This window comes from Pongo abelii, chromosome 4 (assembly GCF_028885655.2).
Source record: "Pongo abelii isolate AG06213 chromosome 4, NHGRI_mPonAbe1-v2.0_pri, whole genome shotgun sequence".
NCBI lineage: Eukaryota > Metazoa > Chordata > Mammalia > Primates > Hominidae > Pongo > Pongo abelii.
The window spans coordinates 144,207,711-144,278,920 of record NC_071989.2 but is presented as its reverse complement, the minus strand read 5'-3'; the positions used below and the strand labels follow the sequence as shown (position 1 = coordinate 144,278,920).

Below are 71,210 nucleotides of genomic sequence, written 5' to 3'. Positions count from 1 at the left end.
CCCCATTAGGAAATCAACAGCAAACATGATATTGATTGATAGATGATTATTTTAGATTCAGGAGGTACCTGTGCAGCTTTGTTATATGGATATATTGTGTAATGGTGACGTCTGGGCTTCTGATGTGCCCATCATCCAAATAGTGACCATTGTACCTAATAGGTAATTTTTCAACCCTCACCCCCTCCTCCCCTCCCTCCATTTGGAGTCTTCGGTGTCTATTGTTTCCATCTTTATGTCCATGTGTACCCATTGTTTAGCTCCCACTTATAAGTGAGATCATGCAAGCAAACATGATATTTAAATGAAAAGCATTGAAAGCATTCCCAGTAATATGAAGGAAATGTCAACAATCATTTTATTACCACAATTGCATTCTAAGGTCAATCTAGAGCTGTAAGATAGCTCATTGGACTAAATTAGAGTCCGGAAAGACACTTAAGAAAAATTAAAATTTAGTGCTCAATAAGGTGGTATTTCAAATCAGTAGGTAAAAGAGATATTTAGTTAGTAATAGTATTGACCAAACGGAAGAAAAATAAATTAGATTTCTCCTATACCCTCAAATAAACTCTAAAAAGATTAAAGTTTTAATTGCTGAAAATAAAATCATTCACAGACTGGAAAAATAGAGATAAATACGTTGTATGTTTGACCATATGAAAACACAGTCAGAAAACACTACAAGCATAACAACAAACAGAAGAAAATAAATGTAATATATTTGAAAAACAAGGATACACAAAGAACTCTTAGAAATCAGTAAGCAAAAGATTAATATACCAACACAAAGCTGGGCACTAACAGGTAACTCACAAGTGAAGAAATATAAAAAAGCAAGAATTCATTAATTTATGAATTCAATACATATGTATTAGCATCATAAATTTGCCAGACACTCGGCCAAGGTTAATAAAAAATCACTGTCCTGTGTTGATAAGGATGTCAGAAGTGGACATTCTTAAACTTGACTAATGGGATTATTATAAATTATAAGTTCTATTATTATATGTTAGAACATCTTTCTGGAGGGCAGTTTGGCAAAATGTATTGAAAGTGAAAGGGTTACAAATACTTGACCATTCATTCCAAATCTAGGATTTATACTGTCATGAGTGGATGTGAGCCCTGGAACTGGGCAGTCATCTTACAGCCCCAAGGGGAGGGACGTCAACCCACAGAATGGCAAAGCTGCCTGTCCTCCACAAGATCTCAGAGCTGCAGATCCAACCACCCCAGGACCCACCGTATCCACAGATGCAATGTTTTGTGAGACGGCAAATTTCCTTATCACTCCAGTCAGTGTTAACTGGGGTTTTGTGATTTGTGGTCAATGCAATCTTGATGACACAGGGCTCTGTCCTTCCGTTCAGACCTTCCAGCCTCATCTTCCACTTCTTCCCAACAGCCACCTCTGCAGTAGTCAGGCTGCTTCCAACCCTGTCAACACCTTGATTTGCACTTCTGGTCCCAAGATTGTGAGAGAATAAATTTCCGTGGCTTTAAGTCACCCAGTTTGTATACTTTGTGATGGCAGCCCCAGGACACAGATACAGCTGAGGCCTAGAATCCACCTCCCTCTGCCCCAAAGGCATACTTTGATTTTCTGCTTGTATTAAGTAGACTTGGAATACAGCCTATAGAGTATTGGTCAACAGAGGTGGAGATTGATTTATGGCCTTGCAGATAAGAACACAGGCTCTGGGGTCTGGTAAATCTCATTCAAGTTGCCAGCCGTGTGTCTATGGCAACTCTCCTAGCTTCTCTGAGCTTCCATTTGGAGATCTACAAATAGGGTTAATAAAGACTGTTGAGGGGGCTGAGTGAAATGATATATATAAAGTGCTTAATATGTTACCTTGTGCACAGGAAGATTTAACAAATTCTAATGTCTTAAGGCCCCAGTGTAATCCAGAACAACAGTTCTCATCCTCCCTTAATTAGATGGACATCAATGAATTGGCCACAGCAAAGCATGGGGAGTGGGGGGAGTTCCATAGTCTCTGAGAAATACAGGGGCAGGTCTCAAGTAATGATGGACTATGCCAATGGGAGGATGTGAAATTCCTTTTACAAGGATAGCCCAGATTGTTATTAACCAACAACAGTGAGGAAAGAGAAGTGAGAGGAAGGAGGAAAGAAATAGATCCTAGGTCTTGGAGCTCAGAGAAAACTGTGTGGGGCCACACAGTGAACAGTAGCTTCCAAGGGCAGCAGACACAGGGTTTGCTCAGGCAGGATGTGAGGGAAGGGGTCCTGGGTTCCCCTTCCATGGAGAGAAGATCCAACCAAAGAACAGCATCATCAGTGGGGCTTACCCCATCATGCTTACTTAGAAAGTAGTGATCTAGAAATAACTACCTGATTAGGAAATCAGCACTTGAGGATTCTCATAACTAGTTATCTCTTGGCTGCTTGGAGTAAAAGGCAGAATGGGTTTTACTTGGAAATGTAGTGCTTTTTTTTTTTTTTTTGGTTGTTTTATGCTGTGCCTTCCTAGAACACATAACCATTTTGTTTTATTCCTAGAGAAATAATCCATGACATATGAGCTTTTATCACAAAATAAAAACATCAAACTTTATCTTTGGAACAAAATAAATGGTTGATCATTGTCTTTTGTCATTTATTGTAAAATATGTTATCTATGATAACTCTTGTTATGCATCTCACTCCATTCTTCTTGATATTTAAAATAAGTGAGTAATTGATTTCTGAGCATGGTGTATTTGCTCTGTAGCTTATTTGCATACTTACATTTTGATACTGAAAGAAATCCTAGGAGCTAAACCTCAAAAGTCATAGACTTTGCCTAGATAAACATCTGCTGTTTTAATGGTATTTTGAACTGCAGAGCTACCATTTAACAACCCTGTATTCTTTTATTTTTTATAACTGAGTGGGTGGGGAAATGGGAAAGAATTCTGAAGAACCAGTCACCTCACCTGTCTCCTTCTCTCTGTTTCATCCTTCGCAGAGGAGCTCCTGCACCACACATGCCTTCCTCATGCAGTTAGTATAAGAGTCCAAAGAAAGAAGAGATTGAAAAGCACTTCAGAAATTCTCAAACCCTGCACCAATGTAAGGAACTACAGAACTGCAGGAGGATTTACTCCCTTGTTGGTTAATCACTTTTCAAATGTGTTCCTTGTTCAGGTAAATGTGACATCTGCTGTTTGTGTGTTACTCGTCTACTGGGAACCGTGTATTGGTCATTTCATCAATAACACAAATTTAATAAATGTTCCCAAAATTAAATGTATTAGTCATTTATTCATTTAACCAGGAATTCCTGAGCACTCTGTATAGACCATGCCCTGGGAATAGTGACGAGCAAGAGAGTCCATTGTAGTGTCCACTGTCATGGAACTGACATTCTCCTGGGAGAACCAGACACTGAAAGAGGCACAGGGCAGATGGCAGTGATTGCTATGGTCAGAGAAGGTCTTGCTGAGGAGGTGGTAGTTGAGCTGAAAACTAAAGGATGAGAACAGGTCACGTAGGGAGGAGCTGAGGAAGGAGCCAGCAGGCAGAGCTTAGCAAGGGTAAAGGCCTGGAGGATGGAAATGAAAAGAAAGTGATGTAACAGGAGGGTAGTAATGAGAGGTATCAAAGAGCGAGGCACCTGGACCAGACCAGACCACATTTCCAAACGGAAACATGCCTCATTCCTGAGAATATATCCCAAATGGAGCACTCCTCTCTTTCATGAGGAAGGGCTGGGTGAAGGCTCACATTCCTTTCTCTAAGTGAGTGAGCACTGGGGGTGCATTGGTGCATGGAAAGGGTAAGTAACCTGCCCAAGGAGCACCAGTGGCCATGGATCACTTGACCCTGAGCCAGCTCCTGAGGGTGGCAGGGAAGGTGGGTGACCCCAGGCCTGCTGGTCAAGCCAAGACTTAGCTTGTTAATTCACTCACTTTTCTCCTAACTTCAATATGGGGGACTTTTCCTAGTGAACCAGAGCCTGCCTGAGATATCTTTGCTGCAGCTACCGGGTTTCATTGAGAGAAGATCTTTGGTTCATTGGACCAGAGAGCTCACTCCACAAAAAGCCTCAGGACATGACAGGCCCCCAACACTTCGGGTAATCTGGCAGTCTGTGGCCCTGGTCCCCTGCTCCCTTCCCTCTGTACAGATGCCTGACCTAAATAACCAGATGGGGAAAGGGAGAAGAGACACCTGAGCAACCAAGCCCTAGCTCTACCCTTCCCAGGATTGGAGGATAATAGTTGATGTCTTCAGAAAATGAGGGGTGGGGTGTGGGAACTTAGCCAGGGGGTGGCCAACTTTTCTTGTAAAGGGGCCGGATAATAAATGTTTAGGCTTTTGGGTTACATACTGTCTCTGCCACACATGCTTGTTTTTATTTGTGAATTATTTCTTTATAAACTTTAACCCTCTGAACCCTTAAAAAGGTAAACACTGTTCTTAGCTTGTAGACCTTACCCTCAATCTGAAAAGTGGATTACAGTTTGTTGACCCCTAACCTCTGCTGCTTCGCCCTAACAAACTTCAAACCGGATGCCACTTAATCCAAGTTAGGGATGGAGGAGCTGTTTCTTTTAATCTCTATGGGAGTACCCTGAGGGGAGCCTTCACTGACAACCGCATCTCTACATCCCTAGATCCCCATTCCCACTTTCCACATCACCATCCGCACTTACGGTCAGGAAATGGAAGCTGGGAGAGGCCAAGCAATCCCCCAAGGCCATGGAGCTAGCAAGTGATAGAGGCAGGACTTGAACTCAGGCATTACTGATTCTAGAGTCACCGGTCTTAACCACTGCACTATACTATCCCCTGCTAGAAACTAGAGCTGTGGCTTTCTCTTCTTGGGCAAAGCCCCCATCTGTACAACAGGAGGGGTGGGGTGGTGTTTTCCTCAATGTGAGAGGCATACCCAATGGCAGGTGAAACGATTTCCATGGTTCACACACAGAGCATCAAATAATATCGATTCACAGAATGAAAAGATGATTGCCTTTTCACATCTCTCTCAAGTCTTCCAATAATGTCAGGGAAGGAGGTTTAGTCTGATGTTAATGTATCTTTAAAGTCTCTCCAAAGCATGCTGATTTTCTTTTCTTTTCTTTTTAAACAAGAACAGGTTTTATAACTCAGGGTCCTCAGTAGGCAGTGATAGCTAGCTAGAAGTTTAGTATCACTGTTGTACTATTATTATTACTTCTCTTGTTAGTTTCATGGTTTTATTTTTTATTGCCTTTTTGATTATTTGCTATTTATGAAAAATGTTAGTGTTGCCATTGTTGTAATTCTCTTGTCCATTTCTTCATAGTTATAATATTGCTGCTGAAGCTCCTGCCATCACACCCAAATTGGAATTAAGGGGAAAGACAGGGTTCAGCCACTTTTGTCTCCTATTACCAGGAAAGCAAAATAATTTTACATACTTTGCATTGATCGAAACTTGCTGCCTGGCTACATGTAGCAGAAAAAGAGGCTGAAAATGTGGGTGTTTGGCTGGATACATTGGTACTCCAAACTAATCAGAATTCTATTATCAAGAAAAAGGCATTCATCCAGTGCTTTGTAACAAAAGTGTTTGCCACAGGCTGGGAATCCTTTGAGTTTTCTCTTCAGTGTCTGCAAAAAGCAGGGATGGAAGTCAGAGGTGTGGGATGGCTTAAGGGAATTTAGCAAAACGCCTGTTTCTCTTTACCTTGTTTACCACCAAGACACTCCCTTCCCCATAGTGCAGTGGAACACTGACGAGCCATCATCACTCCTAAGAAACAATACACAATGAAAAAAACAGTATTGCCATACTCTTACAGTGGAGGCAAGGAAATCTTATGAGTTTGTCCCCATTGGCTATTATAGCTCAGAGTGCTAAGCTAAAGAACCCCTCACCTTTTCAATCTACTGTGTGGAAGCTATATTTACTTACCTGCACATACCTCCAAATATGTACCCTAGAAATCAGATTTGAAATCTTATAAATCCCAGAAATAGGAAGTTGGTATTTCAAGAACTACTTTTCAAATTAGTGTTTTAATTCAACAAGCATTTAGTGAGTGCCCACAGTTCCCCAGGCACCTCCTTAAGTGCTGAGAATATAGGGGTGAACTGGACCCATAAGACCCTGGAGTATATATCCTGGTGGGAGAGGCAGATAAAAGATCTGCAGAAAAACAGGAGCTCAGGAGGATTAAGAGCTGAAATCAGGAGGCAGACTTCTGGGCTTGAATACAAATTCTGCAGCTTCCTGACTTTGTGGTTTTGGGCAAATTACTTGCCTCTCTATGCCTTAGTTTCTCCATCTGTAAGATAATAAGAATAATTATAGTACTTCATAGAGTTACACTGAGATTGCTTTTTTGACTCATAGTGATTAAACACAGCCATGCTGAAGGGCCAGGAAGCTAAGATATAGACAGCGTTTTAAAGGGTAAAAAATGGTGATGACAAATTACTACCCACCTCATTTGGCAGCCAAGTGTACTACATGGCTTAATGTATGTAAAGTGCTTAGAAATGTTACCAGTATGGCCAGGCCCGGTGGCTCATGCCTGTAATCCCAGAACTTTGGGAGGCCGAGGCGGGCAGATCACGAGGTCAGGAGTTCAAGACCAGCCTGGCCAACATAGTCAAACCCCGTCTCCACTAAAAATAAAAAAAATTAGCCGGGTGTGGTGGCGGGTGCCTGTAATTCTAGCTGCTCGGGACGCTGAGGCAGGAGAATCGCTTGAACCTGGGAGGCAGAGGTTGCAGTGAACCTAGATTGTGCCACCACACTCCAGCCTGGTGACAGAGGGAGACTCTGCCTCAAAAAAAAAAAAAAAAGAAAGAAATGTTACTAGTATGTAGTAAGTTCTCAGTAAACGTTAGCTATTATACTCTTTGAAGTACTGGGTTTTTACTTGATGTCATACAGTGTTATATAAAGTCTCCAAAGATCCTGAGGAGTCCTCAAGGCCAATTTTAACAAGCATGGTTGCCACGTTCTTGTGCTTATAGTTGAAGATTTCTTCTTTCAGACACTTGCACAAAGGGATACTTCTAAGATGCATTTGCATTAGGTGGCGAATTTGGTCCTGGGTATGAAAAACATTGAGATTTGGGAATAAAGGATAGTAAGACTGAGGTTGCAATTACTAAAGGAAAACACCAACAGAGAAAAGTGAAGTTCTGCAGTATCACACACCCTCCCCCAACCTGCTCTCTCTCCCCAGGCCCCCCTTCGTTAGAACACCCATGACTGGCTATATTATATCAGCATTTCCCATAACGTAAAAAGGGAAAATACAGACCTGGGCTTTCATGGAAAGTATTCTAAATCTCACAACCAGAATCCCTGTCTTTGAATTTTTTTTTTCTTGGTTTTTAGATCTTTAACTTTTCCTTCAGCATTTCAGTACTCAACTTTTTGAAAATCATCTTTTCTGAGGAATGATATTTCCTGGCACAACATCATCTTTGTCAAGTGACTCAGTTTGATTTTTTTGTTTGTTAATATAAAGTGTGGGCTCTTGGTATCAGTTTGATGTCAGGGTTTTTCCATGTTTGAGAGGGAGCTTTAAATACCACTCGATCTGAAGGTGTCTGCAGGCAAGCTCCAGTCCTCTGTCAAGATGCTTCTGGCCATGGTCCTTACCTCTGCCCTGCTCCTGTGCTCCGTCACAGGCCAGGGGTGTCCAACCTTGACAGGGATCATGAACATCAACTTCCTCATCAACAAGATGCAGGTAGACTGCAGGGGGCGCCCGTGGGAAAGATGGCTACTGACAAAGAGAAATATGTATGAGGATGAAAAAACTCGGGGCTGACTAAAGGTTCTTATTTCTCTGTCTACTTTAGGAAGATCCAGCTTCGAAGTGCCACTGCAGTGCTAATGTGAGTGAATGCTCTTTAAGAACTTTCCAAATTAATATTAATTTTCACATCTGGAATCTTCACTCTGAAATTTCCCTTGCAGGTGACCAGTTGTCTCTGCCTGCCCATTCCCTCTGTAAGTATAGTGAAAGAATATAATTTTGACCTTGGATTTTTTTGGTTTGTTTTTAAGTAAAAATAAGTTGCTTTATTTAATATTTAATGTTATACATTGTTGCTTAATTCAATAGTTACAGATTAGTATTCCCTGTTAAAACCACATTGTTACAAATTATTCCCTTTTAAAACTATGGTCTTGAAATCCTATATTATGAACATTTCTTTGTATTTAGTTAACTTTATGCCTCTTGAGAAGTTTGAACACTTTTCAACATTAAAAAAAGAATCCCGAATATCTTTTTAGATAGGTGGCCATGTGCACAATTAAATAAAACTGGAACTAAGGATATAATAATTGCTATAGCTCATATCATATTGCTTTCTAACTCATTTACTGATAACTCTAGATTTGTGAAACAATGTAAATAAAATGACAACTCCTTATCTTTCATCTGTCATGAATGATCTATGTGCTGTACCTTCCCCCCTCCCCCGGCCTCCTCCCTTCCTCCCCACCACCCTGTTGTCTGTCTAGCTGATTAGAGTGACTGTTGGTTTGCATGCTGCCCTCTGGGCAGATAGAGGATCTGAGGTTGTGAGTGGAAGGAGGGCTTCCAGAGGGCCACTGCCCACTCTGGCAGGAAGGATGGGTGGCAGGAAAGTTCTGATTCCTAATTCAAACTCCTGGTTAGGGTGAGGAGGAGGCACTTCTCCCAGGTGCAGTGCTTTATTCTTTCTCATGCAAGCCCTGGGAGAATCTGAGCTTCTTGCCCTGGCTGGGGTCAGACATCGCACCCATCGCAGTCCATCCATTAGATGAGAAGAGGATAGAGCGCCTTCTGGGCAGGAACCATGCAGACAGCACAGCCCCTGTCTCTCGGTGTACAGTCTGTGTTTTTAGCTGCTGCTGAAATACCAGCTGCATTCAATTGTCACATCCCATTAGCTGGTGTGAAAAGGATTTTCCTCACTCTGCACTTTCAGACTTACAAGCCTTGAAGCCGGGAAGCACCCATTGAAAGGAACATTCAGAGCCGACTATTTCAGGGCCCACAGCCCTCATGTTTCCTGGATGTAACATACAGGAAGTCTCCTCCAGGGAATGTCACTGTGGAAAAATGGCATCCCCTTTAAATATGGGAGATCACTTCCTACATTGGCAAGGGACCTATCTAAAAATAATGCAAGTTTGAGTAATGTGATTAAATAAAAATCATCTCTATTATACTGCTCTTTGTGATATATTTCCAAAGCTGTCCTCAGAATATTTCTTTGAATAAATCCTTGCTATTTACCAGGACAACTGCACCAGACCATGCTTCAGTGAGGGACTGTCTCAGATGACCAATAGCACCGTGCGAACAAGATACCCACTGATTTTCAGTCGGGTGAAAAAATCGGTTGAAGTACTAAAGAACAACAAGTGTCCAGTAAGTTTGTTTTCATATATGATATGTTTCCGTTGGTGATTTCTATGTGAATGGTGATGCCAACCCTGTTTGAATGCAAAAGGATGGTAAAGTTGGAATTGATAGTTCAAGGTTGACAAAAGACATCTAAACAATTTAATCAGAAGTAATATAATTAAAGCGAGATCCATTGAAACAATAGAATTAAAGTGAGATAGATCATTGTTCCCGACGAGGCAATTTACTTCTCTCTACTATGGAATAATGAAAGAATCCTTTCTGAGTATAATTAGAAGCTACAATCTAGAGAATCAGGGATGTAGCTCACATAATACTAAATTATCCTAGAGATTCAATGTACTAACTGAATGGATGTTGTTAACAGGGATTTTTTTTTCCTGTTGGTTAAGGAGGTTTTGTTTTGTTTTGTTTTGGAGACAGAGTCTCGCTCTGTTGCCCAGGCTGGAGTGCAGTGGTGCCATCTGAGCTCACTGCAGCCTGTGCCTCTTGGGTTCAAGTGATTATCCTGCCTCAGCCTCCCGAGTAGCTGGGATTACAGGTGCCTGCCACCATGCTTGGCTAATTTTTGTATTTTTAGTAGAGACGGGGTTTCACCATGTTGGCCAGGCTGCTCTCCAACTCCTGAACTCAAGTGATTTGCCTGCCTTGACCTCCCAAAGTGCTGGGATGACAGGTGTGAGCCACCGTGCCTGGCCTGCATTAAGGAGGTATTTAAAGGGCAATGCACCCAGGTCAAGGTGGAAGCTTGCCACTCATCCTGAATGCCCATCCACACATTCTTTTCTTCAGCAGATACCCTAGTCCCTGACAGCAGAGTGGGATGGCAAGTTGGGTAGAGGTGACCTCCCTCCCTTTTTTGGGTATTAGCATCTCCACACAAGATCCTAGAAGGCTGAAAGCCCTGAGCTCAGCTGTTTAGCTGCATGCGTTTCTACCATCAATGGCATCTAGTTCTAAGTGCTTAATATATGCTGTCTCACTGAATAAATACATACCTTAGGGACAATTATTCAATTTATTACTCTCAGTGAGGTTAACTAATTTGCCTAAGGCTGCATATTTAATAACTGGCAGAGCTGAGATTTGAACTCAGGTCTATGTGACCTCGGAGCCCCACTCTTAGCCATTGTACTGTCAAATGACCTTGGAAAGACAACCTAAAAGGATAATGATACAATTTTAGGCCTCAAAGAGTCCCCAGAAAAGGTTTTCTCTAATGCAGAGATTTAGGGCCACTTAATAGGGGTGTGTGTGTGTGAGTGTGTGTGTGTGTGTGTAAAGACCCCTGAAATCCAATTTGAGGTCAACCACCTATGCTGTCTTTACACCACATGAGCTAGCCTGGACCTGCCCACCTGTTTGCTCTGTGTCTCAAGCCGCTTCCCTTCCCATCCCCACAATCCTCACCACCGACTCTGGCTCTTGGCAGGTTGGCTCCTGGGGCTGCTTGGCTCTACATCATTTGAGTCACTCTGTCCTTATCAACTTTCATCCCCACAGTACTTTTCCTGTGAACAGCCATGCAACCAAACCACGGCAGGCAACGCACTGATATTTCTGAAGAGTCTCCTGGAAATTTTCCAGAAAGAAAAGATGAGAGGGATGGGAGGAAAAATATGAAGATGAAATATTATTTATCCTATTTATTACATTTAAAAAGCTTTCTCTTTAAGTTGCTACAATTTAAAAATCAAGTAAGCTACTCTAAATCAATATCAGTTGTGATTATTTGTTTAAAATTGAATGTCTTTATTTTGAAATAAATACATATGGAGGAAAAACAACATGAGCTGGTCTCTAGGCAATCATTCATTTTTTGCTGCTCAGAACAAAGAAAGCTACAAGTGTTGTTAAGGGGGAGAATAGATCAGAGACTCCTGTAGTGATAAGACTCCTGATGCTGAATACAGACCCTCAGGCTCATAGGCTGTGGCTGGAGCTGCAGGGGTGCTGCAGGGAGCAGTTACAAAGAATGTCTATGGGGACCGTCTGAGGGTTGCCGCTAGGGGAGGCTGAAGGCATGTCTGACACTGCTAAGAGGGCTAGGGTCCTGAGAAACTGGCCATGGGCCTGAAAGAGGAGAAGGCAGCAGCTTGGAACTGGGAGACTGCTCAAGAATGTGGGCATGCAGAATAAATGCTTAATAATTAAGTGCTTAACCCACTAGTTATGGTAGGAAGTAGATATTATTATTACGCATTTCTGTTTTATATATGCTGAAACCAAAGCTTAGAAAGTCTGCATAGCATTCCCAAGATCCCACAGGTGGTGAGATTTAGAAGGATTCACCCGTAGGGCTCTCTGCTTCCAAACCCTTTGCTGTTTGCATTCTGCCCCTTTCTTATTCTCTTTATACCAAGGGTGTACATTGTGCTTCTTCCAACCGTAGCCTGAGGGTAAAATAGACCCATCATAATTCCAGTCCACACTCTTATATCCAGAAACCTAGGGAGTCAGATAGGTTTCAGAATTCAAGCTTTTTAGCCTTTTAGAAAGTTAAAACAATCCATGTGCTATATATTACATAACACCCACAGCAGGGCCTGGGGCAAGTTTCCGTAATTAAACATATCAATCCCGCAGCAGTCACTGAAATGGTCAAGTTTTGCAGCCAAATGAGTCCTAACAAATACTGAGTTTTCGCAGCTGTTTGGATTTCAGAATAATGATAAGAAATTGGTAAGCTGCATTAACAAAACAGCCTTTCTCTAGTTCATGCCCTACTTAACAAGGGAGGCGGGGGTGGGGGGTACTCTCTTCAAGACATTTTATCTGGGGCTGGGCTGGGTGTCTCCAGGAGGGATAGAGGTTTCTGTAGCTTCCTGGACAGCCAGCTGCGTGGAGTTCCAGATCGCAGCTGAAGGGCCTTCTCTTCTTCTCTCTTCCATATGGGTTTTCTGAATGACTGGTGCCAGACATAGTTGAATCATGTGACATTATGTGGTTTACCACCTGCAGCATGGGGATACACCAGCCCAAGCAGGATCACAGCAGGGACAGATGCTGATGGTTGGTGATGGTTTCAGAATACGACTCGGAAATGCAACGTGTTGCCAGAGGATATGGGCAGAGACGAGCTTCCACTCACTGATGCAGATTAATCACCAGCATAGCTTGGTGCTTTCCCTCAGCTTTTCTGCAAAAGTCACATAACCTGCAGTGTTCATTCCTGCAGGCAAGCTCCAAGGAGGGTTCACTTACAGTGAAGTGTGCTATAATCATCATCTTCTCTGTGCCAGGAGAGTTGAGATTCATCAGGAAGCCACCCTGGAGAAAGGAGAATTAATATTTATCATTTACTCTGTACCAGGCACTCCTCTAAGCCTATTTTGTAGAATACCTGGTTGGATCCTCACAACAACCCCATGAGATATTTATATCATTGTTGTATGTAATTTTTCCCACTGCACAAATGAGATAAGTAGGCCCAACGAGGTTGCATAACTTGGCCAGAAGCACGTTGCTCACAAGCGGTGAAGTTGCTACCCTCTCCAGGTTGCCAGGCCCCAGGCAGAGTTGTTTCCAGCAGATTCCAGATCAAAGTACACACTGCAGGCCAAAGCCAAGCCAAGATGTGGCCAGCCATAAAACTGGCTTGCCCATCTATCCATCCATCCCTCCCTCTGTACATCCATCCAGTTGGAAGCAGGAAGATGCTGTGATGTTTAAACCTCACAATTCCTCTCCTCCCATTGTCACATTATCACCCTGATTCATTGACCCCAGACCAAGACCTCCCTTTCTCTGCAAAGGGAGGCCTCAGCAGAAACTCAAAGAGGACTCAAAGGGCTTCATTCTTTATTTTTATCACTTTAAAAAGATGGCTTTAGCCAGGCACAGTGGCTCATGCCTAAAATCCCAGCACTTTGGGAGGCTGATGCAGGCAGATCACTTGAGCCCAGGAATTTGAGATCAGCCTGGTCAATATGGTGAAACCCAGTCTCTATGAAAAATACAAAACTTAGCTGGGTATGGTGACATGCAACTGTAGTCCCAGCTACTCGGAGTCTGAGATGGGAGGATCACTTGAGTCTAGGAGGTCGCGGGTTGGGGGAGTAAGTAAGCCATGATTGCACCACTACACTCCAGCCTGGGCGACAGAGCAAGGTCCTGTCTTAAAAAAACAAACAACAACAACAACAGCAACAACTACAACAAAAAACAGATGGCTTCATTGAGATACACTTCATATACCATATGCAATACAATGCATCCATTTGAAGCATATAATTCAATAGATTTTAGTACATTGGCAGGTTGCGCAACCACCACTTTTTATACCGTATCATATTATCTGTAAATAGAGGTAATTTACTTCTCTTTTTCCAACTTGGATGCCTTTTCTTTCACTTCCTTGGCTAATTTCTGGTTAGAACTTCCAATATAATGTTGAATAGAAGTGGTGAGAGTACACATTCTTGTTTTGTTCCTGATTTTAGTAGGAAAGGATCCAGGCATTCACGATTAAATATTAATATGATGTGAGCTGTGGACTTTTCATAAATGCTTAGTATCAGGCTGAGAAAATTCCCTTTTATTCTCAGTCTGTTGAGCAATTTTATCATGAATGAGATTGGACTGTGTCTGATGTATTTTCTGCACTTATTGGTATAGAGGTTATTGATACAGAAGTTAATTCTTGGCTTTAGAGTTTCCAGTGGTAACTTTCCTAGCCCTGGGATAGAAAGTAACTCCTTGGACTATGGAAGAGAAGTCCGAGAGGAGAGGGTGATGGCAGACACTGTTGAGTTCCCCGGAGAAGGGCTCTCTGCCTGGCCCCCAGCAGAGCCTCGGGGTAGAGGGCAGAACTCCTGGGGAGGGTGGAAAACCAAGAGTGAAGGGCACATGAGTCGTATACCCTGAATGCCCTGGGAGATGACATGAAAAGAGAATGCCTTTTGCCACCACACCTAAGGTGTGGTATAGGGAGGACCACCCACTGGCCCTAGGAAGCTGGGCTTGATGCAGCCTCCTGAATAGTTTCAACGGAGAAATCAAAGATTTTCACACAGGCCAGCGAGGGGCACTGATGTGTCTTGGAGGATGGTAAGGCCGGAGAGGCCTTGGGATGGGCCTATATGGCAGGCTCGGACCACGGGACAGGGACCAAATGGGACTGAAGATGTTTATACAGAAGCCACCCTGGAGGGAAAGCCATGCCCAGGACTAGCCAGGAAGAACATCAGGGTAGGACAGAGCACCTCCCAGGACCCTGAAGCCTCTCCCTAAATCCCAAACCTCCCAGATCTAAAGTCAACCCCAGGGGAAGGTGGAGAAGGAAAAAATCTTAAACTGGGCATTTAACTTGGAATTTCGAAGTTTTACCCTGAAATGGCAAAATTATTGTTTTTCTGTCATCAGCTTGAAAAAAATCTCAATTTAGTTAATAAAAAATAAAGAAACCTTCATTTATTTGCTGCAGACCTGAGGATGTGATTTAATCACTCAACAGACACTAATAAGTGCACAGTGAGGAGCACGCGCTGGACTCAGCGTGCGGTGAGGAAGGCGCTACTGCTGTCCTCAGGATCCACGGGTGCAGGAGTGGGGAAAAACCTGGTCGATGCTGAGAGGAGACCGGAGGCACAGGGATGTGGTACTTGAGACTGGAGGGAGTGGCTAAGCCCAGAGCTCACTGGTGCCTCCCCATCCTCAGACAGAGGAGCGAAGCAACGTTTCTCTGGGTGGTTTCTGGCTCCCGGTGCTCATGGTCTGGACTTTTCTGCTGGACCAAACATTTCTTGGAAAGCTCTTTGATGCCAGCCTAGCAGAGTGGGCATTGGGGATCAGATCCTTGGAGGGCTTGAATCAGTGACTCATGAGGCATCCCAGGCATCAGAAGGGCCACGTCAGTGTCTGCACCATCCTAGCCCACGCTTGCTAATTAATGTCCACTTGGAGGTCCAAAGACCAAACATCTGCAGCTCTCAGGGCTTCACATGCAGAGATGAGGCCCAGGGAACACTGTAGTCATCCTGTGTTCACCTCCTGGAAAAAGCAAACAACCCAGACTCAGAGAAGAAGGCAGGCAAAGAACAGAAACCAGAAAAATCACACCAGGCCACCCCTTCCTCCAACCCCTATGTTTTTCACTTTACAGTTTACAAAAACACTTTTGCACTTGATTCTTATGGAAACTGTGCAAAGTAGGTAAGGGAGACCAGTGTGGCCATTTTACAGATGGCTCAGGGGGCACCGATGCCTGCAAGAGCACAGATGGCTGATGGCCTACGTGAAACTGGAACCCAAGGGGAAGGTCTCCCTAGTGTGAAGTTCTTTTCACCACAGAGAAGGAAAAGAGCAACGCCAAGGGAGATGGTGAGACCCAGGAAACAGGAAAAGAAGTGTCACGGGGCCCAGTTGCTCTCACCACAGGGCCAAGGTCCTCAGATGCGGATTCCTGCTGAGGGTTTAGTTGACCTCTGCTGCCACCAAGTGGTGATTCTGCAGGGTATCAGCCTTTGGGTGAGGGATATATACGTGTGTGTGTGTGTGTACATATATATATATATACACACACACATATGTATTTTTTCTCCTGTAGGGCAGCAGTTCTCAAAGAGGACCCACGAGGTCAAAACCACTTTCATAGAACACTAAGATGTTATCTGCTCTTTTCAATCTTACGTTCTCACAAGCGTGCAATGGAGTTTCCCAAAGGCTATATTGCAAGTGATAACCCATAGACTAAAAGCAAAAGCAGACAGGGGAACACAATTGCCCTCTGTTTAAGCCAGACTTAGCCACAAACACGGAAAACGCAAGTCTTCTCGTTAATTACATTGGTTTAGAAAGAATCGTTATTTTCATAGAATGTTATTTATGTTAAAATGTCATGGGTTTATTATTATACCTAAATGGATAAATATTTTTGAAATTCTGTTTGAATTTCCAGTAATTGTTGGTAAATATATAAGCAGATGTTCTTTGAGGTCCTTAATAATTTTCAGGGTGAAAGGGGCTGCTGTTGAGAACTGCTGCTGTATGGTAACGGTTTTTGTTCTTCTTTTCGTCTTCCCTGGTAAGGCAAATTGGCCAACCCTGAAGCCCCCCAACTCCAAGACACAGACATCAAAACTAGTGCTTGGCTTGGAATTCTGTTTTGTTTTCATCCTTCTTAAAAATAGGATTCCATTTGTTTAAAGACTTTCCTGACCATGACAACAGAAATTAATGCCTGATACTAAGCTCCCTGAGGGCAGGGTCCCTGCCTTTGTGACCCAATGCCTATAACAGCACTGGCCACAGTCAGACTACACACACACAGACACGCACACACATTCTCTCTCTCTCTCTCACACACACACACACACTTAGAGATATATATATATATTTGGTTAAATAGAACCATAATGTGTTGATGGAGGAAGACTCCCAAGCTCTTGGCCCCAACTATTCCACAAGATTGCCCTCTCCAGAAAAATCTAAGAGGAAGCAGATCCGTTGCTGGCTGACCCCTTCCAGATCTGGCTACCACATGAGATTTGTTTGGGTTGGAGCCGAGTTTCTTCAATAAAGCCGAGTTTCATTCATTGCAGGCCAGGTGCTCCTGGGTGGGAGTGAAGGTGCAGAAGATGTGCTGAGGCAGTGTCTGCCCAGCATGGAGGAGGGCGGGGGGAGGGAGTGTGGCAGGGGCCGTTACTCAGAGCCAGGCTGAGGCTGGGCAGCGAGGCAGAGCCAGCCTGCAGCCTGGAAAACAAGTGTCCAGCAGGGAGCCCTAGCTCTGCAATAAGGTGTGCTTTTATTTTAAGAAATTATAAAAACAATATATGCTTGCTGTAAAAAATTAAAACATTAAAATAATCACCATCATCAAATCACCATCATTATAGTGATGTACAAAGAAATCACCAACATCAAAGTCAGAACTGAAAGTCTTCTCCCAATCCCACATCCCAGAAATAGCCACTGTTAAATTTGGTGTGTATCCTTCAAGGGTTTTTCAATACCCATATAATTACCCATATACGATATATACTTTAAAATGAAAATGAATAACATCATATATGTTATTCTGCTCCCCCCATTTTTGCACTTACAATGTCGCTGACATATTTCCATGACAATATATGTGAGATCTATCTCATTCTTTTTAGTGGCTGTTTGTTCAACCCCCTCTTCTATTGATAGGCATTTAGAAAGTTTCTGAATTTTCATTATTACAAACAATTCTCAATTAACATGGTCATGCTTGCATTTTTGCCCATTAATTTATGCTTCCTTTATTCTAAATCCTGTTCATTCTTGCTGCTATGCTGAATCTAAGGATTGGGAAGACTCAGCCCTGGCTCTGAAGGGGGGCACAGGCCAGTGAGAAAGAGAGGGTGCACAGACATGACTGTAGCACAGGGAGGGACACAGTGCCAAAGGGGTCACGTCGGTGGAAGGGCCATGGATGCTGCTGGAGGAGAGAGAGAGAGAATCAAGGAAGCCCTAACATCTAAGGGCTTAAAGCATCTGAGCTGGGTCTAAAACAGGGAGCATTACTGTTCCTGGTGATGCTGGGGGTAAGAGTGTCCTATAGGTTAAAGAAAAGCATAGAGGCAGGGAAGCCTGGAGGGTGCTGGGCAGACAGCAGCTGGCCCAGCAGGCTTGTTGGATCACTTGGGAACTCTTTCAGCAACATTTAAACGCCATTATATGCCTGGCACTGGATGGGATGGGGGAAATGGTGAGAGCACAGGGAACCTGGACCAGAGCAATGAGAGGTGCGTCCAGAAGGGCAGTTCTGATGTGGTTGATGGGAGGCCTTCAACAGAAGTTTCAGACTCCATACTTATGTGTCCCAACAACTTTGTCTTTTTTTACACCATAAAATAGCCTTCATCACGGCTGCTGGCGATGTTCCCTGGGCTGGACAGCAGAGAAGTGTAGCCTCAGGAAGATTATCAAATGGGATTGGTGGTAAAATCCTGAGCTGGGGCTCAGGTATGTTGGAGCCTCAGTTTCTTCATCTGTAAACTAGATCAGCAATGCTTCTCTCTGCTTGCCTCCTTCTACCATCAAGAGGTGCCACAATGATTAATAGAAACTAGGAAAGGCTCAGACACCTGAAGAAGGTGGTTGTTGCATCTCAGCCTCATCAGGAGCACCCAGTAGAAGACTCCAGTTGGCCTTGTGGACACAGCACCACTTCTAAACAAACTGTGCAAGCACGCCTTGCACCAGCAAATGGTCCAGTTGAGGCAGACTTAAGAAACACATTCTAGGATGTGTTAGAGCAGAGACTTCAGGTCTACCCAGGGATGAACCAGGTGCCAGAAGCATCTCTTCACTCGCATCCTCCGTGCTCACCCAGACCCAGTGATACTGGGGCAGACGGGCAGGCTGGTCTCTCCCATCAATAGAGCCTCTCCAATGCACCAGAATGACATGCCACTGGAGTCCCTCGTGGCTGTCCCCGCCACCTAGGTCAGCATCTGCTCAGCAAATGTTTGATGACTGAACAAATGAATGAATGTCCCACTGCTGGAGGGTGGGCAGCTTGAACGGTAACCTGCAGAGATACCCAGGGGACCCTGCAGTCCCAGGGGCTGTGAAGGAGAAAGATTGAGGAGGGCATGCTGAGGGTTTTATTTCAAGCATGGAACCCTCCGCTCCAGTAACAGGTTTCACACTGAAGAGATGGAACACTTTCATCTCTTTTGCACCATAGCATTGCTTTGGTCTTGGGTCTATTAAGGCAGAGATTTTTCAGAGACAAGGCAGAGATTTTTCAGAGACATGGCCCAAATCACTCAAAGGCAGGGGGTGGTGGGGGAACAGCGTAGTGGAGAAACCAAGGAAGACCTTTTCAAGAGAAAGAAAAAAAGAACAAATTTGAGGACATTTCCTTCACTGGGATTTAAGCCAGGGATGGCAAATAGATTCATTTTGTATGACAGTTCTGCGCGGCTGGTGGTGGCTGCCACGGCACTGTGCTGAGAAAGACTCTGAGGCGCCACTCAGCTCATCAAGAAAGGGCTCTATGATTGACTAGGAATGCTTGTTGTGGGTACAGAATTGGGAGAGGCTGCAGGGACACAAGCAACATAACAGCAAAATAGCAATGGCCTCCCCACGCGGCTCAAGTAAGGAATAAAATTTAGAACAAGGAAGTCACTCTGGAAACCAGACTGTGGATCAAGTATTTTGTTTTGTTTTGTTCTCCATGTAAAAATAAGGCCCAGAGAGTGCCCACCCCAACCAAGCCCAGGGCCAACCTCTCTGAAGCAAGTCACCAACGTGTGCCACTGCTCAGGGTGGGAGAACCCCTAGAAGGTTTCTGTCCCTCATCACCCTTTTCAACCGCTATGCCCTCCGCTGCCGACCTTAGGCATCTGGGAAAAAAGAAGCCAGGCTGCCCCCGCTCAGTTTCTCTCCTCAACTGTGTGGAGGGGGTTTTCCTCTGGGCCTGCAACACCCACAGAGGCCTGAACAGAGAGCGAAGAACGACAGTGGCCAGGTGCCTCTTGGAAGCCAGGCAGAGGCATCTGACAGAGAAACAATGTGAAGAGGTTTTTAATGCTTTTATTTTGAAACTTAGAACCAACTCCAGCTCTTCCATGAATTCACAGTGAGTTTACAATGTGTTTACAATGTTACAAGGGTCTATTTTACTCCAGTTTTGTTTTGTTCTGTTTGTTTGTTTGTTACCAGGTACAGGTCCAAAGCTGGAATAGTTGGTGATCAGTTGACCAATGGTCAGTTGAATCCCTCCAAGGCAGAAGCTCCGCTGCCCCAGCCGGGGTGGGGATCAGAATGCTTGTAATTGTGAAGGAAGGAAGGGGTTCCGAAGACAGCCTGCTTGGCTGAAAGCCCACCTGGCGGAGAGTCTTTCTCTTCAGTAAATTCACATCATGGGTTCTGCAGACACTTTTAGCATTGACCTGTTAATGGGATGAGACCCTGGGAAAAAGGAGGAAAGACAAGAACATCTTCTAACGGGAGTCTTGAAATCTTGGATCTTGGGGTCAAACAACCCATTTGGAGACTGGGTTTGTGAAGCAGCAAGAGGCAAAGTACAGAGTGGCAGAGGCTCTCAGGGTTGCCAGGGCTATTTGTAAATGTTCAACAAAGGTATCATAAGAGCACTATGTCTTCTTTCCTTGAAAATCAGTTTTCCTGAAACTGAAAGTAGGCTAATGAGACCTGGAGCATGCATGTCAGGACAGAGGGCAGACCAGCACTATTTCAGGAAGCTCTGGGGGCTGGTCTTGGACAGGTAGGGATGGCAGAGTTTGATTCATGAGCCACAGACAAGTCTGAGAGCCAGCCACTGGTAAGTGGGCAGGATGCCACTTCTACCACCAAAGGTCACTGATCTTCCCGCATGGGACTTGGAAAAGCTGGGGGAGATTTCCATGCCTGGTTGTTGGAAGTCACCTGGCAGCTGCTGAGAGCTCGGTGATCTATCCCCTGCAGGCTCTTAGAAACAATTCTCAAGTCATCCCTGTCATCTGTACCCAGGAACTCTTGAGATGGTCCCCATCCTGCCACTTCTTAGGGACGGCTTGGCTCCCTAGATCTCTAATATACGTCATCTCACTCTGTCCTGGGTCTAGACAATGAGGGAGGCATTCAAAGAGTGGGTGTGACTGCTGCCAGAGCATGGGCTTCCCCAAATCTCAGAGCTACTTGGTAAATTAAAATCTAGTCTTGTTAAAAGGCCTTGGTATTTTGGGGTTGGAGCAGGAAGTTGAATGCCATGGGCAAGACTTGTTTAAAATGAATCTGCAGACCGGTGGCTGGGAACCTCCCTCTCCTACCAGGAGGCAACAGCCTCCTCCCTGCCTCAGCAGTCCTCCCTCCTGAGGGAGACAGATGTCTATGCCCCTTGCAAGAAAGAGCGCTTTCAGAAAGAAAAGCTTCCAATTGGGTTGGTCACTGCTTGTGAAAGGCTAAATGCAGGACAATCGTGATTGGGTTGCTAGAAATTTCCTCCTTTGTCCTGAAGCAGTTAATCACCAGGGTGGTCACAGTGGCAGGTACGACAGGTTGGGCAGGCATCCAGCCACTCTGGGATCGGGGAGGTCTTGGCATTAAAACCATCTTGTAGCTGAAGATTTCATGACATGAGAAAATGGTCCCAAACTACTAAATGGGAAAAGAGGGCTGTAAAACACTGTGTAGAATAGGATCCCAAGTTGAAAATACACATAAGACATACTTGAAAGAATAACAACAAGGTCTTGTGATGACAGGTCTTATTATTTTGTTCTTTCTGTTTATTTAAATTTTCTATTTTTGTCTACAATAAAAGTGCCTGGCTTTTATTATAGGATTTTTAAGAAATTACTTTTCTCTGTTAAAAGGGGGAAATGGCCAATATCTGAGCACAGCTTTAAGAATAAGATGAATTCCTTCCCTATCCTGGATGCCACCCAAATGCAGTAACTCTTCACTCAAGATGTTTAATTATGCAAACTGGGTTGCTACCCTTTTTCTTTTATAAGAAAGGGCAAATAGGCAGAAAAGCTGTGAATGTTACCACTTTAGCAAAAAGTGGAGAGCATTTTATTTGAAGCCAGCTTCTGGGGCTTGTCCTGGGCTAACTACAGTCAGCCTGATTGGTCAGGCCCCCTCCCTTTGTCCAGGTTCTGGCACCATCCATGCACCCTGGCAGGGCTCTGCCATCCCAAGAATGCCCCTGCCAGCTCACAGGGGAGGCAGCAGTGAGGTTTTATAGACAAAGATCATCCTTCCCAGGAGAATTTGTGCTAACCAAGACTGATGTCAAATGGCTTCTTGGTTGACTAGAAAGTTCAGTCCACACTCACTTTGTCTTCTGAGCTTTGCGCGTAGCCGGTATGGGACCAGACAATGAGGAAGAAAAAACACAGGGAGGAAGAGGAGGCCTGAGGGGATGTGGGGGTTGGTCATCCACCCATCCGACAACACTGCTGAGTGGCCCTTTGTGTGCCGGGCTCTGTGCCAGGCACCATTAGTGCAAAGGTAGGGACAGCGCAGCAGCCCCACCTGGGGAGTGAGGGCGTCCTCTGGCATTTAGGATGCAGTGTGGGTGGGGGTGGGGGATGGTCTGCAGAAGGCGCGACTCACCCCAGCTGAGAAAGCAAGCCGGCATCCTGGAGGAGGAGACTTCTACAGCCTGGATGGCAAAGAGCTGGTGAAGCCAAGGACAGTGGGAAAGGAGCGAGAAGAGGATGTCAGGCAGAGGGGACAGCCTGAGCAAAGACCTAGGGGCGAGAGAGAGGGCAGGACATTCAGAACAGTGATGAGGGGTGAGGCCAGCGGAAGCAGGGTGAAGGCTTTATCTAGAGGGCAATGGGGAGCCAAGGAGGGCATGTGAGCACAGGAGTCAGATTGCTGTCTTTAGAAGAGTTCTCAGGCTACAGTGATCTTTCTGCAATGAGAAAGAAAAAGAGGGTATGGGAGGCAAAGAATGGTGGCAGAGACCTGTCCTCTAGGGCTCTGGGAGCCTGTGGGTGGCTCTCAGAGTCAAGCTGTGCAGTTCAGTAGGGAGGTGGGAAGACGGTGCCCCCTGCAGGTACCCTGGTTGCAGTCCTCGCTTGTGAGCCTGGGTCATTGCGTCTGCACAGTGAAGGTAAAAGTACTTCTCTGCAAGGGCTGTTGAAGCTGCTGGATGGAGAAACGGAGAGGCAAGCTGTCTGGAAACAGGTATATTCTGTGCCAGACTTGGTCCCTGGGGACCCAGCATGCCACAAGTCACTGGTGGGCATTTCTGAACTGCTGTTTGGTGATGAAAAGGGTGGCAGCTCTAGCCCCAGCCTACCACAGATTAGATACGTGACAAACAACAGGACATTTCAGAAGGCCACAACATTCTCATGATTAAAAAAAAAAAAAGAGTTTCAAGTTCCTGGGAGGCACAATTGGCCGGGACGGAAGCACACTGACCTGGCGCTCATGGGCTCGTCACTGCGTGGTTCCCACGGATAGCCTGCAGCGACAGCTCGTACCCAAGGAACATGGCCGCACTCATGGGGAAGCCCCGCACCGCATTCACAGTGATGCCTCTGAAAAACACCTTTGCACAGGGACTGGGTTATTGCAGGGGACTGACCCACACCCTCTGCAGGGCCACCAAGGGGGGGCAGAGAATGGCTCGTGGTGCTGCCCACCCAGGCCCTGTCCCCCGCCAGAGCCCAAAGGACCTGTGCAGGCAGAGACCACACAGGGAAGTCCCAGTCATGCCCTGCCTTGACCCATGTCATGCCTGATATACATGCACTAAATACTATAGGTAAGCTGTTGGGCCAGGAAAACACCTACATACACTTTTTAAATTGCCCTCTCTCTCCCTCTCTCTCTTCTTCTCTCACATGTACACACACACACACACACTCTCTCTCTCTCTCTCTCTCCTCGGGAATCTAGAAGCCCTAAGTAGACAGAGCACCCAGCCATGCCCAATCCCTGTAGCAGGGGCTTCACAGGACATCCCAAAAGTGGCAGAGAACAGAACTCGAGCTGTGCTTAAGACTCTGCAGACATGGGGTTGAGGCACAGCTTTGCCATTGAGTCACTTGGGCCAATGGCAAAGTCTCTGGAACTCAATTTTCCCGACTGTAAGAGGGGGATAATAATAGAATTGACCTGATAAGAATGTTGGAGGGACTAAATGAGATGAGGCTTTTCAAGCACTGGCACGGTGCCTGGCATACAGTATAAGCATGCATTAACTGCTGATTATCATCATCACCCTCCTTGTTCTTATCAATAGTCTATCACGTAATAGGGAGTAGGACTCAACCTCCATCACTAGGATGCGTGCTCAGGAAGAATGGCCTGTGCTGATGAGCTGATGAACTCTGCCTTTGCTGCTCCATGACACCTGTATTTGTCTTCCATCCCTAGGGAGTATTATGTGATGCTTCCCAAACACTGCCTATGATCTTCCTTTCCTTCCTCAATCTTCTTGCTTGGTGTTGAGTGTCGGCTCATAAATGTGATGTGATTCCAACTCTCAAGCAGTTATAACCCATTAGCAGAGACAAGGCCCCTTCAGGAACAATGACAACATGACCCAGAAAATGATGAGAGCAGGTAAGAGCTTTGGAGAGGGGGATTGTGGGGAGGAGCTGGCCTTTAATGCATCCTCTGGTAAGAAACAACCATCTAAAAGCAAGCTCCCACACAAATATAAATGACTTGAGAACTGTCAGGCACAGATAGAAACCTACTCTGATTCCTGTATAATTTTCTAAGTTTAAGAAACAGAAGTGGTCATTTTGTAAAAGTAGAAACCAACCCTTTTCATTTCCCCAGTTTCCCCAGTCTCTGGGCACTGTGGTATCAGAGTTGGTGCAGGCCTCTGTCACTGGCTAGGATATCAGGTGGCCTTCCTTCAGGAGAGGTGCCAGCATCTCACAGCAGCCTCCAGGGTGCAACATGGCCCCAGGAAAGGGGCTGATGGACAAGGATCCCTAGAGATGAACAAGTGGCTCGGCCAAGACCTCGAGCTGTTCAGGCAGGGTGCAAGTGAGATCCTGGTAATATTAACACTCTTCTCTAATGTCTGACCTTTCTGGAATTCCACAGGCTCATCCAGAGTGACTGAATAACAGCCAGAAACTGGGTCAAACTCTGAGAGGAAAATTCCATGCCGGTGCCCACAGAAGTTCCCCTGTGGGTCTGGGCTTGGCTCTGCTCTGCAAGGCGGAGGCAGCCAGGGCCCAGCTTGGAGTGTGAGCCTTCTGTCCCACAGCCCCGGGCCCTGCAGGAGCTGTGGGCCACTTCAGATCGGCAGACAGCCCTCCCTCCAGCAGCTGTGGCCTGCTCTGCTGCAGAGCCCACAGAAGGCAAAAAAAGTGCAGACCTGACAGCTTTTACCCAGAGCTTTCAGAGCATATGACCTCCAGACCAAGTCCCCCTCACTCCACCCTACAAAGCCTCAATGGCTCCCTATGGCCTGGGGTCAGGTCCACACCCTTTCCTGGCTTGCAAGGACCCACATGCTCTCCCTTGCACTTTCTCTGGGCGGCCCCTCACAGCTGACACTCTGGGCAGGTTAACAGCCTGTCATTCCTTTAAGGTGCCAGCCTTTTTCCTCCACTGGGCCTCTTTTGGTCCCCTCTGCGTGGAGCGCTTCCCAGGCCTGGCTTGCAGCCTGGCAGTGTCCCCATGGCCACCCCCAGGTGGATGATGGCCCCTCACTTTCTGTGCACTTGGTATCTCCCCATCACAGCACTCCTCACACTGTTCCCCAAGTGTCCCTGACTTATCTGTCAGGAAGGACAGACAACAGAGGTGGGGGTGGGATTAGCAATCACAATCAGGGCAGTGAATGCAGGGCTGTGTGGGTGGTTTGCCTCTGAAACCCCAGCACCTGCGAGTGCTTAGCCCAGAGTAGACCTTCCATAAACACATTAATTGAATCAGTGAATGGATGGATGGATGAGTAAATGAATGAATGAATAAATGAACATTTGGACGTGAAAAAGGAAGAGCCTCTGAAGTGAAAGAGTCCTGGTGGCTGCAGTTCAGGTTTCCTGGAGTGAGAGGAAGGCTCCAGATTCCCCAGGGACAGCAACCCAGAGCAGCTGGCCCTGGTACCTCCGGAAGCTGTCTACCTACAAATGGCCCCTCTGTCTGCCATTCAGCCTCATCTCACTGCCACAGCCCCTCCACAGCAGCTGCTTCCATGGAGCCAAGATTACCAAGGTGCTTCACCAGCCTGGTTATTTCAGATGGCAACTCTCCAAGTCAGAGCTATGGTCCATGTAGCCCAAGACGACCCTAACAGTGGGCAGAGAATGGCTCCAAAACTACCAGACTTTTCTTCTGTTTCTGCTTGGGGATGCCTCGACAAGTCCATGGTCTTTTGATTTTCCCCACCACAAAGGCTGCACCACTGATCATCCCTAAGTGGGTTACAAAGAGCTACTCAAATTGGTCACCATCGTCATTATTAATGCCTTTCTAATTCTTTCCTGTCACAAACTTCTTCCATAGCAAGGTGAGAACAGATTGGATGATGATGGGCTTGGGGCCTTGCACTCTGCCTCTGCCAGCCACAGTCAAGAATGCTTGGGGAGGGGTGCTCCATACGGCCAGAGTCCAAGCCAGCTGGGAACTGGAGCCATCCCTGGGGCACTGGAGGAAACCTCTCTACCTCCTCCTGCTGCCACTGCCAGAAAACTGCCTTTGAGACAACCTGATTGTTCTAGATGGTGTGGTTATTTTTGTTCATGTTACTATTTATGTTCATAAGTAAACAGTCACATATACAAGCATACATAGATATGTACCTACACATATATTCTTATATACACTGTAAATGTTTTTGAAATGTATCACAAGAAATTTTACGGTAATTGCCTTCGAGCGAGGACAGGGACCTCAAGCAGGGCATCGAGACAGTATATCCTCATGTAGTTTCGGAAGCTTCCTATGCTCATACATTACCAATTTTTGACCAATTAATACAAATTTTAAACAATTAACCTTGAACCATCTTATCATGCAGTGGTTACTTAAACTGAATATTGTTATCTTGACTTAAAACCTGTCTCTGAACCAATGGTGAGGACCAAACGCTATCGAGATTAAGAAACCAATTGTCTGACCTCAGCTGACTTCCAGGACTTCATTTTTTTAAAAAAGCACAGAAATTTTCAGAGGAAATCATATCAGCAATATATTTTGCCTCTACAGACTTTTTACGAATTATGACACATTAATATTTGGGGAAGTAGACAAAAACATCTCAAATAAAAATGAATCATCCATTTGAAACACTTTTATATCCCTCCATACTCATTGGCTGAATCACAAACTGTATTTCTGCTAAAAAAAAAAAGAAGAAAAAAAAGATACAAAAGACAATTGAGGCCGCACCAGGGCTGGGCTTCACCCTTCTGTCAGAGCAGCTCTTGTTAAAAATTTAAAAAAGGAATTTAAAATAATGAGAATAGGAAAGCTTTGAGTTTATCCATCCTTAAAACATAAAGACAGAACTCAAGTTTCCTCCGTATCATATCTTCTTATACTAACCAGGGTCCAGCCTCTCCTCACACGCTATGATATCCTGGTCTTCATTCCCGGGACACCACTAGGGTCTTGCTTAATGGGTAGTGACCAAAGGTGGATGCAACATTCCAGCTGTAATCTGGTCAGGGCAGAGGCCTCCACCTCCCTTATTCTACCCACTATACTTCTATTAATGCAACCTTCGGATAGGTCTCACTGTTGGCTCACTGCACATTAGCTGATCAGAGCATGGGCTTTTTCTCTTTTGTTTACTGCTCTGTTCCCAGCTCCTAGAACTGTGTCTACCACATACTAGGTGCTCTAAAAATAAGCATTTGAAAACTAAAGCCCTTAGGCATTTTTCCCTAGGAGGCTTCATCAAATCAGATTGCCCCATCCTCTACAGAGATGATTGATCCATGATTGAATACTAAGGGCTGGACTTTACAGTGACTTCTGGTAGTTCTGTCCTTTAGATGTGGCCCTTTGATCTAGCTTTTGGATCTTGTCCCTCTCATGTGGCATGTTAGTTATTTACCTCAACACTGGGTCATCCCAACTCTGGATCTTTCCCAAGTTGGGGGAGAGAGTAAAACAGGACCTCAGAAAACTTGCTGTAAGAGGCAGAGAAGGGGCAGGAATAGAAATAGCTGCCACCCGTGGTGGTGTGTGAGAAGTGCCTTGAGAGAGGTACAGGAGAAGCAAGCCAAGGACATGGATCCTGGGAATGGCAGTGGACTGCACTGGGCCTGGAAGGATGGGGAGGATTCATCTGGCAGGGCCTGGGGTGGGGCAGCCATGTGAGAAAAGACTCAGAGCTCCGGGGTAACACTGGTGCTAATAAAATCAATACTGATAATACTAATGCAAATGAGAAAGGGTTAACTCTTCCCTATGGGTTACATATTGAATGGAGTGCTTTTTGTATTAACCCACAAATGCCCCGCCCTTCATGGAAGGCATGATCATTCTGGGAGAAACTGAGGCCCTGAGACATGAAGCTGCTTGCTTGGATCCTGCCAGCTCACAGTAGCTACATCTGACTTTGAACCCACGTCTGCTGACTCTAAGAGCCACACCAAGAAAGCAAGGAGCCTGTGCAAGGAAGAGCCAGCAGGATGGTTTCTCCGGAGGGTGATGAATCTGTTTATAACCTTGGATACCAGACATGGAAGTCTGGTCTATCGTGGGGCAGCACCTTTTCAGGTGGTGGGAAGGGGTGTGTGCTAGGTTAAGCTCTTGAGCTGTAGGAAGAACAGAGGAGACACAGCCCAGGGAAACGTGTCGGAGGCTGCCTCCTCAGCCGAGACCAGAGGTCTGGGGTCAGGGCTCAGGTGGGAGAGCAGAAGACAGTTCACAGGGCCTGGAGCTGGTGAGATGAGCTGACTGAGGACAGGAAGGAGGCAAGGCAGCTCTGGCACTTCCCACTGGGAGGAGGAGTGGGGAAGGCATTGAACCATGAGTGAGGAAGGACTGCCCAACCTATCTTGAGAAGGCAAACTGCGGTGACAGACAGACATGGACCAGGCCCAGGTGCCACCATGGACCAGCTGTGTGGCTGCGGGCAGGTTACCAGTCCTCTCTGAACCTCTGTCAGGTAGGTCACGTACATATCTCCTCCATCGGCCATGTGAAAAGACCACCTAGGTGAAGTGCTTGACAAAGCACCCACTTGTGGCACCTGACACATAATCATCAGCAGCCCCCAGCAGCCCCCTGGTCTCCTGATTCCCTTTTCTATAGTCCCAACTCCCCCTAAATGTGTGAACCACCTTCCAGGGACTGACACTGACCCCGCAGGCCTGCTGTGGGCTTACTTTAAGACCTTCCTTCTGGTAACTCTGGGAGATACAGTCCAGGACACCTTTATATTTGTTTAAATAAACCCCATCAGCTTGGAGTCGACTTTTCACAACATCCATAGGAGTCGCTGTCCCCCAAGAAATTGCTCCTGCAAAAAGAAAGAAACAGGTGTCAGGGGCTGGCTCCTTAGGATCTGGAGGGGCCTGGTTCCTTGTGGATTTCTACCATTTAGAGATTCATTAAGCTGGGAGAAGGGACAGAGCTCAGGCTTAGAACCTGCAAAGTTTGTTTCTGATCCTCCCTCGCCACATGCTGTGAGACTTGGCAGAAGTTTCCTCCCTTCTCTAAGCCTTGGGCTTCTCATCTGTAAAATGGGGTGGCAGTACCTATCTTTATGGGGCTGTTTTGAGGACCAAATTAATTGATGAACGTGAAGCATTGAGCACAGTGCCAGTCCACAGCCAGTGCTCGAGGCATGGCAGTCTTTATTAGCAGTTTTTATTGGAGAAAGAGTAACAGGCTCCACAGGTACTTGGCAGCACATTCCCAGGGCACCAGAAGAGAGCCCAGGGTGAGGCAAGAGGCTGAAGGTTTGCAGCTTACTGAGGGCAGGATTTACTCTGAACACACAGAAGCTAAACAAACACAGGCAGACAGGCTGCTCACCAACGAAGGGCCAGCCTGGGGGTTGCAAAAACAGAGCAGGGACAGCTTTTTGAAAAATCTCTTTTCTTTTTCAAGTATGTGGAATAGAAGCCTTGGGATCACGTGCCACTAGGTCATCCGCATGGGATATGCTCAGGTAAGGAACTCTAGGAAAACAATGCCAGGTTATTACAGAAACACAGAAATTGGTACATTCCTAGATGGGGAGAGAAAAACAAATTGATGTTAAAGTCCAGGGCAACTGTTCTGCATGGTTTTGTAATTGCTGCCCAGTAGCTCTCAAAGGAGACCTTAGACTGCTCTTGGCCCTTGGCCTGTCCTGGCCTCTGGTCCCCTCAGCCTCCTGCCCTTGGTCCTCCAGGAGCCTCTCTAAACCTGTGCCTTCTGCCAGGACAATGGGGCCACTTCCCCGGGTACTGCCCTGGTGCACTCCCTTGTCCCTCAGCCCATGGGTGAGGGCATCACAAAAGGGGATTTGCCTGCCAGGTCATTCACACCTGCTCTCCGCAGAAGTGAGAGCAGATGGGGCCTTGCCGTCCTCTCTGCCAGTCGGTACTGACTGAGCTCTTACTAGGAGCTGGGCATGAGCACAGGCACCTGGGGGCCAGAAGGTGAAACTGTAGTTAGGTGGCTAAGACATGAGCTTTGTTATGTGTTTGCTATGAGCTGACAGAATGGCAAACTGTGATGATGAGGAGGAGAAAGAGAGGGAGGAGGAGGAGGAGGATGATTCATGATTTTCTTCTTTCTGTTAGATCTTTCCCATCACATCAAACATGTCATGATGTCAGCCTTCTTAAAAAGCATCCTCTCTTGGCTTCCAAAGGCCCTTCTGGCTATGGCTCTGTTTCTCTGTTCCTCATTACAGCATAGCAGAATCCTCAGAAGAGTTGTGTATACTTGGGTGCACCAATATCCTTCATCCCATTCTTTCTTTCTCCCACTTCATCAGGTTTTTACACCCTTGCCAAACTCCCCAGTGGCCTCCACGTTGTTAAATTCAGGAGGTGGTGAGTAGCAGGTACAAAGGCCCTGTGGTCGGGGAAGGGCCAGGCATCGTCAAGTTGTAGCAGAGACCAGTGTGACTGGAGAAAGTGAGGAAGGGGAGAGGAGTAGAAGTGAGGTGGGTGGGGAACATGGAGCTAGATCACTGAGGGCCTGGAAAACCATTGCAAAGATATCAACTTTTACCTTAAATGAAAGAGGGATGTGGTGCAGGATTCTGAGCAGGGAGGTTAAGCAATCAGTCCATGGTCACAAAATGATGGAGTGTGGATTTGAACTTAAATCTTTCTGGCTGCTGAGTCCCTGCTATACTGTCAGCTCCAGCTGTATGACCTGGGATTGGCTACTTAACATTTCTGGACCTGAGTTTTCTCATCTGTGAAACAGGGAGACCGATTCCTACCTTGTAGAGCTAATGGCATCCTTACATTACAAAGACTGCATTTAATAAACTGAACCATGATAATGGATTTCCTTTCCAAAGCTTAGTAATGCCTGACACAGAGGATGTGTTCAAAATATATCCGTTGCGTGAAAGTCAAATGGGAACTGCCATTCTCATAGCTGCCTAGGGAAAGGGATGAGACTGAGGTGGGAGAGGGCCGGGGACAGAGTAGGTACCTAACAAAGAATTGTTGGGTGAGCACCTAAATGTGTCCTGCCCTCCCCCTGGGCTGAAAAGGGCATGGCAGTTCCCCAGCTGTCCCACTGCTGTGGCCTGCACAGGGGTGCGGCTCCAGCTGCTGCTGCCCTTACCTGCCACGCCGCCCGCCAGCCACACGGCACAGGGGCTGGGGCCTGTGCAGGCCTCAGGTGTGATCCACTCACTCAGGAACACGTAGGGGATGAAGTAGAGGCAATAGCCTGGGACATCCCTCAGCAGCATGGCACTGGCCCCCCGGTACAGCCCCGCCAGGCCCTCATTCCTCACAATGGTTGTAATGCAGTGCACCGGCCCCTGGTATGCTGGCTGCTCCCCAGGAGCCACTGTCCTGGACTTCAAACCGAGGTTGGCTGCAAAGACAGGGGAGAGAAGGTGGCAAGTGACCCAGGGTGAAAGAGACTGGACATTCCCTGACACTGGAGCCAGCCCAGCCCTTTGACAGTTCCCTCTCATGTAGCCCATCAGCTTTTACCAAATCTGACCTTCTTGGCAGCTCAAATCAGGATACTGAGGTCCCAACAACAGCCCTTGCCAATATACACAGCCAGACTGGGGACAATCTCAGCCACGTGATAGAACATCAGTTACTTTAGGTCAATACCACTACTTCTTTCGAAGCAGATGTGACTTCAGAATGTCTAGAATCAATTAGGACAAGCCACACTAAGCTCTTCTTTGAAGCTAGAAAACCCAATATGCTGTGTGTGTGTATGTATGTGTGTATGTGTGTACATGTCTGTGTACACACTTATTTATGCACAGTGTGGTGGGGCAAAATGTATATGAGATTTGGAGCCAGACTGTCCTGGCTGCAAATCCTAGCTCTACCACTTATTGAAAATAATTTATAAATTATATATAAAATTTAAAATATATAATTTAATATTTATAATTTTATAAAAATAAAATAAATAATTTTATTAAAATTATTTGGAAATAATTCGAAATTTACCTTGGCAGGGCAGCATTTTCAGCCCATTTCCTTGTGTTAAAAGAGGGTGAGCTTGTCATGAGTGCAAATAAAGTAATACATGTACAGTGTTCAGCATGGTGATTTGAACATTGCAGGGGCTTAAAAAGTTATCAACTGAGACCAAGGTTGCTGACATGAATTGGTGGCAGGACCCACAGATTGGAGAGCTGGGTATATTCTCAGTGACTCACTCCAGCCCTGGCCAGGCTGTGCCCTAAACAGTTGTAGGGCAGCACTGGGGCTCTTGGCCCCTCAAAGTCCTGGGACCCAGGGCTGCTATCTTCTTGTCTAACCTCAGTAGTCCATGCTGGCAGCTCAGGGGTTGTTTGTCTCCAGCTTCTCCTAGGGGTGCACATAGCCAGCTGAGACTCTGCCTCTCTCTCATTTGCTACCCATCTCCCGCTCTGATGCTTGTCTTCTCTGCTACGGACCCTTCTCTGCTATGGATCCTTCTCTGCTATGAGGCTTTGACTCATGACCAGACAGACCTTCCAGACCCAGTGCAGATAAAGTAGGCTCTTGTTCTTGACTTTCCCTTCTCCAGGAAATAACATAATGTGACATGACCAGGAAAGAAATAGAATAAAGTGTGTCTGCGACCACAAGCCTATTTTTCCACCTGAGTTTAATTCTCTGTACAGTGTTCCAATTTGGTTTTACACATGCTGGTAAACAGGCAGACAGCTTTCATCATATAGGTCAATGTCCAAGTCCCCCAAACAGTCCATCTTTATCAGAGGAAAGGTTAGAAGCATTCAGCTTCATGACTCCACAGTCTAGAGATTGGAGAATAAAGTGCAATCTGTACTTTAACTCATCCCAGAAGCAGGTGAGGTTGAGGGGGTTGTTTCTCTGTGCCTGGGAAGTGTGCTTGAACAAACCCATGCTGTATTTTCCATCTTCCAGTGGGGAAGGAAGTAAACCCCTGCCATATCCATTAGGCCAACTTCAGTGTGGGCAGGAGATGGAGCCAACTTCTTCCACAGTGGATCCCATAGGAGGTAAGCCGGGGTGGTAGCCACCTTTGGGGGCACAAGGCCCCTCTGAGCAAGATCAGACATGATGGCCTTTGAAAGCCCACTGAGAGATCACTAGGCACCCCTTCCTCTTCCAGACCCATGGTGCTACTGCCTGGTTCATCTGGAGAAATTCTGCCATTAGACAGAATAGATGTCATTGTCCCAACGTATAAACTTTGCCTGAACTGCTTTCATCTCCAGGCAACACTGACTTGACCCAGGAGTCAAGGTTTTCATGAAGCAACTATGGGTAAATAGTGGCTTTCAGGAGTTACTGATTGAGGGAGAGGATCTTGATAACATTCTGCTTGTTTGAAAGTACAGATGTTGGGAAAACACTCACCACACCTCCAACTGGCCTTGTCAACAAAAATCCCGTACTGTTTTCCTTTTCCCTGCAGAGTAAGCAATAAGGAAATTCTCTCTCATTCTCCCAGTTTTGCCAAATAACCAATCTAGCTTTTATTGCTTTGGAATTACCCATTTATGGCTGTTAGTGCAGTATAATTATCGTGGTGACTCCCATCACCAGGATACTGACACAGCTCCAAACTGACCCAAGTTTATACTGTGAAGCTCTTGGAATTCTTTCCAGCTCCTTCATTCCCAATATTTTTTTTTGAAAAAACTTTTTATTTGGAAATAATTCCAAACTTGCAAAAGAAGTATAAAAAGCAAAATAGTATAAAGAATGCCCATACATACCATTTACCCAGATTTATCTATTGCTAACCTGTTTGCTCATTTGCTCATTGTTTGTGGGTTCTCTCTCCCACTCTCTTCACTTCCCTCCCTTCTCGCTCGTGTGTGTTCAATTCAACTGAATCGATGTAATTGTCCCAGTGTCTAAACTTTGCCTAAGCCCCATTCATTTCCAGGTAACAGTGACCTGACCAGGAGTCAAGGTTTTCATAAATCAGCTATGGGTATGATGTGGCTTTCAGGAGTTATTGATTGAAAGAGGGGATTCTGGTAACATTGTGTTTGCTTGGAGGTGCAGATGTTGCAAAAACACCTGTCAAACCTTGAACTGACTTTGGCAACAAGACCCAAACTTATCCTTTTTCTTCTTTTCTTCCCAAGGTAAGCAATAGGGAATGTGTGTGTGCGTGTGTGTGTGTGTGTGTGTGTGTACATATAGATGTATTTTTACACATTCTTACATAACTTCATTTTCTAAACTATTTCTGGGTGAGTTACATACTTGAAGAGTCTTTACCCCTAAATATGTTGAAAAATATTTCCTAAGAATGGAGATATTGTCTTACATAACTATAGCACAATTACCAGTTTCATATAGCTACTTTGACAATACTTTAATCTACCATCTATAATCAAATTGTCATTTGATCTTCATGCATGCCCTTTACAGCGTTTTCCCCTCCAGGACAGGATCCAGTGCTTCAGTCTGGAACATTTCCGTAGCCTTTCTTTGTTTCTTGTGACACTGACATTTTTAAGAGTACACAACCCCTCTGCTTGTTAATAGAGCTTTCCTGATTCAGGGTTTGTCTGACATTTCCTTATTACATTGTGGTCACGCATTCTTGGCTGGACCTCCTCCCCATTCTTAAGTCTTATTCTCAAAAGCCCCTGTTCTCCTCCTCTGGCCTCTTATTATTGTTTTTTATCAGTTTGTTTTTTAATTGAGCTATACTTTGTATTCAATAAAAGGTAAAGCTTTCAAGTGCACGATTGATGAGTTTTTACAATTGCATTCACCTATGTCATCACACTCTACAATGGAAGTGACTTCTTATATTTGAAATAAACTGTTTTGTTTACAGCCCAGTTAGGAAGAGCAGTGATTCCACAGCCTAACTATCCTCTCCTGATTTTCAAGGTAAAAGAACTCTGTGATATCATGAGGTGTCACTCATTGAGAAGCAACCTTTCTCTGGGGCAGTGGTTGTAACTTACAAGTCCATCAGCACTAGCACTACCAACAGTAGTATGGATGATTCATGTTGGGTCCACAGAGCAGAATGTCATCAAAGGTAGTTATTATAATTCTAAGTATAAATATACCTGAGATAAAAATGCATCACACCACCACCATTGGTGAGGCCCAAAGTCCGACAAACCTAACATGATGATGCACTTATAGTAATACTGATTTTCAATTCAACAGCAAGAGTAGGAGCCATAGAAAACTATGACCAGTATAAGATAGCCCTGCTGATGAATAAACAGAAGAGCCTTCTTCTGGAAAACAGCAGAAATCTCCACCAGTGGCCCATGTGGTGCTAAGTGCTCTCTGGCTTGTGGGGGTGGCAGAGCAGGGGGGTTGCCAGGAGCCTCGGCATATAGCCTCAGGAAAACACTGAATCAGAGTTCTTGGTACTCTGATACCATGGGACCAATTTTAGTTTGTGAAAATCCAGTTTTGATGACTCTTAAAAGCCGACTTGGAAAGTTACTGGAAAGTCAGTCTTGGAAATATGCACAACTGAGATCTGTGGACTTGCATGTCCTTTGTCCAAGGAACCTGAGGAAGACTATGAGGTGCCGGATCAGGACACAGCTCACAGGGAACTGCCAGCTCCCAGCCCATTGTTCCTGAACCTTCAGGGTGTACATGTATATGTGAAAGGATTGGCATTAGGTATATTTCCTTCTCAAGTGAAGTGTACCTAATTTCTCTAATTAGAATTTTTTATTCTGTAATGAGGATAAAAACATTAATCAAATTTTGATCTTTTTTAAATCATGAATGCTTTGCATTTGAGACCAACTTTTGCTGCCTCTCTAGATCAAGGGCATACTACCTTTTATTAGGATAGATATAGATTATGTACCTCAAAAACTCAGGATGAGTGTGGTTTCCTTCATTTTCCTAACTTCAATTAGGGCCATCTCAGGCCCCCTGCATCTATGTAACCAAGACTAGCAAGATGTTCAAAGTCAATGAAAACAGCAACCTGCTGCCCTAGGAAGTGCAGGAGGGCCCAGGCCTCCTGCCTTGTCCAGCTCAGTCCCGGCCAGCACACCTAAAGCCACAGGCCATGGCTATCTGGCTCTGCAGCTCTCTGTGAAGTGCTAGTGCCTCACTGCTGGCCTCCTGTTTGGCCTGGGAGGTCCCTTAGAAGGTAGATGCCTCTTCAGGGAGTTTTATTTTGGGGTGTGGTGGTTGTAGGTCCAGGTTTGGCCAATCCTAACAGGTACCAATACAGCCATCTCTTAGAGGATATCCAACTTTAGAAGGGCTGAGCTGGGCTGGACACAGACTGGGGACACCAGATCTACCACTATTGCCCCTTTTCAAGAACCCAGGGACCCAACCACAGAAAGTCACTGTGCCTTCCTCAGACACAAACACAAAGATGTTCCATTTATTTTCCTTTTTCAGTCAATGCTATTCAATGTCTTCAATGGGCCATGACCTTGGAAACAGTAAGGCCAGCAGAAACACAATGGCTGGACACTGAGGGGAGCAGGCTGGCCCTCAGGAGCACAAAAGCCTGGCCACTCTCTGGAAGGGAAAGTGCTCCCAGCCTCCTCTGCTGTGTGGGTATGTGGGTGGTGGGACAGGGAACACAGTGTAATTTCTCAGGAGGCCACTTTCTACAGAAAATCCTTGACAAATCAGCCATCCACAAATGAGGAGGCCCTGTGGGTCACTAGTCAGAGACGTGCGGGTTTTCACGAGGGTTCTATGTCCAGTAAGGCTCAGCCAGTGGGAGTCATTTCAAGGCACCCCAGAATCCATGAGCATTATGCATTGACAGAATTCCTACAATGTCTCACACATACATATGTGCCCATTTTTCTCATATGTGTGGGTGCTATCACAGATAACACAGTAACATTTTACTTAAACATATTAGTAATCCATAGTAGCTTCTTGACATATTTGTTTTCTTAGTCCACGAACACTTAAAAGTACAGCTGCTGTTCGATGGGTTGGACCACATTTTCCATATTAACAAGGCACTCTTAGAAAAAGGGGCCTGCAGCCCATGCCTGAGGCTGTACCCCCTAGTATGGCTTGCCTCTGTTGCTATTGTTTTCTGAGCATGTTGTTTTGCCCTTAGTGTGGCGGTGAGTTTCCTGATGACAGGAATCATACACTGTGGCCCGAGTCCCATATATATCTCAGCATCTACTCCATGGACAATGGAGCGCCTGACTTAGGCAGGTCTCAGCACTCCCAAGACTCACACCCTTGGCATTCATCAAAAGGCTGGACCTGACTGATCCTTGGGTCAGAGGCTTTAGATATTAAAGGAAATTCCAAAATCAGGGTCCCACCTACAGCACTGCTTAGATGTGATGGAAGCATCCAGTAACATGGCTGTACATCCTCCAGCAGACAGGCTGGCTATAACCTCCTTAGTTTGGGTTTGAGCTTGTGCAGGCTGGTGGACCCCTCAGATCACTTCCCAGGATATTACCAGCTGGGAAGCTCCTACCTAGTTCCTGTTTCTAAGAGTCCAGCAGTTTCCTCATGACCTGAGAGGCCCAAGATAGGCAGATGCTTTCATAGAAAGAGCCCTGGATTTGCATTCCTGTTCAGTTGCTATTTAACGTACAACCCTATGCAAGAGATTCAATCTCACTGGGTCTCAGTTTCCTCATCATCTGTGAAAGGCAGAGAATAAGTGGCCTGTCCACCTCATTTGGCTTTTATGAACATGAAAAGGGAATGTTGACAAATGTGCTTTACTGAAATGCATGCCATGCAAATGTCCCTTACTCAAGGCAAATAGTTCTTATTCCTATTTTTATCACCGTGTTCTTATGTGACTCTGGATTTTGGAGGTGCTGGACCTGCCAACTGCAGGCAGCTGTGGCCTGCAGCCAAGTCTACTGTGGGAGATCACTGTTGCCCACATGGGGCCAAGAATGACCAATACTGGTGTTAAGTCCAGAAATCAGGACAATACTTGCTGTTGTCAATTGCTTTAAATAAACCACGTGTCACCAATGTACGTAATTTGTACAGTGGTGTATTATGCATTATCATTAATGTCTGGCAACTATGTGGGACAACTGTTTGAAAAGGACAAACTGTTCAAAGGGTTCAAACTAGTCAAATCATTCAGAACAAGGACTTCTTTGGAACTGCATGGCCATATGCTTGGCCTGTCCACAAACCTCCTCCCTTCACTCCTGGGCCGCCATTGCTCCAGCTCTCACTTGCTATTGGCAACCCACAGCCTACTTGAAAAGGCCCAGGCTATACAGGCCTGGGTTGTCTTCAGGATTTTGGGTCCCTTTTCATGCTCCAAGGGTTCCTGCCTTTCTACATAAGGTTTCATCTTTAAGGGTTGTGTGTCCCTTCAGGGATCTTAACATCAATAACCCCTACCCTGTACTGGGAAAGTCTTGGAAAATCTGCTGTTCCTTCCCAAGGTCAACCTGCCTGGAGAAGAATATTTTCCTTGGTTGCCACACATCTTCAAAGTAGCAATAAAATGTTGCTAAAGAGACAAATGGATGCATTCAGGGCCTCAGAGGTACAGCTGATGACCTCCCAGCCAGGCATCTCTGAGGATTCAGGGAAACTGGAGAAATGCTTTTACCTTATTTTGCCACATGCAGATTCTTGGGTTCAGATGGCTTTGTGGCTGAGACCCACCTCTCAGCTGACCCTCTCTGCTGTTAGCATCCAGCCCAGCTTGTCTGCTCTTGGAATGTCCAGAAATTAGGACCTTCTTCACCTCAAATCCTGGCCACACTCTGATGCCTTTCTATCCAGATGGACTTCAGTATGATGGAGCCAGGGCTTCTGACATCAGTTCCCTCAACTCCTCCCACTTGCCCTCTAGAATCTCTCTGCATTTTTACTTTCTTTCTTCTTCTCTCCCAACTTGGAAATGAACGCCTTTTCCTTCTCCATTGCCCTCTGTCTCTATCCCCATCATCACCCCAACTTTAGCACTTTTCCCTTCCACATGCTTCTTCCTCCTACTTCAGTAACATCAATTTCTCAGGACTCAGTTTCTAGGGGTCATAGAGTTGCACGGCCTGGGGTAATTCCCCACCTCCCCAAGGGACAGCTATGTGAGCATGGACAAATTATGTAATTCAGCCTCGGTTTTCTCACCTGTAAAATAAAGACGATAAGTGGGCCTATTTCATAGGGTTGCTGTGATGATAATGGAATGGGCATTAATGTGGCATAGCTCAATACATGGTATGAGCTCGATAATTTTAACTGCAGTTATTAGTGTTACTGTAACTCTCTGCTCCTTCCCAAATTCCTTCACTAAGTCTTCTCTTTGCTGCCATCCTCTGCCTTATTTGCAGCTCGCTTGGTGTTTGCATCTAATGTCACGACCTCAAATGTCACTTGTATGCCTATTGCACTTGTGCCTCTACCTGCAGCCCTGATGCTTCCAGGTGTAGTCTCACAGGCACCTCACACTACACAGACCAGGCCAAACTCATCCTCTTCTCACTCAAGTCTGCCCCTCCAGCAGCAGCCACAGTAAGCATTGATTGATTACCTGCTCCATGCCAAGAACCATCTTACGTGTTTCATTTGCTACTTAATTCCCTGTGTGGGGGGTTCCACTAGTCTCATTGTCATCCAACTTTGGGGTCTTCGGTCATTTTTAACACTTTCCTCACTCCTGCTTATGCCTAATGCTCAGCCTGCTGCTTCTATATCATTAGGGCCTCTGCATCTGCCACCTGTCTCTGTTCCCAAGCCCAGGGCCCTGGGTCTGTGGCTGTAGCCTTCAAATCAATCTACCCACTTCTACAATTCCCACCACTCTTCCACCCCTTCCAGAGGCCAGTTTTCTCTTCTCCAACACATTTCTGATTGCATCATTCTGGTGTCCAAAGTGCTTCACCGCCTGCTGGATATCATCTAAGCCCATCCTCGGCGAAGAAATCCAAGCTCTTCCCAACTCACTCCGCATCTTCCAAAACCTCCACCATCCCTGCATTGCTTGTCTGTGCTAACCAAAGGCTCCCCTGTCCCACCATGTGCCTACATTTTCCTGCCACTAAATCTTCCCCTATGTTATTCCCACAGTATTAAAACACATCTCCATCCCTTGTCCCCATCTCTAAATGCTACGTAGAACTAAAAGACCTGATCAACGGCCTCTTCCTTTCTGGAGGCTTCCTGATCCACCAAGCCAGAGTTAGGGGTTCCAAAGACTTTCATGAGGCCTTTCTCATTGAAGCATACATCTGGCTCCCCACCAGACTGTGGGCACCCTGAAGGCCGGGGCTTCCAACGCTTCTTTACCCACTGTGTCTGCCTCAAAGCAGGGGCTCAGGAAATGCTTGTGAATGAACAATTCACAGTCAATTTAAACAGGTGTAACACTCATCTCCTTGCCTCCAGTTGGGCCTGGTGCAATGATTAGGATAGTCAGCACAGAGTTAATGTTCAGTCCTTCCCTGATCCTCCCAACTCCAACCTCCTGTTATGTAGAGGGCTTTGTGATCTGCACATTAATTAGTCTTTTAATGGAAACACAGATCTAAACACTCCCAGATGGGGGAGGAGTGAGTGTCATTAGCCATGAACTTCTAGGAAGGACAACTTCCTAGAAGGCAGCAGAGGGACTACTGGTCTGCAGGGCCACAACCCTGACTTCTAGCTCAGGCTCAACAGGCCACCTAGTTAGGCTCATGCCCATGAAAAGGGCAATGATTTTAAAAGGAAGGGGTTTTTCACAGGTGCCTTACTGTCACAGGCACATCCAACTGAACACAGGCCAGTGTCTCCTTGCTTGCCAAGTGGCAGAGGCCCCAGGAGAATACCTCTGTTAATTTGGAAGCATTTACATGGGGCATAACTACTAGTTATTGTGTAATGGTAGTCAGTGTCAAATGGAAATTCCCTTTAAATGTAAGCAACTGCTTATATGATTTGGTAAAGCTCTTCTGAATAACAATTTCACAATATGTACCAAGAATGTTAAAAATGGCCACACCCCTTAACCCACTCATAAATCAAAGAGCCCACACATTTAGGGAAATAACCCTAAATAAAGAGAACTCTTCATGAATATATTCGCTGATCACACCACTATTTTTAAAAGAGGAAAAACTGTAAACAACCTAAATATTCACCATTAGGAAGATTGTTAAATAACACATTTACTAATAGCTAACATTTATTTCACATTTTCTATATGCCAGATATTGTGCTAAGGTCTTCACGTATAATACATTTCATTGCATCCCAGCTATAAAGTAGCTACTATAGTTATGCCTGCTTTGCAGATGAGTTAACTGAGGCTCGGTGACATTAGGTGAGTTGTCCAACTTTTTCTGGGTTCAGTGGAAGTAGAATTAGAAGCGAGTAGTCTAATTCTGGAAGCTTAATTCTTACCATACTACATAGACCCTTTCAGTGTGTGTGTGTGTGTGTGTGCACGTGTGTACTTGATGGACCAGTGCACATCCATTTTAAATATTGCCCATCTACTTAAAAAAATTTTATATGCTATTTTAATAACATGGTTAGTGTGTCTGTTATAATGCTGAGTTAAAAACAGGACATGAAATTGTCCATATAGCATGATCACAGCTTCTTAAAATCTTTCATCTATGTATACAGAATGGAAAAATAAACACATTAATGTGTTACCAGTGGTTGTAATTGCATGAATGGGCACTTTCTACCTCTACTTTCAATGTTCTGTAGCTTGTAAATTTTCAACCATGGATCACCACTAACAGACAATCAGGAGGGGCTGGCTGAATATACAACCGCTGTATATTTGCCAGTCCCCCAACCACCTGAGCTGGGCTCTCACCTCAATGTGGCCCCCAGTACACCTGTCATATGTTCCAAAGCGAAGAAGCCAGAGGCCTCTTGGCACCTGGCTTCCGTATGTGAGTGCTATCTCTCATATCACATAGGATCACCCTGGAAGTGGACTGGCAATCCTGAGGCAGAACCACAAAACCCAATCAGTCTCACAAGCCCTGCCCAAGGCTGCCTACAAATGCCCACATGAGCACAGTCAACACATGGATTGGGCCTGACCCAGGGTGCAGACCACAGGACGGCAGCCAGCCCCAGCCCCATTCTATGCAATTCACACAGCCTTGGGCTCTATGGTGTTCTGTTTGGTTTTCATTGAATTACATGATCATTCCAACCAAAATATCTCACAAAAAAATCTACCTTTTTGCCTTCTCTTAAAAATCAGGGGATCCAAGCACATCAGGCCACAGGGCAACAGTCAGTTAAAGTGGGGTTGTGGCCACTCCCTTGGACAGGATGTGGGCCCAGCTTGCCACAGTCCCCACCACTCCCAACTGCCTCTCAGACACTGAAGCTTACACATTAGGCTTGAACTACTGCTTTTCTAATAGCAGAATGAGGCAGAAGATAAAATATATTCTGTGTCCAGGTTTCAATCAAATGAGGAAAAATGAAACATAGGTTAGGAAAGCTGTGGTCTCAAGAAAAATGGGAGAGGATTCACTTCCCCAGACACCTCTTCTCACTTATGAAACTACCTTTGCAAAAATTAGATCAGTGAGAAAATTATGGCAGTGGGGGCAACCTAATCTAGCCAATCCCCCTTTTGACTTTATCCTTCAAGCTGCCTTGATTATTTCTTGGCTTAGGCTAAGCTAACTTTGCCAGACATTTAGTTTATACTTTAAATGATAATCGCCCTTCCCTAAAAGTAATGAGAGGCCAACAGGCTAGAGGGAGGAGAGGAGCCTGAATTCTGCTGAGGTATAGACATAAAGGATTGCCAGCCATTATTTAGGAGGTCACAAGATATGCAAACTTCCCCAATTACTCCTGCCGATAACATCACTGCAGGAGTAATTAGTATTGTGAAACCTAAGATTGGCCCTTTGAGGTATCTTTTCAGGCTTTTTGCATGTCTGACACCAGTGGCACCAACTCACCAGCCCTGCTCCCGGACCCACAAACCCTGCTCCTGTGGCCTCACCCAGAAGCAACAATGTGCATAGGAGGACCATTTTCCACACCTCTATGACTGCATGCCAACCAATCAGCAGCAAGCAGCCATTGCCTAGCCATCTCCATCCCTTCCCACAAACTGCCTTTGAAAAAGCCCTAACCTATAAGCCTCCTATGAGATCGATTTGAGGAATAACTCTGTCTCTCACGTGGTATGGCTGGCCTTGTGTCAAATAAACTCTGTATTTACTACAATGCCATGGGAGGTGATATGATTTGGCTGTGACTCTACCCAAATCTCATCTTGAATTGTAGCTCCCATAATCCCCAGGTGTCATGGGAGGGACCTGGTGGGAGGTAATTGAATCATGGGGGTGGGGTCTTTCTCATGCTGTTCTCATGATGGTGAGTAAGTCTCATGAGATCTGATGGTTTTATAAAAGAGAGCCCCCTGGCACACGCTCTCTTGCCTGCTGCCATGTAAGACGTGACTTTGCTACTCCTTCACCTTCTGCCATGTTTGTGAGGCCTCCCCAGCCATGTGGAACTGTGAGTCAATTAAATCAATTTTCTTTATGAATTACCCAGTCTCAGGCATGTCTTTATTAGCAGCAAGAGAATGGACTAATATAGGAGGTTACATGTATGTTAGCTCCCTGTCCTGATGAGTCTCTGAGTTTTCTATCTCTAGCCTAGAGGGTTCCTGAGGAGCAACTGAAAGAAAACCACATTCCTTCTCATTTTCTGGAGGGATTCCTGGCAGAAAACACTGCCTGGTGACACTTTGTCAGCCTCCCCTCCCTTCCCCAGTAGTTGATCCTGTCCAGCACCTGCTGTCACCAAAGTCCTTCCCCCAAGCAACTGAGGGCAAGGGAGATCAGAGGGGGCAGCCCAATCCCACAGAATTCACACCCATCCCTTGGAACCCACAAGTGGTGCCCATTACTTGGACGTCATTTTGGAGACATGCTCCCAGTTCACTTCTCCCTAAAGTTTGAAGCTATTTCTGTGCATGACAATTTTGTGCAAAGGCCCAGGTGGCCCAATGTTATCAACATTGTCATAACCTCAGCTTCTACAAATCCTGGGGCAAAAGCAGAGATGGCATCAGTGGCTCTGAATCAGACCTCCTCCACCTCCCACTAAGGGAGGGACCTCAGGGTATGAAATCTCTCTGTCCCTCAGTCTTCGCATAGTAAATCCCCAGGAATTGGGTTGTTGTGAAGATTAAACACATGCCAAGCTCCTAGCATAGTGCTTGGCACACAATTAGGGTTCAGTAAACACTGGCCACTCAGCCACTACTGCCAAGACCATTCTTATTCAGCCCAGATCACAGAAACTTGTGGGGGCACGGCAGAGGTGGGTCCTCCAGTCTTGGCTTTTACTCTCCCTCCACTCACTTGGTGAACCATCTTTGGCTTTGGCTTTGCTCTTTGTGCTAAGCCCATGAGCCCAGGTTCTAATGGCTCAAAGCTTTGCAGGGTTGAGAAATATTTGCCTGCAGAAACCTCCCATGCCTCTTTCTAAGAGCCTTCTCCATGCTCCCAAAAGGCCCGTCTCCTGGCACACAGGGAAGAACAGAACAAACACATGTTCATTTTCTGTTGCTGCCTCAGGGGTTTATTCAAGAGAACCGGTTTCCTTCTGACACCACAGACGAATAAACAACCTGAGGCGACAGGCCATGGGCAGACTGCCATACAGGAGGCTCAGGGAATCTTACCTATCCTGAGACATGTCAGCGCCTCCCCATGGTGGAGGGACAGGGTCCCTGTGTTCTCACTGCTCAGAGGCTTACCCAAAAGACAGGGCCCTTTAAGGACAAGGTGCCAGGTGGTAAAGGGCCCTCTAAGGCCCTTTAAGGATCCTTTTAAGGACTTCCCTGATGGGAGATCTGAAGGGTCCCAGGTAGGCCATATCCCAGGCTCCCATGCCTAGGTAAGGCAGACCTGAGTGGCCCTCAGCACTACCTGGGCAGGGGCACAGCCCTAACCTCCAGGCTTTCCTCCCAGCCCTTCTCCCACCCTGCTCCCAAGCCCTGCTTGACCCCAGCCTGAGAGCCTATTCTATTTCCCTACCATCATGGTTTGTAGGGACCCAGTTCCTCTCTGGCTCTCAGCTGGATGTGGCACTGTAACAGAGACACGATGCAGTCTTTTGTTCACCAATGCATTCTTAGGCACATAGCCCTGTGCCTGGCACCCAGTAGGTGCATAACTATCATCTTGGAGATAAGTGAACAGAGATGGCAATCATATCTGCCTCATGCTGTCATGGTGGATATTAAAGAAGGTGATGGGTGGACAGTACCTTACGTGGTGTCTGGCACAGAGTGAGCATGTTACATTGGCAGCTGCTAATGGTGGCTGCTCAGCTGCCTAACACTGGCCAGGAGCTGTGCACCTTGCTTGGAGGCCATGCTTGGGTCCAGCCGCTCTCTTGGCTGCCTCCCATTCTTCCTCTAGTCTCCAAATACTTCTAGCCTGGCTTCAGGATCCCCTATCACTCAGGGCCTGGTATGACACCATTCTAGCACACCGTACAGGAAAAGCTGGGGTGGAGGTAGGCAGGACAGAGGATAGAACAAAATGTTGTCAAGAAACCTTCAAATGTCCCAGACCTTCTTAAGGAAAGTATTTCTTGGGAAACACCTCCCTTGGTGTCCCAGCTGGCTAAGGGCCACCAACAGATACTTGCAAACAGATACTCGCAAAGCTACCCCCATTTCCTCCCCTTTCAGGGACAAGGTGCCAGGTGGTAAAGGAGGTGGGTCTGCTTCCAGCAGCCAAAGAGCCTCATTGCTGAGCCTTTTCCAACACCTGAACCCCAAACAGTTTTAAGATGTATGGAGATTTCCTTTTCCCTAAGGCAAGCTTTTCTGAAGCAGTCAGGATAGAGCAAAGAGCCAGCACAGGGGCCTGGATGCCTGGGTTCTCAGCCTGCTCATGACAGCCTTCATTCTTCTACATCTTTGCTTATGCCTCTCGGATGGGACAGATCAGCAAAGTTCAAACATTCCTCAGAGGTGCCACCCTTGGATCAAATTGTATTGTACCAAGACATGACTCGATATGCTGAAGATGAAGGTGAAGATCTGCCAGCCCTGTGTCTCCCTGATGGCCCCATTTGTTTTCCTGCATCTCCCCAAGTGCTGCAGTGGCCATGAGCCTCGGGGCATGTGACACACAGCCTTGGGGCAGCCAGGCCTCAGGCCCTCCATGAGCCCCAGCAAGGAGCAGCAGCACTATGCTTACAGCATGTGCCGACCCTGTCCTGGGCAGCTCCGGGACTGGGGCAGGGGATGCTAGGCTGGGATGCTCCTGAGTGAGCTGCTGGGGCTCTGGCTGTGATACATGCTGAAACCCAGCCTCCCTGGGCAGAGGGATCACACAGGGGCTACTCAGAAGGCTGCCAGGGAGAGGAGTCTTCTCCACAAGGGCCAAGATCAAGCTGGAGACTGTCAGCCCCACCAGATGTCTGAGGTGACAGGAAAGGACTCTGGGTCCAGTTCTTCCATTACACAGGAAAGGACTATGGGTCTAGCCTTTCCATTACACAGAAAAGGAGCATGAGGCTCAGGAAGGGCAGTATCTAACCTGAGGAGATAGGGAACTGAGTGGTAGAGCTGAAAATCAAAGTACCTCAAGGTACTGAAATTCGTCTCCTACCACTGCAAGCCTATCCTTCCTCCAGAGCCGGCACTCTCTCTGTTCTGCACAGCAAGTGCCTTTCTGTTCTTTCTACCCTCCTTTGGGAAAGCCACTGCCAGGAAAGATGCAGAAAACTCTTTCCCAGCGAGGAGGAATGAGAGATGAGGTTTGTAGTACAGAAATGGCTACATCGCACAACAAGAACTGAAGCTCTAACAGGCAAGGCAAGGGCTGAAGGACAGGCAAAGGTGGGTAAGGGCAGGAGATGGGTGATCAGGAGAAAGGCCTCGCCTGCTGCACTTCCTGGCATGTGGGCCAGGTGAGGTCAGGACTCTGGGCTTTTGCATGAGACATACATGCGTATGAGTCCCAACTCAGCTGGGGCTAGCTTCGTGGGGATGAAACCAGTGTGTTCACACAAACACCATGCTTGGCTTAATGCTTTGCTGTTGCCATTGTAAAATATGGCATAATTTTTGAACAAGGAGCCTTAGCATTTTGCACTGGGTACTGCAATATTTGCCTTCAGAAACCTCCCATGCCTCACTCTCACTGGTGGTTCTCATTCACCAGTGGCTAATCGTGTGTTCTTGAGTAACTGTCTTAACTGCTGGGAGCCTGTTTTCTCATCTGTAAAATGGAGATAGCAGCATCTGCCTCAAAGAATTGTTGCAAGATGAATTATGAGAACATATGCAAAGGTCCTAGTGAGTACCTGGCACATACCAAATACTTAATCAATGACAGTTACTGCTTCAGATTAAATAGTAATAAAACCATAGCTTGTTTTATTGTACTTCATTTCACTTTACAGATATTTCATTTTTTACAAATTGAAGGTCTGTGGTCAGCTTGAGTCCAGCAAGGCTATTGGCACCATTTCTCTAACAGCATGTGCTCACTTTGTAACTCTGTGTCACATTTTCATAATTCTCACAATATTTTCAACCTTGTCATAATCATTATATCTGTTATGATGATCTGTGATCTTTGATGTTACTAATGTCATTGTTTTGGGGTACAACAAGCTGTGTCCATATAAGAGAGTCAGCTTAATCATGGTTGTTCTGACTGCTCCACTGACAAGCCAGCCATTCCCTATCTCTCTCCCTCTCCTCAGGCTGCCCTGTTCCCTGAGACACAACAACATTGAAATTAGGCCAGTCTGTAATTCTACAATGACCTCTAAGTGTTCAAGTGAAAGGAAGACTCATAGATGTCTCACTTTAAATCAAAAGCTAGAGATGATTAAACTTAGTGAGGAAGGCATGTTGAAAGCTGAGACAGGTCAAAAGCTAAGCCTCTTTTGCCCAAGAGTTAGCCAGGTTGTGAATGCAAAGGAAAAATGCTTGAAGAAAATTAAAAGCACTACTCCAATGAACACACAAATAATAAGATAGTGAAATATCCTTATTGCTGGTATGAAGAAAGTTTGAGTAGTCTGGATAGAACATCAAATCAGCCACAACTTTCCCTTAAGCCAAAGCCTAACCCAAATCAAGGGCATAACTCTCCTCAATTCTCTGAAGGTGGAGAGAGGTGAGGAAGCCGCAGAAGAAAAGTTTGAAGCTAGCAGTGGTTTGTTCAAGAGGTTTAAGGAGAGAAGCCATTTCCATAACATAAAAGTGCAAGGTGAAGCAGCAAGTGCTCATGTAGAGGCTACAGCAAGTTATCCAGAAGATACAGCTAAGAGAATTGATGAACGTGACTGTACTCAACAACAGGTTTTCAATGTAGACAAAACAGCCTTCTATTGGAAAAAGATGACTTCAGGACTTTCATAGCTAGAGAGGAGATGCAATGCCTGGCTTCAAAGTTTCAAAGGACAGGCTGACTCTCTTGTTAGGGACTAATGCAGCTGGTGACTTTAAGTTGAACACAGTGCTCACTTACCATTCTAAAAATCCTAGGGCCTCTAAGAATGATAATCAATCTGTTCTGTGTGTTCTAGAAAAGGAACAACAAGGCCAGGATGACAGCACATCTGTTAACAGCATGGTTTCCTGAGTATTTCAGGTCAGCTGTTGAGACCTACTGCTCAGAAAAGAATATTCCTTTCAAAATATTACTGCTCATTGACAATGCATCTGATCACCCAAGAGTTCTGGTGGAGATGCACGAGGTGATGAATGTTGTTTCCAGGCCTGCTAACACAGCATCCATTCAGCAGCCCATGAATCAAGGAGTGATTTTGACTTCCAAGTCTTATTACTTAAGAAGTATATTTCTTAAGGCTATAGTTGCTATAGATACTGATTTTTCTGATGTATTTGAACCAAGCAAATTGAAAAACCTTCTGGAAAAAATTCACCATTCTAGATGCTCTTAAGAGCATTTGGGGTTCATGGGAGGAGGTCAAAATAGCAATGTTAACAGGAGTTTGGAAGTAGTTGACCCCAACCCTCACAGATAATTTCGAGAGCTTCAAGGCTTCCGTGGAGGAAGGAACTGCAGATGTGGTGGAAAAAGCAAGAGAACTAGAGTGAGAAGTAGAGGCTGAAGATGGGGCTGAATGGTGCAATCTCATGATAATATTTAACAGATAAAGAGTTACTTCTTATGGATGAGAAAGACAGTTTTTCTTGAGATGAAATCTACTAGTGGTGAAGATTCTGTGAATGTTGTTAAAATGACAACAAAAGATTTAGAATATCCATAAACTTAGCTGATAAAGCAGGGTTTGAGAGGACTGACTCCAATTTTGAAAGAAGTTCTACTGTGGGTAAAATGCCATCAAACAGCATCTCATGCTATAGAGAAAACTTTTGTGAAAGGAAGTCAATGGATGTGGCAAACTTCATTGTTGTCTTATTTTAAGAAATTGCCACAGCCCACCCCGACCTTCAGCAACAACAACCCTGATCAGTCAGCAGCCATCAACATCAAGGCAAGACCCTCCACTGGCAGAAAGGTTACGACTCGCTGAAGACTCAGATAATTGTCAATAATTTTTAGTACTAAAGTATTTTTAAATTAAGGTATATATATATTTAAAACATAATGCCATTGCACACTCAGACTACAGTATAGTCTAAACATAACTTTAAATGCACTGGGAAACCAAAAAGTTCATGTGACTTTTATTGTGATATTTGCTTTATTGCAGTGGTCTGGAATCGAACCCATGTCTCCGAGGTATGCCTGTAATTAAGGACTACTAGGTGACAAGGTAGATGCCTTGCTCAGTAAAAGGATTTTAACAACTATGTCCCAGATCCCACAAACCAGGAAAGGGCTACAAGTCTCAGACACCAGTCTCTGCTCCCCTGGCCTCTTACCGTCCCGAAACGGTTGTGTCTGCATCTGCAACCGGATCTTGATGAGGTCCACGGGTCCTCCCAGCCCGACAGAGACCACGCCGGCCACCATGCTGGCCAGAAGCAGGTCTGACAGCGTGCGGGGAGGACTGGGCTCTGGCTCCCCGCAGCGGTGCTGGCTGAGGAACCGCTGCGTGTTACTAAAGACCCCAAACACCACGGAGTTGTAGACGGCAATGCTGGCGAGGGGGAAGGACATGCCTTTGAAGAAGCCGAACACCTGCAGTGAAAACCAGAAGGAAGAGGCGTGAGGACCCGGGGCTGCCGTCGCAGAGCCTGCAGGCTGACGGGGTACACCACCGGACACATCTGCCCATGTGTCCATGAAGAGAGGGGAAGAGGGTGCTGATGCGACAGGAGGTAGGGGGTGGGGAACCACTCAGGGGCAGGCATTCTTGCTTTGAGGACAGCCCGGCGTCTGCAGGCCGCTGTTTCCTGTGGGTGGTGTCCTGGCCCGGAACCCACACATGCCACGCATGCGCCGGGAGGGGCAGTGATCTTGGGCTGGAAAGAAGTGAGGCTGTGGCCAAGGGGGATCCTGCGGAGATCTTAGGAGCAGTGGGCTGGGGCCAAGCACCACACGCCCCTACATCATATACCACAACAAAAACATTCTCCAGGCACTGGCCAAGGGCCAGGCCCTGGGGAGCAACCATAAGGAAGAAACAACCTCCGCCCTCACTGAGCTCATAGTCTGGGGAAAGTGAGGTGCGGAACAGACAAATGGACAGGCAGTTACAACATAGGCAGTCTACTGAGCCTGTGGTGTAAGACGGGGGTTCCCTAGACCCCCGAGGGGTGCCTGGGCCAGCCTGTAGATGAGTGCCCATGAGCATGGGTGTCTTCTGACAGAAGTGGCTGAAGGGGCCACATAAGGACACAGGATGCGCACACACAGGCTGCAGGAGGCTGAGGAGGGGGTGCTGCAGGCTGGGTTCAGTCCCTTCCACATGGCATTCTTGATGAACACCACAGATGTGCTGAGGAAAACCGGAAAATTCCACAGGCCCTTGGAGGAGTCAGGGCAGCACACGCGTGCCAAATCAAATGTGAGAAAGTACTGGGAAGCTATTGTGCAGACTCCAGGCTGTGCACAAACCGACTAGTCCTCACTGCGCACACTGTACCCTGGCGGCCAGAGGCAGGATTCCTCACACAAACCTGCACACGCACACACACGTGCATATATACTCACGTATGCACACACACACACGTGAACACACCCTGCTTCATGCTCTTCTTCCATCACAAGATCCTTCAGATAACTTGGGATGTGGCTTAGCCATGGGCTGCTATGTCTCAGAGAAACCGCCCGCAGTCCCCACCAAAACCCCGGAGCTGGGACACAGGCTGGCAGACACCGTCGGGAACATGTGCCAAAAGGAGAATCAACAGCCGCTTTCAGGGGACTGTGGACTCCCACAGCATCACCCGGGAACACCAAGTGGTAGGCTTGCAGTGCTCGCCCCAATTTCAAAGTAGCCGATCAAGGGAGTTACACCACCACCCTGACGGCAAGACACACTTCATCCGTGGGGAAACTCTAGGGGCCTGCAGGAGGCTTCCGAGCCCCAGGGCACTTGTTAGGATGGAGTCCGGTGGAGACAATGGCTACAATGGGACCACATTTCCAGTGACTCAGGGAAAAGTCAGAGGGCTGCGACAGGGTTCCACCTGATGGTTTCTTTAAATCAGGTCATTTCATTCAAAATTTTAAAATTTATTCTAAATTCCACAAAGAGGGGCCTCAGAAAGTTTTCCTGAAGCACATGCCGATTCTCAAGAAGGGAGCCTGATGCATCTTCTACAAAGCATCATTCAGTTTTCCCTTTGGAAAAGGAACACCTCAGGTCACATGGTCTAAAGTGACCTGGGCGCAGGTAAACTCTGGTGTCTAGGCTCAGACACATCTGGCTCCCGCCGGGCCAGATAAAGGGAGGTCTATCAGCACACGGTTTGCCAGTCACTCATTCCTTTGTGAAAAACTGAGCAATCACCTTGTTTTTGCAGGAATTTTCCACACTGCAGCTCCAGATTCTTCAGGATTTCTCCACAGAGGTTACACAAAACTGGAGTTTTTCCTCATTTATGCTGTGGTAGTGGCAGGGGTGAGTTTAGGTAACACATAATATTTGAGGTGCGGTGTGAGATGAAGTAGGGAAAATCAAGCTGAGTGTGAAGAGCAGGACGAGAGGCCCCCACCTGCATACTGGTGTGGGGCTGTGGCCCTGGTCCTCAGCCCATGGGGGCCCAGGCAGGCATCACTCTACCTGCCCAAGGGGCACTTACGCTCTCCCTCCTGTACACCATGCGGATGCAGCTGAGGGTGTTTCCGTAGCCAACGCCAGCCTGCAGGCGAGTCTGTGGAGAGAGGCAAGGGCATGGGTCAGCTCAGAGATTATTCATAGCCCCACTGCTCCAAAGATGCCCAGAGGGAAAGGCCCTGCTCATAGTGACCCCGCCAGCAAAGGGTCTGGGTTTCAGTCCTGGCCAGGCTGGTGCTCTGTCTCCAGCTTGCACTGCCTCCCTCTAATGTCCCATTCAGACTCACTCAATGCAGAGAAGCCTGCTTTGCTGAGAGAATGGCAAAGGCCAGCTATTTGTGCCGAATGATTATATGATCCCCGCCTCTTGAGTACAAAAACCTAAACTGGGACTCTAACCTATCTGCTGTCTGTTGCTCCACCCTCCAAAATATCCTTGGGGGAGACCTGCTCTTCTTGTCCCTAGAACCACCACCCTAGGCCTCACCCCTCATCCTCACTAGAAACATGGCCTGAAGCCCTCCCTGGTCTCCTGCTTCCCCCTCACTTCCTCCATTTCTCTTTACACAACAGGCAGACTGATCATTTTCAAAGGTCAATGAAGCCTCCAGTAGCCTCCCATCAAATGTAGAATAAATTCCGCACTCTCCCTGAGCCTGGGAGGCACTTGTCTCTCACTCCATATGCCATCTCCTCTCCCCGGGCCCTGCATGAGCTGCATGTTCCCAGACCCTAGAGCAGCAATTCTTTCCTGCCTCCAGCCAGCTGCCCCTGCTGTTCCCCACTTCTGGAAGCCTCTTCCTCCAGCTCCTGCTCATCTTTTAGGTCTGAGTCGAAATGTCGCAGTGGCCCTATGTGTTTGATTATATAGAGTTTATGTTGGATTGCCCAACTAGGGTAGGACCACCTGTGTTACTTTCCTTTCATCCCCAGAGCTGGGCCAACCCTGGCACAGTGGCCCCTTTGCACTGACTGAACAAGGACTGTATGGCTAATGTGTGGTGGCCTCTCATGGAAGCTGGCTTTGGTGACCAGGGGCAGCAGCTGACAGGCATAGAAGGTCTGAGTAAGCCCTCTGAAGAGTACCCCTGCCCTAGCCTTAGAGGGTTCCACTTCTTTTGAGATGTGCAGCCTATAATTCTCCATCAAAACACTTTGTCAGCACACACAGCATGTCATGCCTGTGCATGAAGGAGCCATGAGACCACCGAAGAGGAGATACTGGCCCATCCCCATGGAACCCAGTGTGCAGTGAGGGGCTGAGACCCAGAAAAGCAGGCTAGCTCTTCACACGAACTGCCTGAGATCAGCTCTGTATACAAGTGGAGGAGGCCCTGGAAGAGTACATATAGTTAAAATGGTGATCTCAGAGGTGAAGATCACAGGCGATGTTTTCCTGCATGGGACTTTTCTGCATTTTCCAACTTTCCTACAATAAGCAGATGTTACTTTCATTATTTTTAGTTTATGTAGTTTAAAACTAATGTAAAGTACACAACTCATATGGAAATAAATTCTCTCAAAAACAACAACAACGACAACAACAAATTAATGTCACATGTAAGGCTAAAGCCTCATTGGACCCACCTTCGCTGTCACCCTACTCCTCTCCTGAGTTTATGACCATGGCTAATAACGTAGCCAAGAGTTTGAGAAGCATCCATTTGAATAGTTTTATAAACATATGTAGCCATAGGAAAAATATAGGAAATAGTATCACCTTGTTCATAATTATTACTTTCATAATCAGAGAAGTGTGTTTATTGACTCACTCAACCAATATTTGTTCGGGGCCTATTTTATTGGAGGCAGTACTCCAATCTCAGGGAATTCAGCAGTAAAGAAACCAGAGTCTCCCTTCATGGAACTTACAGCCTGGTGGAGTCAGGAAAGATGGTCAATAAAAAATAATTCCCAAGTAAATATATATTTTAGATGAAGACAAGTACTATGGAGGAAAATAAACCAAGGATAGGAAGAGCTGGGTGATAAGAAGGAAAAGGTAATTTTAAATTTGGTGGGGGAGATTCCCTGGAAGATGCAGCAAGATTAGAACTGGACCTTCAAGGTCTTCTTGTTAAGCAGAACCACAGAGGCCTACCTCGGAGTGGGATGTCCACAACCAGGACAATGACTTGGGCCAGGTGGTGGAGGGGTGCAGTTCTCTCTTTGTGCCCCATGTAAGGCTGTCATGAGGTCCAACACTCTCCCAGGGCTGTCCCTGGAAAGTGAATCCACAGAATGGCTGACTGCCACCCACCCCCTGCAACAAGTAATCAAGTTCCTGCTAAGAAAATTGAGTGGTTGAGTCACTCAAGCCAATGATACATGAAGGAACTCAACCTGAGAGCCAAACCTGGATCACAGAATAATTTCAAAGCAAAGGTCTGTCAGGCATGCTGAGCACTCGGGTAGGCTGGCACTGAGGCCAGCAGAAAAGCCCAAGTCTCTAGGGCCCCCAGTGATAGCAGGAGAAGGCATTTATTACGCACCAACTGCATACTGACCATCATATAAAACTGACCTCACTAAATCCCACAGATGGTCTAAGGCACAGATACTGGTTCCATCTTACAGATGAACACAACTGACTACTTATATTAGTTTCCTGTTGCTGCTGTAACAAATTACCCCAAACTTCATGGCTTAAAACAGCATGAATGCATTATCTCACCGTTCTAAGACCAGAAATCTGAAATGAGTCTCAGTGGGCTAAGATCAGTGTGCTGGCAAGGCAGCACTCCCTCGGGAGGCTCTTGAGGAGAATCTGTTTTCTTGTCTCCCCCAGCTTTTGGGGTTCACCCTCTTTCCCGGAGCCCCAGCATCACAGCTCCTCTTCTCTCCCTGCTTCTGTTGTCACATTGTTTTCTTCCTTTTCTGTAGGAAGAAATCTAAATCTCCCTCCACCTCTCTCTTATAAGGACTCTTGTAATTACATTTAAGAACCTTCCTGATAATCCAGGATCATCTTCCCATCTCAAGATCCTTAACATAATCATACCTGCGAAGTTTTCTTCTGCCATATAAGATGACATTCACAGGTTCCATAGATGAGGACACAGGCATGTCTTGAGGACCATTATTCAGTCAACCACACTGCCTCACATGGTTTCCCCAGGAACCTGGCCCCCTCGTTTGGTTCATCCCCAAGGCCTTTCACTCCACAGGACCCCAGAGGCTGCTATTCCCAGCAACCTCTAGCCTACTCAGACCAAAACAAGTCCAGTCCAAGCTCTTGACCAGGTGTTACTGCCCTGAGGGCTGGGTTCTCTGACCTATACATAGTGTTAGGTATATAATAGGTACTCAATGAACACCTATGAAAGGCAAGAGAGAAGAGAGCTTGGTTCCCTAGCCCAACTTCAGTGCTTTTAGTTATTAGGGAAAATATCTCCAAATCTGAGGTGTCCAGAGCCCTCATTTTGGCCTACAGAATTGATGGTCTTGCCATTATCTTTCTCGTCTCTCCTGGTTATGTAGAATCAAAGCCATTTTAAGACTTGCTTAGATTTTGGACCCTTTCACTTTTGCAAACCTGCTCATATTGTATCAAATAAGATAAAATTAAGTATAATTGTATATATTTAATGTACATCCCATATTAATATCATCCACATAGACCTCCATGAAAGCTGAGTTGCATTTGACTATTTAACATGAGGTTATATTTTGTCAATATTTAGTGCAGCATTAATTTTGATTCTGTACTTTCCTTCTTATATACTATACTATTTTCCCAGGTCTCTGACACTTTCTTTGGTCCTTATACAGAATGGGAGCCCTGGATTCTGTGAATGCAGTGGATACATCTTGAAGATCATGGCCCTTCATGCAATATTTAGCCCAAAACTATGAGCTTCATGTCAGGGGTGCTATGAATCTCATGCTACTCCAGTTCATGGTTTCCCTCCCATTGGAAGCTCTCAGCACCCCAGAGCTGAAAACCCAAGGAGAAGAGGATGAGTGCTCAGTGTCAGAGGTGAGGTGGATGAAGCCTCAGAGCTTAGAGCCGAGCCACTGCCTGGCCTGCCCCTGACCTGGCAGAGCAAGCCATGCCCTGGCTGTCCTGGGCTAACATGCATGCCCCAGACTGGACTGGTTAGTGAGGGGGTAGCCTAGAATGGTGGGGAGTATGCTGAAGCAAAACAAGAACCCCCACTGGGATGTTCATGAGAAGGAGGCAGACACCCCCTCCCAAAGCCTGTCCATTGCAGTCCAGTCCCAGTGGTCTACAAGAGTGGTCCCCAACATTTTTGGCACCAGGGACCAGTTTTGTGGAAGACAGTTTTTCCAAGGACCAGGGTGGGGTGATGGCTTTGAGGTGAAACCATCAGATCATCAGGCATCAGATTCTCATAAACAGCGGGCAACCTAGATCCCTCACATGCGCAGTTCATAATAGGGTTTGTGCTCTTATGAGAATCTAATGCTGCCACTGATCTGACAGGAAGCAGAACTCAGGCAGTAATGCTCACTTACCCACTGCTCACCTCCTGCTGTGTGGCCCCGTTCGTAACAGGCCACAGGCTGGTACTGGTCTGGTATGGGAGTTGGGGACTCCTGGTCTAGAGGCAGCCAAGCCCTGACTAGAAAACCTAGCCACGCTGCATCAGACATAGGCACCAGCCAGGCCTCCTCAACCTCCGACCACGCAGCCAAGGGCATAGGAATAAGCCTTTTACCTGGGTCAGCAGCACAGGCCCTTGTAGCCGGGTTCTTCCACAGGTGAGTCCCGGGACCCTAGACAAGTGACTGTCTACCTCTCTGCACTCCAGCTTGTCTATTCTTCATAGTAGCATCATCTCACTCATTGCTGTATCCTCAGTACCTCCATGAACGATCTTCACAACAGCCCCACCAGGGAGGTGCTACTTGCCCACTTTACAGACAAGGAAATCAAGGCTCAGGAAGGTTAAGTGCTGTGCCCACGTCACTGGAGAGTAGCTGATAAGGCCAGGACTGGATTTCCAGTTATTCAGACTTGCCTGGTCGTTTCTTGGTGGACAGGGTCTGTTGAGAAAACATCAGCCAGAAGGAAGGAAAGAAGATGTGCTGGAGTGCAACAGGGCCACTCAGGCCGAACAAAGACTGGATGTCATGTTTCAGGAGGGCTTCCCTCCAGAGCTTTGGGGCAGAGTGCAGAGAAGGGAGAAAGCCCAGCCTTTTCAGGCAACTGTGGCCAGGGAGCTCCACTCCTGTAAATTGCACTAAATCCAATGGCTAGTGTCCTTAGGAAGGATGGGAAGATCTGACACACAGAGACTCAGAGGGGAGTCCATGTGAAGACAGGCAGGGCCTGGAGTTACGGAGCCACTGCCCAAGGAATGCCGAGCACCGCAGCAGGCACTGGAAGCTGGCAGAGGACCATGTGGCAGGTTCTCCCTCGGAGCCTCCAGAAGGCACCAACACCTTGGTTTTGGACTTCCTACTTCTGACTTGTGAGGAAATAAATTTCTACTGTTTTAAGCCACCCAGTTGGTGGTTATTTGTTACAGCAGCCCAAGGAAACTAATCCATACCCTCAAATTTTTACCGTGAAATCTCTCACACCCAACAGTGACTTGTTACTAACTCACTTATATTAAGTCAGCCTGGGTTTTAGAGAAACAACAGCCCTTTTCCTTGCCAAGATGCTGGGCCTGTGGCAGGCAGTTCCATGGTCAGTGACTGAGCATGCCACTTGGAGAATGCTTGTTCATCTTTTGAGGTGTCCCACTGACCCCCAAAGAGAAATTTATAAATACCATTGAAATCAGAGAAATGAGAACACATTCTCCAACTTTGGTTAAAATCTTGCTGGACATTGTCACATGATGTGGTAACTGAGCAAAACTTAATATATATTGAACGATGTTGATAAAAATAGCAGCTACCAATTTTGAATCCCTACTGGGTACCAGAAACAATGCTTATAATTTTATACTGACCCTGTAAGCCAAGGATTCGTATCGTGTTTAACAGGAGGCTATGAAATCAGGAAATGGCAAAAACAGGATTCACACCTAGAGCCTGCATGGTTCCAAAGCCCATGCTTTCTGGTTTGGCCATGCTGCCTCCCCACTGATCCATTCTTGTGAACTGGTTTGTTGAATGAGCCTGGAGAAGACAGACTGGGAATGACTTAGGTGAGTTTGGGAGGGTGAGAATTGCCAGGAACAACCAGCACTCTCATGGAGACATTAGGGAGTGCATCTGAGTCTTCCAAGTCTCCCCAAGGCCCAGCCCTGGAAAGGTATGCAGCAGGCACCTTGAACTTGGCTGAGGTCCCAGATGGCCACTCATTCAGCAGGTACTCACCCAGGGAGGCTGTGCCCAGCTCCGTGCTGAGCTGCACTCTGAACAGGAGAGAGTCAGAGGCCACAGGCTAGGAAAGCCAGGCCTGGGCACAGTAACTAGCCAGCTCTCATGGAGGGTGGAGAAGGCTCAGTGGGCAGCTACCACAGAGGTGGAAAAGGTTTCTAAGGACCTGGCTTAGCTCTGGACAGCCCTGGGGAGTGCCAGACATGGGCCCTAACTCTGGGCAGCAATGGCTCAGCCGTGATATGCTAGTAAGTCCACTTCAGACATGAACTTGCTGCACAGCCCTCCTTGGTGGGCTCTGGGACCTAGGGCCTGGGTGTGCAGGGCTGGCAGGAGGCATGCAGCAAGGCCCCTAGCACACTCTGCAATCCCATTCTCCCTGGGTCTCTCCCAGCACCTGCACCACACCACTTGCTCAGTTCACTGTGTGCACCACACACACACTAGCCTTCTTTGTTTTCCTGGAGAACGTACATCACAGCCTGTTCCCACTCTTTGGGCTTTGCACTAGCTTGTCCCTCTGTGAATAGCACTCTGACCCCAGTTCTGCATGTCTGGCTCTTTGTGTCATTTGAGTCTCAACTTAGCTGCCTCCCTGGCAGAGAGGCCATCCCTGACTCTTCAAAATAGAGAAGGCTCTCATCACTGTCTTTGCCATCACCTTGTGTTATTGTCCCCCAGCACCTACCACTGTCCATAACTGCTTTGTGCATCTGTTGTGTTCCCTAATTATTGTCCATCAGTGTCCTAAAAACATCTATCTCCTTGCCTGCCTCCCTCACTCCTGAGTCCTCAAAGCCTAGGTCAGCCCGGAAGTAAAGTTTACTTTGGAGCTTTGAATCCAGCACTACAATGCCCAGTTCTGAGGTCTGGGGCAGGTTCCTGAACCCTGCACCTTACCCCCCTCCTATATAAAATGGGAAGATTATACCATTCCAGGAGGGTAGACTAAGCCTGCTTCACTCACCACTTTGTGTGCCCATTTCCCAGCACTGGGTCCTGCCTGCCATCCCCCTGCATTGGGATGTCCCCTGGGGAGCATAAACACCCCCTTTACTACTTAAGGTATTTCTTCAAATATTTAAAACAGGTAGGCTGATCTTCCCATCAAGAGGGTGAGCATGGGCCCTGACCTAGGAGACGGTCCATTTTCATACAGGGAGCAAGATGGGGAGAAAGGACATTGCAGCAGCCATTTTAAAAGGGTCTGTGAGGCTCCTCTCTGTGCACAATCCAGGCAGAGCTTTAGAAATGGATCTGGAAGCCAGTCAGCAGTGAGGAGGCACAATTTATGGCTCCGTTCCCAGAGCATAGCTCTAAATTCTGCTCACCACTGGGGACGGGTGCAGGGGTGGGGATGGGGTGAAAGACTGCTCCTTTGCAGCATCTCGCACCTCAGTTTTTAACTTGTTGTATGATCCGAGATGAGCCCCTTCCCCTTTCTAGGGAACATCCCGGAACAAGGGACTTGGATAATACCAATGCCAGGAAGGTCCCAACAGCTCCAGAGTCCTCACACCCATGTGCGTCATCAGGTAATGATAGGTTCCCATCTCCAATCTAGTTCTAAAGTTCTACCTGGACCTCTGAGGGTTCTGAGTCTAAACCAGACCTCCTGGCACTCCACACCCCCTGGACTGGCAACAGAGAGTCTGCCCTGGGCAGAAGACTCTCTGGGAGATTAGAAACAGCAGGCATAGTCCCAGAGGCAGGTCAGCTCCATGCTTCTTTTTAAGAGGTAATGGGAAACATGGCTACTGTACCTTGACCGTGTCCAGAGGGTGGCCGACGATGACACTGGCTGCACCTGTGGATCAAAAAAGAATGCCTGGTAACTCAGCCCTTGGACTCCTGGCCTGCACCAGCCAGCTCTTGGGACAAAACAGGCACTCATTTAGTCAATGGTCAGTTGCTGGAGTAGGGGGAGTGGGTGGGCTCCAATGTGCTAGGCACAGGCCCACGCACCAAGGAAGGCAGAGAAAATACAGTAAAACAAGCAATCACTCCATAAAAGGAAGGCAAAGGGACTGGGACAAGTGGATATTCACAAGCAAAAGAGTGAAAGAGTAGAGACAGACCCCCTACCTCATACCATATACAAAATTAACTCAAAATAGATCAAAGACCTAAATGGGAGAGCAAAACTATAAGATTCTTAAACTAAAACATAGAAAAAAATCTTGACCTGTGATTTACAATGGACTCTTAGATATGATACCAAGTGTACAACCAAATGAAGGAGTGAAGGACATGACATACCAAAATATAGCAGATGGGTACATTGATTATTTCAAGTTGAAAACATTGAGAAATCATAACTTCTGAAAGGGTGAGCTGACCTGCCTCTTCCTGCATGCAACAAGCAATAAAGATTCCTCTGGGAGGGGTACCCTCTCCATACCAAGGTAAGAAAATAGCCCTTATTAGCTGGGATTCAGAATTGAAGGCTGCAGTGGCCCTGAATTCATACTTAATGAAGTAATCCTTATCTTCTACCTGTTTTATACCCCCCACCCACACATCTCCTAGTGACTCCTCTAGCAAAATTCCACCACCCTAGCCAGATTTTCTTTGTCCTGTCATTTCTTCTCAAATTGATCACTCTTTGTCTAAAAAGTATGAAAAGATCTTGCGTTGGCCACTTCTCCCAACTTCACTCTCTTGTGAAGATCCCTATGTCATGAAAAACTAATAAAATCTGTATTATTTTTCTCTTGTTAATCAGCCTGGTGTCAATTTGGTTTTTATATTCAGCTGAAGAGCCCAGTAGGAGCTAAACAGGGGGTGGGAGGTTATCTCTAACTCCCCTACACAATACAAGAAATAATAACATTCATAAAAATTGAAAACTTTTGCACACAAAAGTGAAGACATCCTACAGAATGGGAGAAAATGTGTGGAAATCACGTTTTGATAAGGATTTAGTATTCATATATAGAAAGAACTCTTACAACTGACTAAAATAGTTTTAATGGGCAAAGGACTTGCACACACATTTCTCCAAAGATGATATACAGATGACCAACAGACACATGAATAGATGCTCAACATCTGTAGTCATTTGGGAAATGCAAATTGAAACCACAAAGAGAGTCCTCTTCACATGCACTAGGATAGCTATAATTGAAAAAAGGTGGAAAAGAACTGTTGGCAAGGATGTAGAGAAATTGGAACTCTTGTACATTGCTGGTAGAAATGTAAAATGGTACAGCCATGGTGGAAACAGTTTGGCAGTTCCTCAAAAAAGCTAAACATAGAGTTACAACCTAACCCAACAATTCAATTCCTACATATATACCCAATAACAGAAAACAGATACTAAAACAAGTACAAGTACACACACATCACGGCAACATTGTTTACAATAGCCAAAAATGCCCATCAACTGGTGTATGAATGCCCATCAACTGGTGTATGAATAAACAAAATGTGGGATATTTATACAGAGGAATACTGTTTGGCAATAAAAATAAACAAACTATTGATGCATGCTACAGCATAGATGCACCTCCAAAACATTATGCTAAATTAAAAAGGCCAGACACAAAAGGCAAGGTATTGTATGACTCTACCTATATGAATTATCCAGAACAGGTAAATCCATAGAGACAGAAAGTAAATTAGTGGTTGCCAGGACTGGGAAGAGGTGGAAATGGGAGTGACTCTTGAAGTGTACAGCATCTTCTTTGGTCATGAGAAAAATGTTTTGGAACTAGATAGAAGTGATGGTTGCACAGTGTTGTGAATGTAATAAATGCCACTCAATTATACACTTTCAAATGGTTAATTTTCTATTATATGAATTTCAGCTCAAAAAGCGGGGTAGCGTATGTGTAAAGAAAAAACCTGAAAACTTTTCAGTTACCTGCAGGTTACTTAACTTCTCTATGTCTCACTTTTAGCATGTGTAGAGTGGGAATAATAACAGCACCTACCTCCTGCTTCCATGGTAAGAATGAAATTCAGTAATGCATATAAAATACCTAGCAGAGAGCCTGACAGCTATAGGATGCTCAAATGTGAGTGATGTCACCATAGAATTTTTTTAAAAGAAGACCTCTTTGGAAAAGTGATGAATACACTGTATATTTTCACAGAAAAAAATACCTATACACACACACACTCACAAGACCTGTACAATTTGAAGAGAACCAAGGCTGCCCGAAGGCCACTTAGATTAAGAAGCCCTTTGTATTAATTTGTTCTCATGCTGCTATCAAAGACATGCCCAAGCCTGGGTAATTTATAAAGGAAAGAAGTTTAATCAACTTACAGTTCCACATGTCTGGGGAGGCCACACAATCATGGTGGAAGGTGAAGGAGGAGCAAGTCATGTCTTACATGGCAGAAGGCAAAAAGAGAGTTTGGGGAACACCCCTTTATAAAGCCATCAGGTCTCATGAGACTCATTCACTACCACAAGAATAGCACAGGAAAACTCACTCCCATGATTCAATTACCTCCCACTGGGTCTTTCCCATGACACATGGGTCTCTCCCATGACACATTATGGGAGCTACAATTCAAGACGAGGTTTGGATGAGGACACAGACAAACTATATCATTCCACTCCTGGCCCCTCCCAAACCTCATGTCCTCACATTTCAAAACAAATCATGCCTTCCCAATGGCGCCCCAAAGTCTTAACTCATTTCAGCATTAACTCAAAAGTCCACAGTCCAAAGTCTCATCTGAGACAAGGCAAGTCCCTTCTACTTATAAGCCTGTAAAATCAAAAGCAAGCTAGTTACTTCCCAGAAACAATGGGGGTATAAGCATTGGGTAAATACACCTGTTCCAAATGGGAAAAATTGGCCAAAACAAAGGGGCTACAGGCTCCATGCAAGTCCAAAATCCAGTGGGGCAACCAAATCTTAAAGCTCTGAAATGATCTCCTTTGTTCCATGTTTCATATCCAGGTCACGCTAATGCAAGAGGTGGGTTCCCATGGTCTTGGGCAGCTCCATCCTGTGGTTTTGCAGAGTACAGCCTTCCTCCCAGCTGCTGGCATGAGTGTCTCCCAGGAGTTAGCAAATGCTATCAACATAGCTCATCTGCATGCCCCGCTGCAAAGGAAAGTGCTCTGAGAGGTCACCATTGGGGAAGGAACTGAGGGAGAAAGGAAATGGGGTTTCTTTTTTAAAAAATAATCTTATAAAAAATTATAATGCCCATGAGGCTGGCAATGAGTGTCTGTGGCTTTTCCAGGTGCATGGTGCAAGCTGTCAGTGGATCTACCATTCTGGGATCTGGAGGATGGTGGCTCTCTTCTCACAGCTCTACTAGGCATTGCCCCAGTGGGGACTCTGTGTGGGCCTCCCACCCTACATTTCCCATCCACACTGCCCTAGCAGAGGTTCTCCATGAGGGCCCCACCCCTGCAGCCAACTGCAGCAAACTTCTGCCTGGACATCCAGGCATTTTCATACATCCTCTGAAATCTAGATGGAGGTTCCCAAAGCTCAATTCTTGACTTCTATCCACCTGCAGGCTCAACACCATGTGTAAGCTGCCAAGGCTTGGGGCTTGCACCCTCTGAAGCCATAGCCCAAGCTGTACCTTGGCCCCTTTTAGCCATGGCTGGAGTGGCTGGGACACAGAGCACCAAGTCTCTAGGCTGCACAGAGCAGGGGGGCCCTGGGCCCAGCCCAGGAAACCATTTTTTCCTCCTAGGCCTCTGGGTCTGTGATGGGAGGGGCTGTCACCAAGGTCTCTGACATGCCCTGCAGATATTTACCCCACTGTCTTGGTGATTAACATTTATCTCCTTGTTACTTATGCAAATTTCTGCAGCAGGCTTGAATCTCTCCCCAGATAATGGGTTTTTATTTTCTATTGCATCATTAGGCTGCAAATTTTCCAAGCTTTTATGATCTGCTTCACTTTTAAACATAAGTTCCAATTCCAAACCATATCTTTGTGAATACATAAAACTGAATGCTTTTAGCAGCACTGAAATCACCTCTCGAATGCTTTGCTGCTTAGTAATTTCTTCCACCAGACACCCTAAAACATCTCTCTCAGGTTCAAAGTTCCACAGATCTCTAAGGCAGGGGCAAAATGTCACCAGTCTCTTTGCTAAAACATAGCAAGAGTCACCTTTATTCCAGTTCCCAACAAGTTCCTCATCTCCATCTGAGACCATCTCAACCAGGACTTCATTGTCCATATCACTATCAGCATTTTGGTTAAAACCATTCAACAAGTCTCTAGGAAGTTCCAAACTTTTCCACATTTTTCTGTCTTCTTCTGAGCCCTTCAGACTGTTCCAACATCTGCCTGTTACCCAGTTCCAAAGTTGCTTCCACATTTTCAGGTATCTTTACAGTAACGTCCCACTGTACTGGTACCAACTTACTGTATTAGTCCATTCTCATTCTGCTAATAAAGACATTACTGAGACTGGGTAATTTACAAAGGAAAGAGGTTTAATTGACTCACAGTTCTACATGGCTGAGGAGGCCACACAATAATGGTAGAAGGTTAAAGAGGAGCAAAGTCACATCTTACATGGTGCCAGGGAAAAAGAGAGCTTGTGTAGGGAACTCCCCTTTATAAGCCATTGGATCTCATGAGACTTATTCACTACCATGAGAACAGCATGGGAAAGCCTGCACCCATGATTCAATTACCTCCCACAGGGGTCCCTCCCATGACATGTGGAATAATGGGAGCTACAATACAAGATGAGATTTGGGTGGGTAAACAGCAAAACCATATCAGCCTTGTTGTAGCAGTTGGTGACTGAAATTGAAAGGGAAACTGTTCTTCAAAGACAAATTCCCGAGAACACTGAGGAGGAAGGAAATATCTGTGTTAGTAGAGGTGATTTAACCAGGTAAGATAGCTAAGGGATCCTGGAATATTAGATATTTATAGGGACGAAGAAACCAGCTAATCCCAGAACAATGATTCCCTGGGTCCTGAACCACCTGTCCCCTCTTATCCCCTCCTACCTACTAAACTGGGCAGAGGCAGAGAGGTGATGGCAGTAATTAACCCTTCCCAGTAGTGGGGGGAGGAGCGCTGGTCCTCAGTCTCCATGGCCTCCCCCACAGTGAGCGCACACATCCTTCAGCTCAGGGCAGGCTTAGATCCAGCCTTGGACCAACATCTCCCTGCCACTTATTGGCCCACCCATCTGAAAGCAGGGGATTTGAGATTTAAAAAATAGGATTACAAGGTCAGTGGTTTCCAGACCTTGGCACTTCACAAACCAGTAAAATCTCAAACAAAATGTGTGTGTGTGTTGGGGGAGGGGGTAATATCAAGAAAAGGGCAAAATTTTGTTATGCAAGGTTGTTCAGAAAGAGTTAAGATGAAATTAAGATGGCAGATTCCGGTGCCAGGCAGCCTGGGTTAGAACCCTAGTGCCAATACTAGATGCATGGTCTTAGGCAAGTCTGTGAATTTCTCTGTATCTCAGCTTCCTCATCTGTAAAATAAGGATGCAACGGTACCTACCTCTTTGCGGTTGTTATAATAATTAAAGAACTATGCATAAACTGACACAAGAGATCACATATTGCAAGATTCAATTGACATAACATACCCAGGAAAGGCAAATTTACAGAAAGGAGATTAAGGAAAGGGAACAGCATTCAACTTCAAATGAGGGATCTTAATGAGGGAGTGAAAATGTTCTAAAACAAATTTATGGTGATGGTTGCACTTCCCTGTAAAATTACTAAAAGACATTGAATTGTACATTTGAAATGGGTGAATTTTATAATACGTAAAATAAACCTTGATAAAATTGTTTTAAAAGAATACATATAGCACTTAGACGATACCTGGCACCTAGTAAGTATTCAGGTATAGTAAACACTTATCATCATTTGATGGAAGCCAAAAAAGAAAAGGCAGCTTATTAGTTTGGTGCAAAAGTAATTGCGATTTTTGCCATTACTTTCAATAACATCACCAAAGTAAGGACAATACCAGAACAAAGCACAAAAATCCTCTACTTGCTGTGAGTTGGGGAGGGTTCACATGTTATCACGTTTGGGGGTGGGGAGGGGTGTCAGAGTCTTGGAACTACTCTGACTCAGCCCTACCTTCCAGGGCATTTCTCAAACCAAGCCATTTGCATCCCTACTGAAGGTGGTCTGCTTATTTAAGGGGCAGCCCACAGAAGTGTGTCCTCTCTCTGCCTGCCCCGCTGAATGGTGGAATAATTGCCCAGTCAAAAAGGGCCTGGATATGCCCAGGGGGCCTCAGGCTGCAGCCCCCTGACTGGGAAAGTTAGGAGAGGCAGGTCTCAGCCCCACCCAAGGGCATCTGTGCCAACAGACTTACTCAAGGTGAAAGGAGCCACCTCTGCTCAGGAAGGTGTGAAGCAGGGCCCTGCAGCCACTGGTCTGGGGAGAGAGGTGGTCTCCTGCTAGGTGGGAGGGGAGGAGTTGGGATCCAATCTGGTTTGTTGGTCATTTCATCTTATTTTTTTTTCCCTTTGGTGAGGGGCTACATTTGCCAACATCCCTTTTAGGATAACCCTTCTAGATGGGTCCAAAGAAAGACTTTTTTTTTTTTTTTTTTTTTTTTAACACAATTAGCAAAGTCCCTCAAACTTCCCCCCTTTCCTAATAGCTGAGAAAAGAGGGATAGACCGATTGGAAAGAAAAATGGAGAAGCAAGGAAATGAATGCAACTCCCGCCCAGGCAACCCATCCCAGGCCCAGTAAAAGAGTGGCTTTGGGAGCTGTGGCGAAGGGACCAGCAGACCCAACAGTGCCCGGAGAAGGGGACTTGGAGGTAGGCGATGGCTGACGGTTGGCGGCGGCTGAAGGCAGTAAGTGTTCCTCGCAGCCTGGCAATGGGCACCTGCAGCCGGCGCTCCGCTTCCTGCTGTGAGAGCTCTGCTCCCTCCAGTCGGGACGCCCCCTTGGGCCGGCCTGATCTCGAAACCTGGCTCACCCTGCGCCCCGGGGTCAGCAGCCAAGGGCTACCCGCATACATAAGTTTCCGCGAGCCACGTCCGCAATTCAGGTGTGCACCAGGTCACTGAAGGGTGTGTGCGCCGCCAGGAGCCTCCATTGGCTGTGGGCTTTGACGGGCTGTTTAATCATTACCTCATCAAGTCCCACGGATCCTAACTTAATGAGCAAATCAGAAGCTCAGCCCGAATCGCTGTGAAGCTCTCAGAATTTAGCCCTGGCAACTACAAGACCACCAGGGGGATCTCGGGGCCGGGCACTCCCCAAAGCAGGCTGCGCGCGCAACGGGGAGCGGGATGGCAGCGCACAGAGGCGCAAAGTTTCCACAGAGCACAGAGGCTAACTCCGCTAGGCTCTCTCTCTCTGACCAGGGGTCCCCGGTAAGCACACTCACCTCCGATCCAGCCCGCCGCAAAGTCTTCCAGCTGGAAGCTTCCCATGGTCGGTGCTCTGTCTCGCCCTCCCGGAGCCGGGGCAGTGCCCACTTAGAGTCAGTGGAGCATGGCCCGCGGGCGCGAGAGCGCCGCAAGACCGAAGTCGGAGTCTCGAGCACGCCGCAGGTCCTACTCCAAACCCAGTCCCCGAGTCACCGGCTGCGCGGGCTGCCGCGCTCACCTCTCCAAGTGTCGGAGGGCGGCTGACATCACGCCCCCAGTGGACCTTAAAGGCACAGCACTCTGGGTGGATAAGGGTGTGCTCCGCGCGGCTCATCCCAGACCCAAAGAGGCTAGGGTCATCAAGTGAAATTCTCAGTCCTCCCTTCTCCTGGTTATCCTCTTCCTTGCCAACTTCAGAGCCTCAGCGCCTTTGAAGTGAAAGTGCCAGCCGCCCATCCAGAGATGGCAGTGCTCGTATCTCCCTGTGCTGTGCTGTGCTGTGCTGACAATGCTGATTCCAATCAGCGGTGGACTCTCTCCCATCCCAGCTCTGAGCAATGATGCCTTTCTGTTCATCTCATCCATGTCCCGCTCAGTACCCCGTGCCTAGAGCAAGCATCTGGTGGTTCAGGGTCATGTCTAACTTTCAGCTACAGTTCTCTAGGGGCCCAGGTCCCTGCCTGGCCCTGGCTCAGCCTACACTGTCCGCCCTGGGCCAACAGAAGGCAGAGGTGGTGCTCTCTACCTCAAACTCCCTCTCTGTAGGCAAACCCTACATTCAGCCAGGCCCCAGGCCAGAGGTCCGTGCTCACTGGAGAAGTGGCCTGCTGTGCGGAGAGGCTTTTGATTTCAATGAGAGTTTCTTTCTTCCCCCACCTAAGAAGACTCGAAGCCCCCCAGCGTTCTGCTAGTTTCCAGCAGGGACTCAGCTGTGAGTCTCAGCCAAGACACCCCAAGGTTGACAAGAATGGTGAAGGATAGGGTCAGGAGGAAGGGGCCTCTGCTGGGCCTGCTCTTGTCCCACTGGGCATATTCATGTCACGTCATCCAGGTTACTATGCAGCAACAGCCAGCCAGACCTCCTTCTTCCAAAGCAAGACAGAGCCTGACCACCGAAGCTTGATCCTACAAAGACCTGTCCACTGAGGAGTGGGGACTTGGAGGTGAAGGGACCTTCCTGCAGCATCACTCCCTCCCCTGCCCCGGCACACAGAGGGTGGACCTGTATCCGGAGAGGACAGCCTGGGATGGAGTCGCCGGCCTGACTGGGGAAGTATTGCAAAGTTCCAGGGAGGAGTGGAAGCATCACACCCCATCCCGGCACCTCAGCTTCCTGCTGCACACGGTGACCCACTCAGTCTTGAGGCTTCAGAGTTGCCATCAGCATCAACCCCAAGCTGTGCCCTGCCATGCCCGGGATATATGCCCAGGGCTGCTATGAGAAATGCAGGTCTCTGAAGAGTGGCCTTTTAATGAGTTCACCACTGGAATGCATCCACAAGTGGAAAGCCTGACAATTCTCAAAACCCACTCCTTTGGAAGACCACCTAAGAGATGCCAGGCAGATTGTCATCCCCTCAGTCCTGTGCCAGCACCAATTGAGGAGGTCTTAAGTTGGCAGGCAGTGTTCCTGGCAGCCCCAGGATGGCCTCCCAGGCCCAGAAAGCTGCTGCTTGAACTACTAATGAGCTGGAGCAGAGCAGAAGGAGTGGGTCACTTTCCAAAATGAATTACTGCACTCCATTCCCAAATGCATGCCACAAACCTGCCCATGGGGTGCATCACCCAGGGAAGTGAGGGGAGAACCCTAGGTTTACCAGCAACCATGGCCAGGCCTGGAGAATCCCAGACCACAGGGCTATGAGCCCAGGCAGAATGCTGGCTCTGTGGCCAGGATCTAGGCCATCCCTTCTTCCTGGCCTTTGCACTTCACAGCACCATTTGCAGTGTGCTGCCATTCACATTTGCATTCTACACTCGGGAGAGGGCGAGGCAGCCACTAGCCATTACACAGAGAAAGAAACTCCACAGAGATCCACTCCCTGCCCAACTAGGGCCGGAAAGCAACCCCATTTTCTTTCTCCCTCAGTTCCTTCCCTGATGATGACCACTCAGAGCACTTTCCTCAGTAGCGGGGCATGCAGATGGGCTATGCTGATAGCATTTGTTAACTAGTGGCCCACTCCCCATTTCTTATTTACCCTTTCAGGCCACAGAAATTTCCTGAGCACCAGTCTGTGCTAGTGCCTTGCTTTGGGGAAAGTCTCTGTTTGAGAGGAGACAGTCTGTCTGAGATGCTACACAGAGGTGGCTGTAAGAGCACTGGAGAGGGAGTCCATCGTTCTCCAGGAATCAATCAGGGAAGGCTCTCCAAACTTGGAGTCTCCTGGCTGCACCTTTAGTCTACACAGCCCCACAGCTCCCACCTCCCCAGCCACTCTCTCAGGCAAGCCAACAATCCCCTCCCCGTGTCCACCTGCCACACTCGGGCAGCAAAGGCCTGGGCCAGCTGTGCATGCCTGACCTGCTGCAGTGAAGGCACTGCCCGTGCCGCCTGCTCCCCTCTGCTTCCAGATTCCTGCCCTCACCCAGCTTTCCTCCCGCTTATCCAGCTGTTCTCATCTTCTTACCTGGTGCCGTGGCCCCTTCTCATGCTTAGATGTGGATTCCTCAGGGCCCCATCTGGACCCTCACCCACCCGTACCTCCCATCTCTCAGCGTATAACCCCCACACCTTGCTTCTGAGTCCAGACATCCCTCTACTCAACACCTCCACCTGGATGCTCAGGTCATCTTAGCACATCCCTCGATGAACTCTCTCTTTCTCCTCCAGTGCCCCTTCAACTTAGAGATACACACCTCCACCCAGTGGCCACCCAAAACAGAACCTTGGATGCCATCCCCCATTTTTCTCTCCCAAGGTTTTATCCCACCAGCCACAAAGTCCTGAGTGTCCATCCCCTCAATGACATCCCCAGCCCTCATTGGTGTCTCCGAATGTGGCTCAGACCAGCCCTGTGCCACTGCCCTGCCTAGATCACAGTGGACACGGGT

General features: G+C 46.7%; 2 protein-coding genes across 7 annotated transcripts; one reads left to right on the top strand and one right to left on the bottom strand.

Moving 5' to 3' along the window:
• The first annotated feature begins 7,572 nt into the window (after positions 1–7,572).
• Positions 7,573–11,151, top strand: IL9 (interleukin 9). The gene is made up of 5 exons (XM_002815908.3): positions 7,573–7,709; positions 7,822–7,857; positions 7,940–7,972; positions 9,255–9,386; positions 10,887–11,151. The coding sequence occupies exons 1-5, from the start codon at positions 7,596–7,598 to the stop codon at positions 11,004–11,006; spliced, it is 435 nt and encodes a 144-aa protein (XP_002815954.1). The 5' UTR covers positions 7,573–7,595; the 3' UTR covers positions 11,007–11,151.
• Positions 11,152–14,769: 3,618 nt separating this feature from the next.
• Positions 14,770–68,497, bottom strand: SLC25A48 (solute carrier family 25 member 48). 6 transcript variants are annotated; one of them, XM_063724284.1, is made up of 6 exons: positions 50,241–50,754; positions 33,791–33,842; positions 31,548–31,805; positions 29,135–29,268; positions 23,244–23,373; positions 19,880–20,273 (listed from the first exon to the last, which is right to left on the bottom strand). In XM_063724284.1, the coding sequence occupies exons 1-5, from the start codon at positions 50,670–50,672 to the stop codon at positions 23,251–23,253; spliced, it is 999 nt and encodes a 332-aa protein (XP_063580354.1). In that variant the 5' UTR covers positions 50,673–50,754; the 3' UTR covers positions 19,880–20,273; positions 23,244–23,250. The 6 variants fall into 6 exon arrangements, with proteins under 6 accessions (XP_003776716.2, XP_063580354.1, XP_054411262.2 ...); XM_003776668.4 differs by lacking the exons at positions 19,880–20,273; positions 23,244–23,373; positions 29,135–29,268; positions 31,548–31,805; positions 33,791–33,842 and adding exons at positions 14,770–15,374; positions 52,569–52,640; positions 60,607–60,650; positions 68,174–68,497 and having other exon boundaries at positions 50,241–50,499; XM_054555287.2 differs by lacking the exon at positions 33,791–33,842 and having other exon boundaries at positions 50,241–50,723.
• Positions 68,498–71,210: the final 2,713 nt, after the last annotated feature.

Excerpts from the sequence above, each read along its gene's own strand:
- IL9 (XM_002815908.3), top strand. The coding sequence starts at position 7,596 with ATGCTTCTGGCCATGGTCCTTACCTCTGCCCTGCTCCTGTGCTCCGTC. Across the intron at positions 7,710-7,821 it reads TCCTCATCAACAAGATGCAG|GAAGATCCAGCTTCGAAGTG; the intron begins GTAGACTGCAGG and ends TGTCTACTTTAG. Across the intron at positions 7,858-7,939 it reads AGTGCCACTGCAGTGCTAAT|GTGACCAGTTGTCTCTGCCT; the intron begins GTGAGTGAATGC and ends TTTCCCTTGCAG.
- SLC25A48 (XM_063724284.1), bottom strand. The coding sequence starts at position 50,672 with ATGCCTGCCCCTGAGTGGTTCCCCACCCCCTACCTCCTGTCGCATCAG. Across the intron at positions 33,843-50,240 it reads GACACAACCGTTTCGGGACG|GGAAAAGGAAAACAGTACGG; the intron begins GTAAGAGGCCAG and ends CTTACTCTGCAG. Across the intron at positions 31,806-33,790 it reads CAAGGCCAGTTGGAGGTGTG|CCAACCTCGGTTTGAAGTCC; the intron begins GTGAGTGTTTTC and ends CTGTCTTTGCAG.